Source organism: Anopheles moucheti, chromosome 2, assembly GCF_943734755.1.
Source record: "Anopheles moucheti chromosome 2, idAnoMoucSN_F20_07, whole genome shotgun sequence".
In the NCBI taxonomy this organism is placed as follows: domain Eukaryota; kingdom Metazoa; phylum Arthropoda; class Insecta; order Diptera; family Culicidae; genus Anopheles; species Anopheles moucheti.
In genome coordinates this window covers 42,844,950-42,916,810 of record NC_069140.1, presented here as the reverse complement: position 1 = coordinate 42,916,810, position 71,861 = coordinate 42,844,950, and the positions used below count along the sequence as shown (strand labels likewise).

The window sequence follows — 71,861 nt, the reverse complement described above, 5'->3', positions numbered from 1 at the left end:
CGGCGGCTACTGCTGCTGCTGCTGCTGCTGCTACTTCCTAGCTTCATCCTGCCATCCTCAATGCTGATTGCAAGGTACACAACCCTTCCCATACTTTCTGTCTGCTTTCGTGTCTCACTCACTCATCTGCCAGCAGACAGCAGCAGCACCGGCAGAATGAAGTCACCATAAAAAGGATACAGCGCGACAGGGTTTCGAACCAGATAGTAAAAAAAGAATCAACCACCACTGTTTACGTCACTCTTCATTTTGTTTGACTACCGCATCTACTTTCACTTCCGGTGGGACTTGAATGCGATATCTCCTCCACCTCCAGCCAGCCAGCCAGTAGTACTTTCGAACGATTGCTTTAGTAGTTAACCTGGCGCTTGAAAGGGGACCACACGACACGATGCCGTGCTGTTGGTGGGCATCAGTACCGGAAGCTCAGGTGAAAGCACCTCTTAAACTCACCTTTTAGCACTATTAAATTTCTATCTTTACATTCGCCACCAGGCGATGTGTTGCAGGACTTGTGTGTACGTGTGTGCGTGTGGAAGCTGACAGCCCGCCTGACACCAGCCTGCTTTGTAGACATTTTATGGTGGCTTAGTAGGCTCTTTAATGCCAACCTAACGAGACCTGCAAATGAAGATGCCAATGATGATGATGATGACGACGACGACAATGTTACTTTGCAGTGGGATGAACCGAGCGAATCATCTCCAAACAGTTGGAAGTTTCCCCCAATGATGATGATGATGATATTAAGGGTGATGAGATAATAATACGCACACAACAGGGTGCCGCTTTTGGGCTAACCCGTGCTGAAAGCCGATTGAGGTCGAATTATCGGTGAAATCCAATCCACCCACCGCACGCTAGCAAATGTGTCTTTGTGTGCATTCAATTCAAACCATTCCGCACAACGGTTTGCGCAGCTTCCGCATTTCACGCACAGATACACACGCACGGCAAAAGGGAAGTACTCATATTCCGCATTCACAAATTACAAGTTCCATCAAGCAGATGGAAATGCGAGCAGGAGTCTCTGTGATGTGTGCGTGTGTTAGCGTTCGAGAAAACCCACGTAACGCACGTAACGCAACGGATCGGTACAAACGTGATGCATTCCCACAGGATGACGGTATGTTTAATGTGCATTCTAGCTAAATGAAACCGGGTAGACTGTCAAGATCAAGGCAAATACAGCAATCCTATTTACAGACGATTTCACAAAGATTTCACCATGATACTCCAATGGAGAGCTTAGTACTAGGGTTAAACATTCTAGTGATACTTAACAAAGTAAGCACGCCGCTCAGAAGTAAAGATATGGAATGGAAATAATCTGGGTATGTAGGCTGGAAGCAATTTAAATAAGATTTTACACTATTGAAGTGCAGTTGTCATGTGGTTGCAGTGAAAACAACGTGTTCAGCAAAGCATCAAGTAATATTGATATTGATCTGTAAATCGCAAGTTCAAAATTCGCTATCTGCGAATTCCTGTACTCCTGATTGGAGTATATTGTTGTTGGATAGCTCCGTCATGGATGTAAAGGGAGATTTTGTGATAGTATTCCATTCTTAGACTTGATTTATGTCGCTAAATTTTATTTTAGCTACTTTTTAATAGTCAATATCGGCAATTAATTCTTACTTCATTTCGTATAACGCTTGTGTAATCCATATTAATCCATATTTATCTTTATAACAGCTCCTTAAATTATCGAGTTCTTCATTATATTTAACAGTTTTGTTACAAGTCTTATAAGCATTTCTCAAATCATACAAATTATTAAACAATGGTTTAAAGTTTTGTTGATCCTCGTAATGACAATTGCTTATTCAAGAAGAGATTATTCTCACTATTTGATAAACATGAAATAAACATTACATGAAACAGTAGTGAAGACTATCCCTCCCCCGGAATTGCTCACTGCTCAAAAATTAACCTACTAACACGAAACGTAAACCATGCTAGCGTGAAACAATGTACAATCGAAGAAAACCCTATCATCTCGAGCAGCCTGAAGCGCCATCGTTCTTGAGAAAAAAAAACCGGCACACTACCCACCGATGGCTCTGGGCCGGCGAGTAAAACCCACATCCACACCATCGTTATCACATGACGAAGGCACAGGCACCACCGACCGATTCCAGAACGAACGAGCGGGCGGATCAACAATGCTGCCCCGAAGAAATCCGTAGGTATTTTGTTGATATATCATTTTCCTTCCCCCTTTTTGCAGTGGAAAGCTCCTTCTAGCCAGGCACGAACGTTCGTATCAGCGACCACGAACGACTACTCGGAATCGAAATGCTCTGTGTTTGCGAAGAAACCCGGCCAACAAAACGACCACGGCCAGTGAAGTACGGTTGTCGTGGGAAAAACAATTAATAACAGCCGAAAGCTTCTCGGTTGCGACGGTGGAGCAGCGTGTTTCGGGCCGATTCCGTTCCGGAAGCTGTAACCGTAGCGCAGACATATCACATATTAATCAAATAAAGAAATCCAATATAAGCACGCAACGAAGCAAGCAGGCGAAGACATACACTCATTGCGAAGGCGTGAAAGACCGAGGTGAGGAAATAATAATAACACCTTATCCGGTTCGGTGGTGTGCCTTATCTGACGGTGATCGCCCGGGTGCCCGTGGTCCGGTGCTGCCGGATGTCGGCTGAGTAATTTTCCTGTGACAAATAATTTGGCCCGTGATTGAGTGCGTTCATAATTCAGCGACCGGCAGCGTACTATAGTTCGTATCAGCGAAAGGCGTCACCAGTGGCATTCTTCAAACTAATCGTGGGACATTCCATCGTGGGCAATTTCACTAATCATCCCGCGTGCTAGCACGTGATGAAAAAGGACGCAGCCTCGTTCGATACGATGATCGATATGAGCATCCTTGATCGGATTATTTACCACGTGATGCTCTCGGATGCGAATAGCCGTACAGATAAATGTAAGCGGCTGATAAGCGATTTAATTCATGTCTTTTTGCTGTAGCAAAGTTACGCAAAATGAGGCCTCTGTGTACGACGCCAAGTTCGAAAAATAAAAACAAAACAACTGCCACCGTTATTTCGGAACAAATCATCACGAGCTTGTGTTTTATTTTCCCGTCCCAACATATTTTCTCATCTGCCCGCTGTGTTTCAATAGCCTGCAGAGGCCAGCGCCTGATTCCGACAGGTTGATCGACCGGACTGGATGGAAACAGGGCGACGCTTCTCCTTCGGCGGTCTTGAATTTGGTCCGGTATTTCACGATTTGAAGCAATCAAACATAACAAAAACTCCCAAAGGGCACTTTGCTGCTGTTGCTGCTGAATTGCTCGCTCAACGTTACCTACGATACCGGGCCGACCTGCAGGAGAAACCCCACTTGTACCGCTTGTTTTACGTATGCCCACCGCGAGGGCGGAAAGATGTCGTATGGAAACGCTTTTCTTTTGGCGTTTTTTTTTTGTTTTTTGTTGTTTTTCTTGAGAAGGCGAAAAAGCGTAATGATAGAAAATTGGTGTATTGTATTTCATGAATTTGAAAACTTTTCTCTTTTTGCCTGATTGCTTTTGGTTTTCGTTTGAAATTGTTGGTCTTTGACCATTCGTTAGCGGGTAGCTGACAAAAACTTTAAACGTCGTTTCGAACGGATATTTTTCCATCGTTATAACGACCCACTTCCCTCTCGACTGCGCCCTGCCTTCTCAAAGATAGGACTGATTATTCAACTACGGGTAATTAAAGTCACCCATTTTAAGCAAAGTAAGAAGAGATAAAAAAAATACAACCAAAGACAGGCCATGTTCTGGGGTAATGCAATAATGTCGAGATCTACAGTCCCAACGCCAAATAAAAATATTAAAACATAATTAAGCTCTTTGGAATTGTGTAAAAAGTTTACACCAACACAAACGAGAAAACACTATTAATGCAAATAAGTAGATATAATGGGAGCTCTCCTTGAAAGGTCATGTGAAAAATGTTAGAAAAACATATTTTCGAGAGAAAATGAACAATTAAATATAAAAATCGTTATCGTAAATAAATAACTAAATAAATAAAATTAAATTAAGTAACAAATATATAAATATAAAACTAAATTAAAACAAAAATATTAAAACAAAACAAAAATATTAAACATATTTAAAAGTAATCCTCTAAAAAACTTGCCATCCGCTTGGAAGGAAAGAAGTAATTCAAACAACAAAACAAGCACAAATCAATGGGCTCGGGTTTTAAATCTTGTGCCTGATAAATTGATTCCCCGTATGATAATCCCTTCCTGCTCGGGACGGTAATATTCACCCGAATGTAAGGCCGCCATCCTTTCTGGTTCGCTATCGCCTTCTTACCACGTCGCACCAATTAAGCCTCAACCCGTACGCCTCGTGTCCTACTGCCGAGGAAACCTGCTCGTGCACTTAGCTAACAAACGGCACTGTCAGTGCGAGCAAACAATAACATTGTATTTATCATCCCCGTTTCTTAACATACACATACAAACACACACACCATCCCCCAGTAGTACACCCAGTCAGATGTGCACTAAATCGTGCTTCGTTTCGCATCGTCGAAAACCATCGTGCGCGCCATGATGATCTTTGCCTTTGGTTTTGCTTGCAGCAACGATACGCAAAGCTTGGTGCGGCTTGGCGCAAAACCGGCTTCCACTGCTACAAGCTGCTAAATTCACACACCACACTGACACACACACACACGTACGGCCCACTTTCCCCGATGGAATCCGTCGGATGGAACTGCATGGCGCAAAGATTCGCGACTCGCAGTAATCGAGAACCAAATTCCCTACCGCCAACCACGGATCCCTCAACCTTCACCACGGTGTATTCACACAGTGCCGGATGGACAAATTGCTTTCGTGCACAGGATTCGCGAGCAGGTCCCAAAATCATCCACCCGAGCGAGCAAATAATCCCACTTTGGTTGGAAATAAATATATGTCTGATTTTATTGCCGGTTTTATTGATTTTCGGGTGCTTTTTTGTTGTTGTTTTTTCTCCGAGCCATTATTCCCCCCCTCCGGGTGATCCTTGGTGGATGGGATTCAGTGCGCCGTGTCGTGTTGAGGAGTTTGAGTGTTCGACCCCGCGAACGAAACGCGAAAGTGTTTATCATCCCCACGGCCATCCCCAACCCGCGTGGATCGGGAAGCAAGATGGGATGGTTCAAGACAAAATGTCGGATGCCGGCAGGGCAGCTAACAGGGCAAACCAGTGCCTTAATTTATGCCGGCGCAAGCGAAACCCAAAATTTACGTACGCTAACGTGGCACGGGTGCGGCGCCAGGAAAGGGTCAGGGAACAAATTTATGCACTTTCCATCAGCGCTGGCACGTTTAGGGGTGTCGCGAATTTCCGTAGTCATCCCGAACGGTTGGTGCTGGCTCCCAGCTAAAGCTCCCGGGTAAGCCACATAATTGTTTGTACTTTATCGTGTGCACCAGCGGCCGTAGCTCGTCTTACCCGCTCCGGGCAGCAAATGAACCGTTCGGTAATCGATTGTTTATTTTTCGTCACAGAAACCGCCACCGCCGCCTAAAATCTTCACAAATTTACACATTTGATGCTTGCGAGTAGCGTCGTCCCTTCCTCGTTCTCTCTACCCTCGGTTTTAATTTTTTTTTCTGTTGCTACCGAGTGTGTTCGCTTTCAATTTCCTTGCATACCATTATCTCGATGGGGCGCACCTCGGGTGTCGAGGACGCCCGAAAGCCCTGAGCCAGTAAATCAATCGGACGTAATGAGCTTTCCTTCCAGGAATGTGGATAAATTCAGAACGGAACCTTACATCCAAAAAGGATGCTGGTGAGAGGAAGAGGTGAGTTAATTCTACGGCTTACAGGAGCAGAATTAGACTGTACGAAACAGGAGATTTAACCTCGGCGCAAGGATACTCTGGTAAGCGATCAAGATTACTCCCATAGCCAACTGGCTTGAAATTTGAAAAGATAAATCCTCCCACACGAACAGGCATCCCCCATTGGGCAGGATGAACGAACAGACAAACCCATGCAGAAGCGGTACATCAGCCTGATAGAAAATGCTAATTTTAAAGCACACAAATCAAATGTTCCGACCAGCACCGCCGGAGTTTTGACTGCCAATAGCATTTACCCAGCAGTATGTCTTCCGTTTACAAATTATTTGAAGACTTTGACTGTTTTGCCTGAAGCATTGGTAATCTTAATAGCTAATATCCGAAGAAAAAGAAATTAAAATTTCCCAGACGTTTCGTAATCGTAAATCGGACGTTTGACTTGCACGAATCAGTTTGTGTGATTGATCGGGGATTGAGAATTAATTTGTTTCTTTAATTATGATTGCTTACAAGACAGGAGTTACTGTGGCGGAATCGCTTCAATCCTAGCTTAACGGCAGGGGACATTATATCGTAACGATGTATTCTCTTCTGGTTGAGATGTTTAGGAAATACCACGCCACTAGACTTTTAAAGGCCTAAAGAGATAATACCGAGGTCATCTGGTTCTGTTCTCATGACCTGACCTAGCGATAATAAATCGTTACACAAAAGATAAAAAGGAACAATTGTCATATGTTAAAGATGTTTTTAATTTCGATTATTGTCAATAATTTTATTATTTAAAAACCTTTTTAAATTTACCCTTTTTAAATAACCAACAACGCTCGGAATAATTTCTTGTATGCGTTTTGATGTATTGACACTTATCCGATGACAGCTCCCCATACAAATTGCAAGCCAAGTTAGGCATAGAAAAAAAAATAGATAGGTTTCCTAATGAAAGGTTCAGTCAGCTGCTCAACAAATATCAAACCAAAGCATTTTGCTTGCTTGTCTGAACTTGCTTTCCCGCATTCCAAAAATGTAAACAAACATTTTTTAATGAAAACTACAAAAAATAATTATTAACCCAGCTTTTATAATATTATTAAAAAGCTGACTTATAATTTGTTGCAAATTATTTGAAAATAAAGTGGGCTTTCTAAACTTTAATAAATTTTTCTTATATTGAAGTTCCGCGAGAATGACCCTTTATGTTATTCTGTATGTAAAAATGCTATGTCCTTTACGAATCTGCTCAGAATTGAACAATCTGGATTATTTGACAGACTCTGGCTACAGTTATTGTATATTAGTTGTACGATGAACTCACCATCGTGCGACAAATGTGATGATGTGATGATGATGATGTTATAAGAATGACACCGGACAATCTATTCCGTTACATCTTTGCATGTTCAGACAAATTTTCTGAGCGTTTATTATCATAGGTTGGCAGAAATCAGAACAGAAGGCAGAGAGGAACTTCAACGACTTTACTTGTTTATCTTAGCCAACCCGATGACTTTAGTTCTGCAGATCGCATACTTCTATTAAAGTATTACTTAATAGATATATTTGTCACCCAAAAGTCAAATCACGCTTGCAAGCAGAGATAATCTCGTACAAGTAAGCAGAATTCGTTATGGTCAGTTAAAATAATTGCCCAAAACATTTTTCAAAATCACAACGCCTTTGAAATTTATGCAACAGACTCAACTAACGCGTGGAATTAACTGTTGCAGGAATATTTTTCGGCAGATCTCAACAGCTCTCTAATGAGGGCATTAACATCCCCCTTGGACAAATCCCTTTCGCCAAACTCGAACAGTTCCGGTCGAAGAAAAAACACCCCGTCCAGGTCGAAACAAGCCGCCACCATCGGTCAGCCTGTTACCGGCCCATATACACTGTCCGGTCGGCCACAGTATCCGAACGAAACATTCTCAGCTCGATCCCCGTGTGTGCAGTAAAATCACCCGCACAAAATGCAAAACTAGCCCGTACCCGCGGAACAAACAAGCCTTCGCGGAAGGGAAGAAACAAACAAAAAATCCCTAGTCGCACGGGAAAATGCGATCGGCTGTACCGTGGCTCGCGTCGAGTGCGATCGCGTGTCTGTGGGAAAAGTCATCCACCACGAGCCACAAAGCGGGATTCGGGTGCATTCCCCATTCCGCATAAGTCACACCAGCGGGTGCCTTACGCGGGCCTTCGCTTTTCCTACCGGCATGCCACACGCTTTCTTTCTCTCTTTCGCTCTCAGTCGTATGCGAGCTACATTACCACCCGTATCTTTGACGCACGAAACTCCGGTACCGTTCTCGTGTCCCTTTGCGCATTAACGAGGGGCTTAGAGCATCGGGACGAACAAGACGCACGCCTTGCCGAAGGAAATCAACAACAACAAGCACCAAAAAAAAACAACTCACATACACATTACACCACATGACGGACCCCAGATCAGACGGTGTGGACTTTCCGCTTGGAACCGACGGAAATTCCCCTTGCGATTCCGTTTCGTGGTCGCGCACCTTCAAATGCACGCACGCACACGTGACCCTTATGCGAGCGGCTGTTGTTTTGTGACGTGTCCCCGCGATGCATTCGAAATGCTTCATCCGGAACCTTTTTTTCCTCTGTGTGTGTTTGGCATGCTGCTTCTATCCTAGCGCAGCTCCTAGGCGCAAGTGACTCAACGGCACCAGCATCTTGCGCACGCATATTCTGTTGCAACCGGCGTCACCGTAGCTCCGCCCATTCGCATGCAACGGCTCACCCTTTTCGAAGGGACGCCGCGTACGATGCGTGTGAAAAGATGGCCGCGCTCGATCGGACGTCATGCGGCAGGGCGGAGCCTGCCTTGATTGATCTTAATTGAGTATAAAAACCTGATGAAGCGCAATATTTAATTCATTGATAATTTTGCATCCGACCCGACCGATACACGTTGCGTTCGTGTTGCTCATCGTGTGTTTTCTTTCCCGTGTGGTTGTTGTTTCTACCTTAATCGTACCGAACCCCGCGAGCCTCGGGAGGTTTTTAATCAAAGGAATCAATTGATTGGCGTTGTCTAGCAAACGGAATTGTGCCGAAGAAAGCCGAATTGACAAAACTCAGCCCGAGATAGTGGTTTGTGTGGTTTGGTGTAAGTGCACATGGTGCTCGCGCGTAGCATAATTAGTTTCCGCGGATTGATTGGTCCTGGTTCGATACCAGCATCTAGCGATGTGTGAAGCGTGATAATATCGCACCATCCAGCACCTTGCCGCGAGTGTCTTAAGCCGCACTCTCGGTGCATGTTCCAAGCCTGTGATGAGCGGTTTTGTCTCCGTGCATTATTGTGAGTGAAATTGTGCCGTGCGTTTGATTAAATCTGTAGTGTCCCTTCAATCGTTTCATCTTGATCTGGTGCAGAATTCCACCACGCCGTGGTGTGCCGACGGTAGTGGCCCAGCGACAGCCTGACTCATCCAATTCATTGCGGTTTATTTATGGACTTGTTGGCGGTCCACAACGGTACCGCCGGCGAGTGTGATCCAATCTTACCGCTGACGGGCGGTTAATTGAAATCTAGCGTCAATATTTCACGTCTCGGGGGGTTTCGGCAGCCGCACCGTGATGGAACCGTCCACCTTCGACGACCAGATATTCGGTGACTTTACGAGCGACACGCTCGGTACGCTGGCAGGCGCTACCAAACCGATCCATGCCGGTCCATCCACCAGCACGGTCGTAGCGGCGTCCGGCCACGGTAATCTCCAGGTGATGATGGGCATCGGCCATTCACCGACACACGATGGCGGCGGCGGCCGTGGTGGTACCGGCACCCATCAACGGCTGCCCGAGGTGAACAGCATCCTGTCCGTGTCGGGTTCGCCGAGCTACAAAACCATCGACTACACGAACCTCAGCAAGGTGGAATATCACCATCTGGCGAACGGCAAGCTGGACGGTTCGTCCTACTCACCCCCGAACGGGACACCATCGCACCACCCCCAGCAGCAACAGCCCAGCTCGGGGCTCGGTCCACACTCGGTGCCGGGAGGCAACAAGTCGCTCGAATACGTCAACTGTAAGCTGGAATATTACACCGCCCTGCCCATCGGCCACGATAATCTGAATAAAATAGAGTTCGTTAAAACCCTAGATTACAACGGTAACGGCCGGCTGGACTATTCCACCTCCTCCTCGTCCTCCCCGAACGGGCCGAAATCCATCGACTACGGTGGTGCACCGGCTGGCAACGGTGGCAAGCTCGACTACGAGACGACGATCGCCATGTTTCAGCATCCCGGACCACCGCAAGGCCCGTCCGGATCGGGCATGGTCGACGCATCGATGCTAAACAGTGGCCAAACAAATGGCGTACCCGTCGGTGGGCCCGGCATGGTGCCGGGCGTCGGTCCGGGAAAGCCGAGGAAAAGCGACGACATGAACGGTGCATCCGGATCGTCCACACCGACCACCACGACCCCAATGGACGGTGCTGGCAATGGCAAGAAAAATGATAAGAAGAAAACGGACCCGAATGGAATAAAGAAGAAAAAAACTAGGTAAGCACTTGATAAGCAGCTCTGCTTCATCCCGCAATACATCACACACAACCACACACACACACACACTAATGAAAAATGGATTACCATTTCGCACTACTAATTTCCCACACACATCTGCCACCAAGCTGTGAGCCAGTTCCAAAGCGGGGGAAAAAACACAAATTTGATCGACGTCACGCAAACAAACAGCGTGTATTAAAGGATTATTAATTTCTTGCTCCTCTGCTGCGGGTGGGTAACACTTTTCCATCGGTGCTGTCAATGCACACATTTCCCATCCAGTGTGGCCCTGTGTTACTACCTTCATTGCAAGGGAACGTTGCTCCAAATTGTCGGGATGGCATTCTTTGTAGGCGATACAATATCCTCCCTTCCAGTCGGGTCGAATTTTGTTTTGTCGAAGCTCGGCAAATTGGGAAAATGGGAAACCCCCCATCGCAGGGGCGGGAAAAAAAAACGGAACCTGAATGGAACATTTATCGACATTCGTCATCGTCAGATGTCGGGCTTAAAACGATTTTCAATGACTGGGCGAAAATCATTCAAACGCACACGCAACATTGTGTTGTGTGGAATTGTTTTCTTTTTACTCTGCGCGTGTACATAAATTCGGAAAATGAATGGAAAACGGCCTACTATGCTGCGTGTGTGTGTGTGTTTTTTTATCATCGCCCACAATCATTTGGTAGAAGGTTGGAATAGCTGGAGCGAAATGCAGAAAGGAAGAATAATGTTGCAAAAGTTTAAACTCGGGCCGAAACCCTACCCGGAATTGAATGAATGGACAGTTCGTCTGACGTATTGACGTACCATCAGAGCTGGTGTACATCAGGGGGTGGGAGGCTACAATTGAAATATCCCTTTTGGGTTGTCTGGCTCGGAACGTGGGGCAACATATTCATCGGAATGTGATTTATCATTTCTCTACCACGTTAATGTGGAATGATATGCAATCTGTCTGCTACTCCGTGAGACTTTGGCGATTTTTTAACGGGTTTTGTAGTAACATTGTACTAAAGCAAACAGATATTTCGGCTGTAGCAGATAAATAGGCGATAAAATTATATGTAAATTTTCCATCATGAAAGTGCTTAAACGCATAAGTTGTAATGCAGCTCGGAACAACCGATTGCTTTGTGATAAGATCCTGAAGAGATCCGGAGAGCCATCCGTTATGTGAAAAAAATGTTACAAAGATTTAAAAGATAGTTTCTTTTATTGACTTTTTTAAAAAGATTTTTACCAAAAATTTAATATATTTGATTGTAATTTGTCAAACCAACGATGTATAAAGATGCGTTTCGTAATTGTTCCTGCGATTCTTTTAAACCCCGCAAAAACAGTATCACTCCAATGATATGTGATAAATACCAATAATTAAAATAAACGGTATTTTATTAACAGGCTTGGAGAATTTAAACTCCAATATTATCACCGGAGAGTTGTAAATTGTACACCTTGAAATTATTCCATACGCCATGTTATTATTTTCTCCATTTGGAATGAGGTTTCATAACTAAAAAGCGATTAAAAAAATAGGGCGTTTTAAAACACACTCTTTCGGAGCAATTTTTAAGCTGATGAAAAGGTATGCAAAAATCAAAGAAAAATTGTGCTGTTTTAAGTTATAGCGAACTTCAAAGGACATCGTTTTTTGTTTCTCTCTGTCTCTCACTGCAATTTTTACATTTATTATCAAGAAACTAGTGGTCGTGTAAGTTCTGTTATGACGTTTGCGCACCCGAAATGTATTCATTTGCATTTTACGCAACAATACATTGCGCATCCAAAGAACACATCCACAAACGATATCGCTGCGGGCGACTTGTCACTGAGTTACAACTTTTCTTGCAATTTCTGTTACCGGCATCCTGGTGGCTCTGGCCGCACATCGAAGCACCCCGCCATCCCCGACTTTATTTGTTCACTGTTATCAGATTAAATTGACCATCTCCTTAAATATGGGCGTACGTCTGTGTGTGTTTGCGAAGTGAATGGACCTTTTGCCGTATTCGATCCCGCAAAAAGAAAAAAAACACAACAACAACAACAACGCATTGTATCCACTCAGCATCCGTACAACAACCTTGTAATCATCGTCTTACAATGAAGTAATTCGTCCGATATCCCATTTTTCTGCAAACCTAAACCTTTTCACCAGCAGAGTGCTCTTCCGTGCCACACCTTCTCCCACACCTCCCCCCGTTTCAAAACGAAAACTCCAACCGATGGTGTTTGGCACAGGCTCATTCAGATCGAATTCCGCACCTTTAAGGCATGATGCGAAAGGAGAATAAAAGATTCTACCCACACACCCCGCCGGACACGAGTGGGTTGGGTTTTTTGTGCCGAAAAAAAGGCACCCTAACAGGCACCTTTGCTTACCATTTTCCCGAACCTTGATTAAGTGTAAGTTATTTATCCGTTCGGGTCGGCTGCCCGAAAATGCTGGAATGTCAGGACGTGTTCTAGTTTTTTCTCCTCCTCCCTTCCCCCCTCCTCCCCCTTCCCCTTTTGCTTTTCTTTTGTGCGCTTATTGTATCAAAAGCTACCTTTGCCCGAGTCATCTTAACGGTTCTGCGAAAGGCAGAAACGCACGGCCCCAGGATGACGATGGGGTGATGATGATGATGATGATGACGATGACGAGGACGGTCGCGTGCCGGTACCGCCGGTGGTGCAGGGTCAGATTTATTTATTCGGATCAATCTTTTCACCAAAAAACCGGTATCGTCTTCTCGGGCAAAGAGCCCGGCAAACAGAAATTGCACCGACCATTTACCCGAGCAAGCAAACAATTTGCCCAAAATGCATGCGGTTTGAGTGAGCTCGGAAGAGGGTGGAGTTGAAAAACGGGTTGGTACCCCGTCACCATCCGGTGCAACTCTGCTTCAACAGTCGAAGATAAGTCCAGTAAGTTGTGGGAAGGCTTTGGAAGTGCACCACAATAAATACACATTACTCGTAAAACATCGAGACGCTCTGTAAACAAAAACTCTACGGTCTAATCGAATCCAAATAAAGCGTCGAACGGTCTTGCCGGACTCGAGCCAAACGTCCGGTGGCCAATCTGTAATCCCAGCCACTGTAGCCGGCTAATGAAAGGTAATTGTTCGCCCGAAAGAACTTGTGGCGAAGTTTTTTTGGGGGAGGGCAAAGGCAAGAAGAATAAAGGTCCGAGGTTCCGAGAAACCAACGAATGAACCATATTTTGGATTTTAGCCCTTGCACGTACACGGGTGGGGGGTTGCTGTACTGCTTCCAATTAACAATGGACTAAAATCAAGCCACTACAATCGATCCTAATAGTGTTTATGAAGTTTACCCGGCACGATGCTCAAGTCTCTTAAGCCCCAGCCCAGCCGAAAAAGGGGTCGTGCATCACACCGGGGTCAATCTAATTAAAGGTAGCATTAGCTTGCTTCCAGTGCCTAGGCTGGTCAGCATAAAACTCATGGTGAGGTGGGAGAAGGCGGCGACAGGGGGAAAGAGTTCTTGAGACGTACGCCAAGAAGACACGGACACGTTCCGTTCGGGTGAAATCAGAGTGCAGCAGAGAGCAGCAGCACAATAAAAATTTCATACAAAATCCTCCCAGACCCCCCCCCCCCAAAAACCGACCACCCCCCTACCCCCCTCGGGGGAAAGGGTGGTGAAAATGGCACACGAGAAAATCTGTGTACCTTGCAGTGGTCATAAAGAAACCGCTGTGCGTATACGGGCAGTGTATGGGACAGCACCACTATTAACGGTACGGTTCTCGACTAATTCTCGAGACTCTCCATTCGGAATGAAAACATTTGTATTCATTAGCCGTACAATACACGAATAGCTCCGTCGGAAATCTTTCCGATCGTTCCGGAACATCACGCGGTCCGTGGGGAATGGTGGCGTATGGCCGGAGAACACATGAATGCGGGATTCGCCTGCTAACCGATATTGTTGCAACAAAATGCATTAGAGCAAAGTTTATGTTGTCGAAGAAGGCAAAGATGTTTTGCTGCTCGGACTGTTGTCCTTTCGCAATGACCCACCAAACAAAGGGGTGGGGGAAAAAGACATATTCTTTCACCGAAAATCCATATTCTTCGTGCGCTTTTGTTCGACCGTACGAGCAGCGTGTGTTGGCTGGCATATCGTTGGCCTGTGCATGCCCGAAATGCAATTAGGAAGGAGAGCAAAATATCATTCCTGATGCAGTCATGCGTGCATTGTCAGTTTCGGAAACAATAGGACGATCCCTACCGGGACATTATTGGGGACGAGACGTGCTGAACGGTCAATCCTGGCGAAAGCCTTAGCGACGAATGTCGATTGGTCTTTACCTTCACCACAGTGCTCCCGGGCAGCAGTTTTAAGCTCCTTTCGAAGTACGAAATACAACGAAGTGTACGAACGTTCGATTGCGCACCGCCATTGTAGCCCCCAACAAATGTTTGATGTAGCAGAGAAACTCTATTATGAATCGACTGTGCGGCCACACAATAGGCAAGCTCGGCCAGTGGCGAAAAGTTTTACAAAAGACCTGCGCCCCACAGTGATGTATATTGCGTATAGGATTATGCTGCGTTTAGGCTTGGGCTTTCGAAGATATCGCTGTCCAACCAATCATAGACCGACCACCTTCATTAGTTTGACCTCGAACTCGAGTGGATATGATGCGCCATTACTATATCCCCGTTCCATTGCAGGACGACCTTCACCGCGTATCAGCTTGAGGAGCTGGAGCATGCCTTCGAACGGGCGCCCTATCCGGATGTGTTCGCACGTGAGGAGCTGGCCTTGAAGCTGAACCTTAGCGAGTCCCGCGTGCAGGTCTGGTTTCAGGTAACGGGTCGACCACTTCACGAAAATGCTTTGTTTGGCCAAATGGGGATTCACTTTTTTCTAACTCCGTGGCTTACCGACGTAAACTAGCGCTACAGCAACTCTATCTCTCTAACGCCTTCCATCACTCTTGCAGAACCGGCGGGCGAAATGGCGCAAGCGGGAACCACCGCGGAAGTCGGCCTACCTCGGCAACAACAGTCCGTCGGCCCCGATGAACGGTCCGATCGGGTCGTCGTTCAGCCAGTTCCCGCAAACCGCAACCGTAACGCCACCGGGCAGTGTCGACAGCTGGTCCACCTATCAGGCACCGTACGAGCTGGGGCCGCACATCAATCTGCTGTCACCGGCCGTCAGCCCGTACGGGTCGTTCAGCACCCAATACGGTACTTACATGCCCGAGAGCCACATGTTCCCGGTGCGGCAGCATTACGACTACGGCAGCCCGTCGCGGCCGGGCGAACCGGGCGGCGATGAGACCGGGCACCAGCATCAGCACCACAGCCACCATCATCACCATCATGCGCATCACAACCATCACAAGCCGGACCATTACGCACCGACGATGGAGGACAAGTTCGAGACGCACTGTACGGCCGGGTTGCCCGATGGGTAAGTACCGACCGCTATGCTGCCCCTATTTCCTCACCATCCGGGGTTGCCGGGTGCCGATAGCGGGCCTCGGGATTGAGCGCACGGGAAATGAAACAATTCGTGCGATTATTTACGGAGATTTAGAGACAATCCCCCCCCCCCCCCCGCCCATTGGGACGGGGAGGACTAGCCGTTGTACTGTTACGAATCCGGTGCGAGACTCTTCAATTGAGTGACTCGGGCGGTTGGCGTGCAGTCTTCCTTCCTACATCTTGCTTCCGGAGGCAAAATTGATGCTCGGAAAATTGGGTCACAATGAATCGAACGGTACAAACGCACACGCGTGGGAAAATCATTATTACTCCGTTTGTTACTCTTGTACCCAAGTATCGGCAGCTTGGTGGAGAACGAATTGGAGATTGGTTTTCGAATAGTTGAATCGCTTCACCACTGTAGGCGGGGAAGCTTCGCAATGTGCAGTCTAAACTAATTCCTTAAGATATTTGCCGGAATCCACTTCCACTGGGACGAAATTCCATGGATTTTCCACTCTTCAATTTATCTGAGCAGTGACACTAATACCGTCTCCCTAGCAACGAATGTAGCATTTGCAATCTAGAATTTCAAGAAATGATTTCAAATTAATCCAAAATACGACTCATTTTGCACTACTTCCCGTACTATCCCGGCACGGTGTTACATCCATTTGTCAGTGGAAAAGTGCTCAGCTGCACTGTCCGCACCCTAAAATCCGGATACCGTTGGTGGTTTTTGCTAAACAATGTGTAAATTAAAATTTTCTTCGTAATGATTTGCAGCAGTTGTACATGTTTTGAAATGCAGCAGCTTTTTAGTTACTAATCAATGTTAACTAGATTCGCCCGAATTCATTATTTCCGTTGCGAAGTTGTAAACATTTCTGTACCTTGTCCTGTCGGTTTTGCTTTTAGCTCATCCCATTGAATTAATTCCAAAGGCTTTCCCATCATTTTGAACAACAAAATAGTAAACTTGTAATTAATTAAATTACAATTTGATGTTTACCTTTCCGAGCATTTCAAGTGTTTGGTTTTGCTGTGGAACTTCAAATGCTGTAGCAATTTTTGTTGCACAAACACCATAGCCGATACGAGCCGATTCGTGCAAACTTTGCCGAACACAAATGGGCAACATCATCAAAGCCAAAAATTTAATGCAAACATTTTAAATTACTATCTGCAGTATATACGGTGTGCAGCTCGTCAACTGCACACAAAAACTGCACATTCGCTGCCAGAGACGAATCGTATTGGAAAAGTTGAAGCACGATAGTACTTTGAACCGTACCAGCATGCCAGAAACACTCACACACACACATCAGGGACTCTTTTGCACTTGACCACAGTACACTGGCCTGCAGAAACGCACTCCATCGCAGCACGAACTCCGGCTCCGGGCATTCCCAATCCGTTCCATAGCCTGCTGCTGCTGCTGTTGCTGCTGATTGCAATTGATGTTGCTGCACCGGAGCAGTTTGAGCTGGCCAGCATCGAAGTTTATGATGCATGCTTTACTGCTCAAAGTGACCAACGAGGCGAAGAAATTGTTTACACCAGAACCAAAAAAAAAAGAGGCAAAAGCAACAGAAAGGAAGCGAAAATGCAAACGAAAATGTAAACTTAATCGAAATTTGATCGAAATAGCGGGGAGCAGGGATATTGGACGACCGTGCAGTAGTGGCCGACGTTCGTTCCATGCAAACACTGAAGTTTTACGATCGAGAATTCCCCGAAAGAATAAAAGGGGAAAAGTGATAAAAACGCACCTAACTCAGTGCATCCATTTATCTCTTGTCGAACTCATAAGTATTTGTACCGAGCGTCACGGATCGGTGCAGCAAAGGCGTGTGCAGCAAGGAACTTTTTCCACCCAAACGACACCAACCACCGATGGGATGGTGGAAGACAGTAGTACAGGAGAGGGTGTAAAACTTTCCAACCATAATCGATACCGGTACTGTGCTAGTTTATTTTCTCGTCTTACACCCATTGCTGCCTTTCCAGTCGATGGGTCGATATCGATAAATTGTTGAAGACACTACCTCCAACACTGCCCCAGCCGGCCACGTGCGTCCCTTTTAAGTTATGCTCATCCATCTTGCTTCGCGTTTTAACGTACCCGTACCACCTACTTCAAAAACTATAGTCAACCAAGCGTACACGTACACGCGGGCCCACATCACCATCACCGGGTGCTTCGGTAGTTTGAAAAGGGCGGCAGCGAAAAACAACAACCAGTGGAGTCGAAAAACTAAGCGGACATGATGGGTGGGCAACATTTTTTTTTCCTCCCACTCCCCCCACACAACTTTCCACGCTTTCTCGGGAAGAACAAGAGGGAAGTGGGTGGGTAACTTCTTTGAAACTCGAAAAACTTTGTTTGCATTTCAAACACCTTCCAGTTGCGAGCAAAACCAAACTAATGCCGGCATTCGGATCGAGCAAGATCGGGCATCCAGCATCCATCAGCCACGTTTTCGTTCCTCACGTGATCTTCCCCGATCCCGCTACCCGGCGAACGCCAAAATGGCCCGGGAACTGGTCCGTGCAACAACTGAAGAAAGTAGCAGTTGTTTCTTCCACCGGCCTTCCAACCCTTTGTGCAAATGGAAGCGCACAAAAGTTTGAAGCATTGTGTGCCCCAACGGACGGGGGGCACGGTGAAGCCGGAAAGCCGGGAGTTTTTCGGGAAGTTGTGCAAGTGCAACATTTGTTGCACGCCCGCTGATGAAGTTACACCGAAAAACTTGCTGGCAAACGAGCTGCAAACGCGTCGCCATTTCGTTTCGTTTTCACTTCCAGCTGAGAACCGTAATAATGATGGCACGAGAGGCATTCAGCCCAATTCATTCGCACCTTCACAAAGGAGTGGTGCTTGTTTTTGGGCGTGAGTAAATGAATCCCGTTTAACCTTTGCGCCCTCGGTACGGTTTGTGATTCGTGAGCCGCGCGAGACAACGCGACTAACTGCCAAATACCCGGGAGGGGAGGGTCAGCCGTGATCGTGAAGTGGTGCACCGGCAAACCGGTGACCGGATTGTCATCGTACGGGAAGATAATTAAAATTTTTCAACCACTTGCTGTGTACACCTTGCAGGTACCTGGCGAACGGATCCGTTGGCGAGGTTTGGTGCGTTTCCCGTGAACAGGACAGAACTTTTTGACAGATGCCGTTGTTCGTTTTCCATTGCGCGAGATAGTGCTTGATTTATCTGCCGACATTATTTGTACGGGCAAAGTTCCATGCGAATTTGAAGAACAGTAATTTAACCGGTTTACTCTAAAGTTCAAACAACGGTTGAGTGTTTTTGTTTAATATCGATAAACAGTCTCATATAACGCAATTTAGAAGGAATTTACTGATACAAATTCACTTTCAATTTCGTGAACTGTTGAACTGAAGTAAAATAATCAGCATACTTCAGGATACAGCATTTTACCTACAAGTTTTTGTTGTAATGTATACAATGTGTTGCGCTATTGGGAAAATAATAATTAACAATCTTCATTATTTGTAAAATATTACAGCAAAATTTAATTAAAGCCTTCAATAATCAAGAAATGCTTTCCAAAGTCAAACCATGCTTCTGTGTAACAACAACTGATTTACAGTAAGACTTTAGTTGTGATCGGTACTTAATCGCGAATAGACAAAACTACAAATTAAAAAAATTAAAGTAATAACTTGGAAATTCCTGTACTGAAGGTTTTAAAATTGTAATAACAGATATGTCGAAAAGTCGTTTCCAAATTCCATTCTCGCATTCTCACTGTGCATAATGTGATCAGAGATGTATTTTCCACTGTAATTAGAATTATTCGGCAATGTGTATTTCATTAAAGTTAAGCGTAAAGACTAATTTGTTTGAAGTACTCAATTTCATTTATAATCATTGACACAATGTTTATATTACATATTATATGCAACAATAATTATTGCAATGTAAAATAATCCTCATTTGTTTCATCCTTCATTCTTCGAACAACCACGTTCTCATATATCAAAGCATAACTATTTACATAAAACGAGATTAATCGAACAGGAGAAATGGTGCAACTATAATGGTGCAATTTACTAGGAATAGCGAAATGATTCCTCTCTAGTTGCGTTTCTCAAAAATGTGGATATTAAATAATCGTACTTGCAAGTGTTTATTTTTTAATGAAATTCTTGCTCGGTTACCCAATGGTGCTGCTAACTGGAAGCCATAAAAGCCACACACACATACAAATTGTGTAGCACAAGTACCATCCGTGAATGATTTAATTTATTTTTCGCGACAGTAATATATCCAACCATGGTGGCTCCACCTTTACCGTGTTCGTTGCACTTCAAAAGCGAACGCTGGTTTTACTTTCCCGTTTGATGTTACCACACCGTTACTAACCGTAATAAATCACCTTTCTCCTCCCGTTTCGTTCCCATGTGCGCTTCTACCGGCATCACCACCACCACAATTAGTCTCACGAATGGAAAATACGTCGACGACACGAAGTACATCCACGGTGTCGACGTGCATCACTATCCGGACGCGGACCCCAAGTACGGTGGGTGCCACCAGCTGGACGATCCGTCCCTGAAAGCACACTACGGTCCACCGCAACCGTCACAGCAAGCCCAACCACCGCCGTCTTCGCAGCAGCAGCAGCAGCAGCAACAATCCCAGCCAGGTCAGTGTCAACCCGTCGGTGTGGACGATCCCGATGCGCTCGGTATGGTAAAGGCCGAGGAGAATGTCACCCACAGCTACGTACTTCCATCTTTTTTGCCCTGATCGAGAGCATCAGAAAGGGTTCGCAATCGTCGCCGTCACCTTCAACGTCGTCACAGCCACATCCGGCGAGGCACCCGCTGTTCCGCACCCGTTTCGAACCGTTTCGGGGGCCTCATTTCGGATAGTTCGTCTTACAGTTTGGTTGTGATTTAGTTTTTCTATCTCCCCCTCCCCCGATTCGTCCATCCTTATTCCCATCCCATCCAACAGGCAGGTCACAGTCAATCGTCGTGATTACTACTTCATCATCGGGAGCATTTGAATTGGGGGATTGATTCTTGCCGATTTACTGTTGTCCCCGAGCTCCCGTACGGGCAAGCTTAAGGATGAGCTGTTGGTCCTTTACCTCTACAGTGATGTCCAACACACCGTAACCGCCAGCGACTGCTTCATTATTCAGCATTTTGTGCTAAGTGCTGCTGAATGCTGCTGAGTGGATGATGGCGTATGATGGGTTACGGTGCAAAATCTTCCCTTTTCCACCTGCTTGGGAAGTGAAGTAAATCCTTAAAAAAACGACAAAAAAACACACACACACACTTAAAATACTTTCCAAAGTCCTATCCGTGCTGCCGATAAACCCTTCGGTCGACAGAAGTTGAAACGTTAAACAATTCCAAGTGCAACACAAACTTTTCCCATTTACCGAGCTACTTCCAACCAGCCGGTCGACTTTGTATTCAAATGTGTTTACCTTGCGTTACCAAAAGTAAGCGTTCGGGTTTTTTTTTTTCTGTTTAACGAAACAGAAATAACTTTCTCGGCGTAAGTACACACACGCTCATTGCTCAGAACCGTGCGGCTGTTGACATCATGGGTACTGACTTCCATTAGGCAGTGTAAGCAACCACAGTCACCGCAGTCTACCGCATTGGGCAGCTTCGCATCCCGAAGAGAAAGTGTAACGAAACACCGTTGCGTTCGGACTTGAATGTCCGAAGGGTAAAGGGCGAAAGAACCTCCGGCCAGCTCGGAAGTTGTTGAAACTGTTGAGGATAAAAATAAAATTAAAGCTAAACCCCAATCGACCGCCATAGAACATTGTGGGTCGAGTTTTCGAAGCAAATCAAAGCGCCAAAACGATTCGCACCCAACTCAAGCTTTCACTTTCACCCATTGCGCAACACCGGCACACTTTAAAGTGGCCAAGCGTTTTGAGTTGGCAAACAAACGGCCTCGTTTCTCGACAAACCTGTGGCACTTCCGAGCCCAACCGTGTCGTCCGTCGGTGGACGGTGGGAATAAACCTCCGCTTTTTATACACATATAACGCCCAACAAGTGTTTGCTGGCGGGGTCAATTCTATCAAGAGGGTGCGAGAAGCCACGCTCTAAAGTGTTTGCTACTCGATCTACGGAGGGGCGTTTTTTTTTGTTTCATTTCGTACCGTATTTTGTTTCTCGTTCTCGGTTTCGCTCCACCGAACTAATAAATAAACCACCCTGTGCACCCAGAAAAAAAAAAACGCTCTACAGTAGGCTGGTCTCGTACGGCGTCGTTGTACCCGTTCTGATTTATCGACACCAGCCGGTGCGTGGTTCTGACTTTTCCGACCAAACTTTGGCCAACGGATCCTCCGGCTAGGCCGTTCCCCATTTGGATCTTTCCCTTTCTCACACACACATACGGCTCAATTTGATCGAATGCGGAGGATCGATAATTTCGGTAACGGTCCATGACCACATAAAACCGACCACATCGTTCCCGGGGAACAAAATGGTTCGCCCCGCGCACGGTTGCTGTGCACTTGATAAGGGTGATGAGCAGGCTATCCTATGGGAAGAAGGAGGAGAAAGAAATCATCCCTTCAGTAGCAGCAAAAAAAAAAGCTGAAGCAACAAATAAAAATAGAAACAAATTAAATTCGGTTAAAAAGTGCGAACTCTTAAAAGCGCCCTTCGTAGAGGGCGCACCACCCTCCCACCCAAAAAAGCAAACACAAAAAACACACGGCCGAACCGAACTTTTCCGTTGGCAAAATCTGCCGGGAGTGAATAAATCGAACCAATCGGCACAATTCGTGCGGATCAAGCTGTGCCCGACGGGTTACCGTAGATGGGTCAGATTGGGTAAGACTATTGCGGAATGAACCAAAAAAAAACACGAGATTTTAGGGCAAAGTTTACCTCCGACACGATGGTTCGCTGTCTCGGTCCCTGACACAAAACGACCGCCTCTTCGTGGTACGTGTTTTGGGTTGCGCTGCCTCCACCGTACTTCCCAAGGTTTTTTTTTTTTTTTGGTCCTGAGTTTTCATTTGCCCTTTGCCGATTGTTTGGTTGCGTTCGAGCGATTCACGTTCATGCATTCAATCTTGCCCAAATCAATCAACCATTCGAAACAGTACCGGGTTTCCAGGGGGGTTTTCCGGGAGTTTTCCACCTGTGCGTGGCGTCTATGTGTGTGTATGGGGGGGGGGGGCGGCGGGATGTCTTTTTCCCCCTATCGAGATTCTGGACCTTCTATTCATTGCCCGGGATCATCCCGGACGTGTCCGTGTCGTGCCATTGAAGCGCATTTTACCGTAACACCGTGCGCACCGCGTGGCAGGCTTTTCCTTTTATCCTTTCGTTTGGCTCCGGTGTGCACAGTCCGGCTAGGAGCTTACCGCAGACCTAGTTTTACCCTTTTCTTTCGTTTTGTTTGCCGTTACCGTTGCCCAGCATCTAAAGCCAGTCGGGATCGCAGCACAAACACACCAGCATATTTGCTTACTCTGGAGGGTTTTTCGCACGAACGAAGGAGGTATCCCCATTTTCGGGGCCAGAAAACACTGCTCCCAACCATCCAGAACTGAACAGGAATTCATCGATCGGTATCTTTATTTTAAAAACATCAAAAACGAATGCCATCTGTCTAACGGCAGAACATTTTATCATTATTTGTGGAAGGTCAATATCAGTTCCGCTAAATATTGCTACCTAGTACTGTCCATTAAGGGAATGTAAGATTCATATGTTCTGTGGGATTTTGCTGCTCCACGCATCCATAGTTGATGGAGGGAGCACACTGGAATGGTAAAGTAAAGTACTTTTGCGCATACAATTAATGCACGATCGACGTTGTTGGAAGCTTATTCCATTAGCGTAAAACAGGGAGCTTGCTTCCGGGAACAAAACACCACCAACTTCCCATTCTATCGCAGTGCGCAGGTCACCTTTGGACGTTAATTTACATTTCACTTGACCATCACCGTCTTGCCGGCCAGTGGATGGGGAAGAATCTAAACAAAAATTGCCCTGTGTAGTGTTTGAGGCCGCTGTGGAAAGTTCCTCCCTTTGCATTTCGCCAATACTGCAGGGTTTTCGAGTTCAAATGATGAATTTCAAGTCAGATATGGATACTTTTCAAGTTGAGTTAGAATTTTTCAGAATAAATCTGGAATCTGGCCAGCCCTTTTGTGGAATATTTTGCAAACTAAAAACGATTCTACGTCAAAAACTTTTTAAACTTATATACTTTCCGTGAAAGCTTTCCGACATGATGGATGTGTCTGACGAGAGAGCTTTTAAAAGTATCCATTTGAATTTGCAAAACGTTTGAGAATGATTGAAGGTCACCTAGGTCACCTGGAACACATTTCACTTTAACTAGAAACATATTCCAGAATTTGTTGTCGCCAGTTGAATTTTCGAAACCCCTGTAACCCTCCCGTAAGGCAGACATTGTAACATAACCTAGTAAGCGACCACTTATTCCCATTTTACATACCCATTCCTGACGCTGGACGTTTCCGTTGCACCGCAAAATGATAAACATTTTCGTCGATGTCGAATCTTAAGTAAACAGTTTTTAAGTGAAGTTTCCCCTGTCCAAGGAAATGACCAACAATCACTGACAAACAAAAACAAAAAAGCTTGTAAAACAACGCCACAAAAGCAACAGTTGTAACTTGAGTTGTTCTGATGGACAGGAGGGAGTTTTACAGAAAGCTTTCTCATTTGCCCTGGTTCGTTTCCCTCGAGGCAACTTCTATTTGCCCGAGGGAGGGGTTCCACTGTGTGGGTTCTAAATTTTCTTTTTCCTCCCCCCCCCAACCGAACACAATAAACTCCATTTGGAAAGTTTGGAACCATACCGTGACCAATCCGGCCAGGCACGTTCGGTCAGTTCCGGTGCAAATAGGCAAAAATGGCAAATAAAGCAACATCAAAGCGTTTGTACCTCCTCGTTGTTTGCCACCCAAAAAGCTGTCCCTCACTCTGAACTGGCCTTCTCACTTTTCGTCCAAGTCCCTCCCAAGCCCCATCCCTTTCTTCACTTCCCCCCTTTCCTCCCACTAGAAAGGTTGCGAACCCTTATTGTTTGCTCTCAGTATCATTAAAACACAGAACAGAATGCACACGGCGTAGCACTAAAGCACGATAGCAAACACAGTGGACGGGAAAAATCGAACTCCAATCGTGCTGTGCTGCGTGTAATATAAGCCATATTTATTTGCTATCCGAATCAACCGATATGTATGTGTGTACAGGGATGAGGATATTTATTGATCCGCTAGGAAATGGAACGTGCCACGATCTCTCGCGTGCTGCAAGATGGTGTGTTGCAGAGATGAAATTCTTCGTGGAGAAATGAGCGTTGTGAGTAACGTATTTTGTAGAGGCGCCCAAAAAAATCCAATCCAAATTCAGCGCTAGAAATCGATTACTGTTGTAGCACTCGATATTCGGTGTACCGTTTCCACCAGCTCTGGCGACGCTCACGAACGATCGTGAACGATGATGTACAAAGGAAGATGATGCAAGGATTCCAAGTGCCATATTATGTAGAGGTATGCAAACAACATTTCGTAGAGATAGTGTGCGAAGAAAAGCGGGGAAGAGAAAAGTGCAACGAAACAAGTGTGTATCCTTAATCCTTAAGTTCCTATTAAGCTGCTATTCGCCTGGCGTCACCGTCAACCGGTGGCGTTAGTTTGAAGTTGATTATTGATTACTATTAAGCAACAAACATCACCACGCTCTTCCAGTGGAACGGGGGCCCCGTAAAAGCTGCGGCAGAGGCTGTGAGCTCGTAGTAAAATTGCAACCAAACCCCGATTACGGCAAAAGGGCAAACATCTTGCCATAACAACCACAAAAACACAGACACTCAGAGACAGGCTACCGTGTTGACAGTGGCGCAGTTAAAGAAAATCGTCAAAGGCTCGTCGGTGGTGATGGTGAATGGAGTTGGTTGAATGTTTGCTTTAGTACATTACACGCAAGTTGTACCGTAGCGCTCGTTATGGGGATCAGTTCGTTAATCTTTACATGCCATTTGATGCGGTTGATCGGTATAGTTTGATTGAAAAGTTTTCCCTACCCTAACCGGAAGCAAATCCAACGTGTCCCACAGTGCGTGAAGTAATTTAATTCTAAGTGTTTTCCTTCTTTGTTTTTGGCGTTGACTTTGGGGAATGGTGCAGCAACACTGTGGACACAAAAGTGGCCATTATCAAAAACACACTCCAAAAAGCAAAGTGCCTTGTGTGGAATGTAAATTGAATTTTTGCACACAACACATTTGCTAGTTTCGCTTCCGTGGTAAGGAAATATCACGTTTAGTGCAACAGCAGTGAGTAGCGGTGCCGGCATGAAAGCTTCCAAAAACTTCACAACCCCCACCACCAAAACACACACACGCACACTCATTGATGCAGCGTTTCATGCGAGCTAATCATTTGCATTCGGTACCCATGAAAATGAAATGCTCCATTTGCCAGTGAGATGTGTTGTTTTTAGCTTCACCCGCTTACATTGCCAACCACCAGCAAATCGTTATACTATTTCCAGTACTGCTGTTAAACTACTCGTAGCTAAGGTTCCTTCGTACGTTCACCGCTCCCATTACGAGCACCCTCACCAACCAAGAGACCAGAGTGAAATGTTATTTAAATCTAGTTTGTATGTAAATAAATGCCACAACACGTGTCGCTGTTTAGTCCCGGCTCCCAAGAACTACTTTCCAGTTCTTCGTAAAACCCACATCCTAGACAACCGGGTCGGTTGGTAGAATGATGAACAAAACAGATTTCATGCTCGACATGCCAGCTAACATCCCATTTCACCACAATTATCGCTTCCGACGATCGTTATCATCGGTTTAGTGAGGCAAAACATGCGCTTTGCCTCGTTATGAATCTTTTAAGCTTAGTTTTTTTTATCTTATGTTCTATGTTTAAATATCGCTTTGAGCAAAAAATCAAAAAGTGCGATTGCCATAACTATGTTCGGTAATTAATGATTGTGAGAGATCGATGGTTACGTTGGAGCGATTGTAAATAGTTAGCTAGTGTACGCAACATTGCCATATGATTATTGCAAATTACATTATGTGCTGATATAAATAGTGAATATCCTAAACAGGGTAGCAAATTATGTGAAATATTATCAATACATGTGTACGCTGTTAAGCATAAGTATAAGTACGAAAAGAAATAAACTTTTTAAACAACTTTAGTAAATACATACGTTTTTTTTCTTCATTCATTCAGGATTTTAACTGTCACACAGAATATTATTATATAAAAGTAAAGGAAAAAACTACCTCAATAATATTGCTTTCGTTGTTACCCCTCGGAAAGCCTCCGACGTTTTTGATTATGTGAATGTATAAACTTAAAATGAATTTTCGAAATTCGCAATTTTTGTAATCCTTTTTCTCGAAAATTCTGATCTCGAAAATCTTCTTTAACGGTACAACAACCACAAGTGGTCTAGCCTTGCAATCCCTGGCTTTTATGTGCATTATGTACCCGTAGCTACGTAGACACCACATTACCGGTCGAAAATTCCACCCGGACCCCGAAAGCAGCGGCTAATTCAAATCCATGAAAGCCAGATCTTGCGAGCCATGGGTTGATCCGGATGGGATTTTGGACCGGTCCTATCGTGGGAAACCGGTACTGCTACCCTAATACATCACCGGGCCGGTTGAAAGTTCTCAAGAATATGTTATGAAAATTACAATTCAATATACCGATCAAGACACCGAAAAAGCACAGCAAAAAAATGAACTCGTTCCTTTTTTTCAAAAATAGTACGCAATCAACGTTCAAAAGCGCTTTTGCTCATTACATCAATAAGATATATTCAAAAACCTTGCGAACAAATCGATTTTAATTATTTATCATATATTATTTTTGCACAGTTCACTAACTTTTATGCTCTATTTGATACGATTTGGCGTTATGAGGAAAATATTGATACAGTTTTGCTGAAGCATCAAACGGAAACGTCGGCCATTTTGTCATAAATTGACCATATTTCAGCTCGGCTCACCAAGTACTGATTAATCTGATGTATATTCTTCCTAAATGTTATATTAAATTTCGATGGTTTATGACGCATGTGGATCTTTTCGTTAAAAATATTTTATGTACTCTTGAATCTAATCCCATACATATGAAGAAGTTTTCCAATAAAAAAACAATGCCTCGCATATTACCTTTGTCTTGATTGTCCCATGGCACATCTCCTTGGAAAAGCTTTGACGCTACTAGAAGCAAAGACAAAGCAATATACTTTACTATTTTCAATACAAATTACCATGACAGATTCCAGTCAACGTACTCAATGCCTCATGACTTCACGTGTGGCGTGGTTCCTCTCTTCCACGTAACCACTCATCACTGCTGTGCGAGAAATCATCTCGATCGCTATGGTGGCAATCGGCGCTCGGGAAACTGTTCAGCAATTTATCAAAATATCATCCAGTTACGATGTACACCCAGCGTGTACCGCACTGCCAAACCGTCCGCGTTTTCGTCCTCCCGAACCGACTCGAAAACAAATGGAGCATAAAATCAAATATAAAATAAAGTGTACGGGAGCCATTCAACCTACAAGCAGGGCGCAACCGTATCCCACCGAAGCTGGGAAGATGCTTGCCAATTTCCTCTCGACCACCAGCGCGAAAAGGGTTGCGAACGGAGCGAAAGGATCCCCGAATGCCTTAGCTCCATCCAACGGCGACGACCAGTTCGAGCCGAACCACTGACAAGCACAGACTTAAACCCATCATCGCTGGGGGGAGGGGGCACCTGGCCACCGGCAGCAGGTGGGGCATGACAATCATCCGTTGGCTGGTTTGGCGTAACAAGCCGGATCCACAGCGACCTGCCCCCTGCACCATACACCAACCTGTCCCGGCGCGCTACACCCCGAGAGATGACAAACAATCTAACCGTTGTGGGGACGACCGACCGGTGGACCGACGGTTCACTACCATAAAGCTGTCATACAACACGATAGTTACGCTACAACAAACGGTTCGGCACTCATTTGTCAAATCGGGTTTGTAGTATCTTTCTGCTGGCTGTACGAGCCACTGGGCGACTAGTGCTTAATTTAACCAAGTGGATGTTACACCAGAAAGCACTTGCACCGTTGTTTGTTTGCGACAGCCCGAGAAGCTGCCATAACCATGGGCAACCGATAGCAGGCAAATCTGTTACAGTTGTAAACATCGTTCGGATTACTACCATCACTCAAAAGCATGCCCTTAAACGGTTGGAAACACTGTCGAACAGGCTATTAAGAGAGAAAGACAGAGAGATAGAGTGAGAGAGTGAGTGAGGTTCAGCAAGGTCATCATGCTTGTTCGTACGCTTGTTTGAAAGCTGCACCGGGGAGTTATTATTTCTTAATTGCCACCGTTTTGATGATGGTTTCAATAGGTTTTAGAATAATAGCACGATTACGTTTTAATTACTTTGCTGTCTGATTTGCTGGCCGATACGATTGCTCACTGCAAATGATCAATCATCGTTATGAAAAATTGGCTGCAAATAAATGGACAGTTTTTAGGCAAATAATTCCAAAAACCACCTTACCGTTTGAGGGGTGATTAAAAATTTGTTAAACATAAATGTATGATGGTAAGTTATCGAGTATGATATATTCAATTAACTAATTGGCTACATCATGGATGAAAAACGTAGAGATACATTTAAACTAGATGCTACAAAGTGAAACGAATACAAGTAATTTGGATTTAATAAACTCTGTAATAAAATCGTCAAAGCGTCAAATAAAACATCCGTCAATTTTACATGTTACAGCCGTACTTTTACATTTACATCGCGTGTATGAAATAGCTCAATTTTGGCTGTTATTGATTACAAACACAAATAAAAAATCGGTGTAGGTTGTGTTTAAAATTATATTAAATTTATTCAACAATGAGAAGAATGAGGACACGCATTTCGGCAAGACAGAGCCGACTGATGCGTTCGATTTTGCATGAGGAGCTGGATAACGAGCCGGCTTGTAAAACAATGTAATGATTTGACAGCCTCAGTAGGCGCTAAATTGTCTCGAAATGAGATGTGTTTTGCAAGATAGAGCTACTTTGCAAAATTTCGCTCTAAGAAAAATCGCAGCATGTCTATTTGCACGGTTAGATAAATTAAAAGCAGAGAAGAACATCGACTCTGTGACTTGAAAGAATAAACAAAATTGCACCAGAATTTCCAAATGTAAAGTACCAGGAGAGCATCTACGGAAGAGGTAGCAGCACGAAAAGAATGCAATGTTTAAACACTAACTTTCCCGAAGATCGAGAAAAAATTGTTCGAAAACTACCAGTTTCCGAATGTATAGTACCAGGAGAGCATCCACGGAAGAGGTAGCTCCTGGTACTGCGCCGTAAGGTATGCAATGTTTATACACTAACTTTGCAACCAGCTTGCAATGCAAGTTTGGTGCATGCAAGAAACTTGCATGTACCAGCCGAGCAAACACAAACCAAGATGTTGCATGTAAGATGTTGCATGCCAGATGTTGCGCAACATATGTTGCGCGACATATGTTGCATGCCAGATTTTATGCAACATATGTTGCGCAACATATGTTGCGCAACATGTGTTGTGCAACATATGTTGTGCAACATGTGTTGTACAACATCCTGGTACCAGGTGTTACCTCTTGTAAAACATGCTCTCCTGGTATCGGAAATCTAAAAACAGCTGGTTTGTATGAAAAGTTAGAGTTTAAATATTGCATACCTTTAGGCGGGCAAAATTACCAGGAGCTACCTCTTCCGTGGATGCTCTCCTGGTACTATACATTCGGAAATTGGTAGTTTTCAAATAATTTTTTCTCGATCTTCGGGAAAGTTAGTGTTTGAACATTGCATACCTTTCGGCGGTTTTCGACCAAAATTGCTGTACAAGGTGCTACCTCTTCCGTGGATGCTCTTCTGGTACTATACATTCGGAAATCCTGGTGCAATTTTGTTTGTTCTTTCAAGGTACAGAGTCGAAATTCCTCTCTGCATTTAATTTATCTAACCATGCAAATAGACATGCAGCGATTTTTCTTAGAGCGAAATTTCGCAGCTCTTACCCAAATGCGTGTCCTCATTCTTCTCATTGTTGAATAAATTTGTTTCTATCCTACAACTTACAAAAGAATATAATTTTAAACACAACCTACACCGATTTTTTATTTGTGTTTGTAATCAATGACAGCCAAAATTGAGCTATTTCATACGCGCGATGAAAACGACAAGCCGTTTTTTACATATGAACTTATCATCGCATTTCATCGAATAGCATTGCGAAATGTCTCACTGAGAAAAATCGCTACATGTCTATTTGCACGGTAACAAAATGTGTTCAAAGAGTTCAACAGTAAACAGGGTACAGTTGCAACCACTTCAAAATTATTTTAAAGTTAAATGTTGTGGTCAATCTGGAAATCATTTTTTGTTGAGCTTTTGGAAGGTAAACTCAGTACTGTACAAAGCTTTTTTACAAGATTATTGTGTGAATTGAGAAAGCTTTTATTCTTCTTAGCTTTAACGATAACTCAATAAAATAATTTCTGTTTTAGGATGAATGTTGCCGAATCGACTGTCTGATTGCTGCTAATTCTCATTCATCACACTAACTCTAACATTCTAATTCTTATCTAGGCATAGGACCTAATTTAACTGATGCAAATAAAAAGTGCAATCATGAAAGCCAACATAGAATTGTTTGTATTTGGTATATGATGAAGAAAATAAGTATGAAGAATTCAAACATTCGCTTAATTTATTCGACATCTTTGTATATGTTTTCTGGAATGTTACTACGGAGTGATATTACAGAGACGATGATGGAGACGCATGATGTTTCACACATGCAAGTGGTAAGTTCTTTGTAAACATTCTGTAATTTGGTTAAACTATAAAAATAATGCCCAAAGCTTTTTGTACACGGTATCTCTTAAAGTAACAGGGTTTTCAACTTAATCTTGTACCGTTGCAACCATACCTGGATACAATTTGAACTGGAATGTGTAGTGGTAGAGGTGGAATAGTTCACAGTTCAAAATGAAATCGATTGCGTACAGATCTATCTCATGTGTCGCATCCGTCACCTCGTACGAGTTAAACAAAGCATCACTCGGAAAGCAATGACAAACAGGACGCATTATTTTTACCAAAAGCGCATCAACGCAGGCGAGTTTCCACATTTACCTCTTTGTACAACAATTCATTCAGAACTACATACACGTAACGGGGGACATCGGAGAATCCGCACGTGGTAGGGCAACATGATCGGGAACTCGCCGACGCAGCAGGATCGCAGACCGATCGTGGGATGAAACAACACTCTAGCGCGGACGACTCAACATGGGAACCGACGACGGACACAGGGAGGGCCAGGTAGAGTCACCCGATCCGGACAGCCGAATCGCGTGCATACCAAGACCGGACAAAGCGCGTACGGAGTCGTTAGTGACGTCAGTTGATTCTTGGGCTCTAGAGAAGGCGGTCATTAATAATGTTTTTTTTTAAACTTGATTGAGACAAAAGATAATAACTTACAAAATAAATTAACCAAATTAGAAAATTTTAATTATTTTTCTAAAATTGGGATTATTTCAGTAATACCATGGAGTAATGGAGGCGCCTGGTAGTTCACAAGCAAAGGCAAAGCTTTTGCTAACAAAGAGTTTGTAAAGTGTCTAAACTATAAAAACATTATTCTTAAACTTTCTAGCAAAAGATTTTCAATCCTGAAAACGATGTACTTAAGTTAATGTGTACTAAATATTAATGTTTACACCTTTTACCTTTTGTCCAGTGTCGAAATGTATACTGGTAAGTTTTTGTTAATTTCTGATCCAGCAATGAACTTATAACGAATATAATAAAAATTGATTACATATAGCAACGTATTTGAAACAGATTACAATTCAAACAATTGTACAATATTTAATTTCGAAGGCACTTCACAGAATTTTTAATCTTTTATTAATTGGGAAAAAAAAGATTAATTAATTTCGTATAAAGCTTTCATTGCACAGCAGAACCAACAACAAAAGTAGTCAAACTACCCCCCCACGGTATTTGTATCAAAGTTCAGGGCAAACATTTTCCGACAAGCGATCCGGCATCCGAGATAATGGACAATTATCATTATTCGATTACTCAAATGCCGCCAGCACCAATCGTACCCGATTAGTCATCGGTGACATTTTTCCTATCACTGCCAATAAAACGAATCGCCCGTGGTGAACGGTGCACCACGCCCCATGCCCATGCCCGGCATCGGCAACTAATGCCCCGAAAGGGCCCTATATATGTATACCGTGCCAGCGAGACCGGGCCCAACCTGCTGTTGCCCGGTGAACGATTTTCATTAATTTCCACCGGTGTGGAAACAAAACCGTCACGCTCAAAAGCCCGGCCACGGTCCGGAGTCTATGTGTTGCCTTAATTTATTGGCCGGAAATTAAATTTTCTCCCGAAACGATAGAAAATTGGTAGCGTTCAATTAAATCGCGCATTGGTGGCAATTGTCGTCAATCGGCTTAGCTACTTGCACACAGTTGCACAAAATGGATTTTGCAAAGGAAGAAAGGCACACACACACAAAAACACAAAAAACGGCAACGGCAAACGCAAAAACAAACACCTTTCACGCTCGCCTCGGTCTAGACGGCAAAACGGTGGACGAGATGCTTAATTCCCGTGCTAAGCCATCCGGCAAAACCGCAGCACTTCGCAACGGTCAAACAATTTGCTGCCGGAACAGTCGCCATTCGATCACTCACGTGTCGCGTGCGGTACGGTGTACGAAGGGCCATTGCTTCGTGGCATAAAGGCCAGAGCTATGTGTACCGATTTTGGCAGTTGTGCCACTCGGTGGAAAAGTGCCCTCATTAGCGAAAAGCGTAAACCGGTTGCCAAATGAGTAAAACCACCAAATTCGAATTTAGTCCGTGTGCGAGTGGGTCTGTGGCTGCTCGCAGTGCAGCCAGTATTGTGTCCGTTGGCAACTTCACCATGCTTTTGGGAAGCATCGCTAATTGAAACGCATGCTACCGGTGCACTCACCGTTCGATCGATGAGTTGCAATCATCGCATCGCATCGAGCGCATCGACTGTGTATCAAATATCGGTTTTAAGATTTAATTTATTTTAGTACAAAACTACCACATACGGTACCATCGGAACAATGTCCACACTGTTTCGGGGGTGAGGACCCGGGGGAAAAACATAAAACCCGGGGGAGAGACCAGAGATGGGGAGGGAAAATAATGGGTTGACAAAATTGTATTATAACCAGGACAGTGTCCCGCACGGCTCAGTTCCATCCGAAAGCCATCAGCACTGAGCGAACTCACCCCGGGTTCACTTATCCCGGTTATCCCGCGGGATATTGATGATCGGTCACAAAATCGACTGGCTACACGCTACACGCTGCTGACATGCATGTCAGCTGATAATTGTGTACATCGTCGCGTAAGTACCGCGCACAACCATTTGTGTCATGTCGGACGAGAACCGTCCGTACGCTCGAAAACGTTCGAACCGGGCCCGAGAATGGATCACTTCCGTGGCGCGCTTGGAAGGGCAACAGTGGCATTGTTCTTCGTCCACCCGGTCCAGCCCGGATGGCATTTCTCGCGCACACCGACCCACACATATGACGCTGACGTTAGACATTTCAGGTTCGAGGTGTTATCGAGACCGGAAGCAGATTTTCCTTTTTCGCCCGGTGGCACCTGGTTCCGGGTGGCTACTACTCGCTCGGGACGCAAAAGACCCTTCCGTCCAATCAACGTCATCATTCAACATGCATACCCCGATCATTAGTGTGCTCGTGTGCAGGCGAACGGTGAGTGCCCCAAATGGACGGGAAATAGTTTAAACTTGTCCACCGTAGGGGAAGCGTCCCGGCTCTACCGGTTGCCAGCACCATTAAATCAATCGGTCCTTTTCGGCACGAGCCGTCGGGTGTGTGTGTGTGTCGGCATGCACGGTGGGTTGCTACACTTAAAACAAATTTCACTCCATTTTGGTCATTCCGGTCGCAGGCAGAGAAAAGATGCCTTCGAGCGGGATTGTTTAGCGTTGTGCAGATGCCGCTCACGTCACGGTTCAACATCGGCCGTCAGGTACGGTTCTAGACCATCCGTTTGCAGCGGTGCAACAGACCGTTTGCGTACGGATCGGTTTTCGGTAGCCACGGTTTAAAACCCGGCAATGTTCGGCAACCGGTTGAGGCCTTGTAAATGCGAACGTACTCGGCTATGGCTTTTTGCCTAATCTGGCAATATTTTCAATGTCCTAAAACTACCCCATCGGCAGGGACCGTGTTCCACCTTCCCAGCCATCATGGCCTTCCGCGCTTCGGACGGACCAACATGCGATCGTTTAATATCGCACCCGGCGTCCCCGGAGCACAAATTGGACTTATTCGGTGTATGGGCGCGTGGACGATAGGTGTTTCCCAGAAGCTTTTACGAATTGGACGACAGATACGTAAACCACCATGCCATGGTTTGCAATATTGTTACCGGGCTCTTCTGCACGACAGCTCGGCCACCACCGATGCGACCCACACACACACACGGTGTTGGTTTTACTTATCGTCCAAACGCCAATATTCGGCCACGGCCATGTCACTTGCCGTTCGATATGAATTGCGCATGGTATTACTGGTTGCCTACTACCCATCGATGGCTCCTGTTGGGCTGCAAAAAAAATGTCCTCGTTTTTTTTTGGTAACGACGAACGCTGGAGCGTCTAACAACGGCGCGACCAGCAGGATTTTTTCCAATTTTTCCTCCCCAGTGAGAATTTGTACCATTGCCAGCAAGCAAGTGAAAATGTATGAAAGAAAAGCTGAAAACACATTGAATAACAAGGAAATGTACCAACAACAACAACAACAGCAACAAAAAGTTAAAATACACACACACACACACAAAACCGAACATCAAACCTCGTCCACAACCTCGCGGGGGGGTTGTAGATGCCGGAACCGGGCGAAAGGAAGCTCTGATGAAATTTTACATTTGCATACAAATCAATTATTTTTTTCCTTTTCTTCGCATCGCGTTAGACTGTGTGTGTGTGTGTGTTGTGGCACGTTCTTCCGAGAGGATGCTATTTGCACCGTGAAAGCTCTCGAACAGCCCGATGCGCCACACCATGTGGGGTGGGGATGTTACCGCGCAGAAAAAAAAACTCCCCTTCTCCCCAAACTCGAAAGCATAACGAATACAATTTCCATTTTCATCCATTTCCGGTCACTATTTGCCACATTTGGTTTTGCAAAACGGAATTTGTACACGCGTGCGGCGAGTGTGGCAAACGAGTATTTTGAATATCGCATGCATGGCATAAGCACACAGGGGGGGATGCCAATTGAGACATTCGCCCCACGATAGGCTTATTGGCTATTGCTTCGAGCGCTGACTTTTGGTTCGATGCCGTGTGATGCCCGCTTACTCGGTATGGCAAATCCAACCACCAAAATACCACCATCGTAACCCACCAAACACGATTGGCAAATGGCATGAAAAGGAAAACCCCTCAACCCCCGAAACAACTTTTACACGATCAGCCGTTCAGCTTGATAGTTTATTCATAAACCCTCCAATACAGACACGAATGGAGCAGTTTGACGTACGTGTACATATTTGCTTGCCACATGCTTCACACGGAGAGTACGAGCTTATGTTGATTTTATAGCACGTGCGTTGCTCCGGGAAGGCGGAAACATTGTGTGGCTTTCGTTTCGTGCTTATGCTTGGTCAAACGCTTTGTTCGGTGGGGAACCGATCGGGCAACCATCATCCGGGCGATCGTGTTAAATGAGTACCGCACGAGGACTGTGTTGGGGTGAAACTATCTTCTTGGTACACTATATAAAGAACGTTCAATCGTTCGACAACGAGTAACTAATTGAATGTCCTAAGTTTTTTTCCTTAGTTTAGACCACAAAAATATTCCTTGCATTGTAGCAATGAGGGAAGTTAAAAAATTTGTCAATATTGCATACTGACTGCGTAGGTAGGGTTTAGTTGGGATAGGAGCTTACAGAAAGGAACGTCCAGGTTTAGGGTAGAAAGGAGGCTGGGTCAGCCGCTAATATTGGTAGAAAAAGCTAATATTGGTCTTACAAACAAGGCTAAAATATATATAATATGAAAAAAATAAAATAATAAATATTTAATAAAATAAATAAATAAAATAAAAGACCTCAAATTTGAGGGGTCTACGAAGTCAGATTCTGAGCGGCGTAGGAGATAGAAACTACTATAAGTTAACGCATTGAGGTCAATCAGTTTCCAAGTTTCCGAGATATTCTGGATGTTTGCTGGGAAAATAAGTTGAAACACTGGACATATTTCGCAGATATCGCATAGTTAGCTCTTCTCTATTTGTTTGTTTAATATGTTTTATTTATCTGAAACCAAAATAATCATGTATATTGAAAAAAATTGAATTTCGCGAATTAAAGACTTAAATTTTATATTTTCTACTAGCAAGTATGGGTGTACCGTTTTCATCATGTCACATACAGAATGTTTAAAAGTTAAATTCATTACCTAATTGTTGGTGAGAAATGATTAAACTTTAATAAAAACGACTTCTACCATTAAACTTCTACACATTTATCCAGGCAAGTCATACTTACTAAAACCAAAAATAGGGTAAACAATTTTAAGTAAACAACCGTCGTATATGACTACTTTCTATTTTCAAATAAAATACCCTAATCGAAGTGCATGACATATTCACATTCCTTTATCCGTTCTATTGGTCGCATCCTGGGCACGAAATATAAGCGAAAATCAATCACCACCCAGTTTTCCGTTTCAAAAACGTGCCATTGCCGTTTCGCTTGATTGGGGTTAAATAACATGTTTTTTCTTTGATTAAACGAAAACCCCTAAAGTGTTGCATTTATTGCCAAATTGGCTGCTCCATTGCTCACACTGCAACCGGGTTGAAATAACACGCACGAAAAGCTCAGCGTCACGCGCGTATTGCGATATTTTATTCTCACTTAACCTTTGCAATGGCGTGAAAAACGCACAAACACACACACACATTTACGCAGTGCATGCTGCGTGGAAATGAAACACAATGGCACTTGCTCTCATTTAAATTGTCACCTGTAAAGCCACGTGGCGCACGTTCACGCCTTTGCCGTCAAAGTGTTTCTTTTATCTTTCGCCCCACCGCTGCCGATGAGTTTGGTTTTGTTTTATCACAAACATACCTCCTGGTTGCTGTTTTTTTTTTTGCAACGGCATTTGGGGAAATTGTGGAAGGTAGCACAGTGAGGCGCAGTTGGGAAACGGAAAAATACATCCCGTAATGGAACACCGTATTCACACTCGCCGCACATGAATAGGTGGGAACGTGTGAACCGCTGGTTAGCAGTGAGACGCGACTCTTGTTATCCTGATTCGACGAATGTTGACGCATTGCGAATATCCGCATCGTAGCCGTACAGACTGGTCGAGTGCATGTATAAAGGATGAACAACAAATCCCCGATAGGAAATTAATAAAATCAAAGTGCTCTGACACTGCCTATTTGTGTAAAAGGATGCATGGTTGCATGCCTAAGCGATTGTGCAGTGTGGTGTGTTGCAGCGGCATGTATGCAAATCACAATGAGTGTTCTCAGAAAGCGTGCAATAAAACCTGCCTGATCCGCGGCCATACTGAGTTGTTGTTTGATTAATCGCATTGTTTTACTGAACTGAGCGGGTCTCGAGGCTAGCAGTGGATTACCGGAGATAGCTGCATAAAGTACCGTGTGGCACCTTCAAATCGGATTACTATCTCCTGCCGTCAGTATATTATGTTCCAACGGTTGTCCAAATGAATCAGTTGTTTACATGTGTACTTTGACCGGTGTATTAACAATGCTACCGGTGGCATTAAACAGGAATAATAGCATTAAAATGGGAATAATTATTGTTCAAACCTAGTTTGCACGAATGTATGCATTGTACAGACAATTTAGCGATATTATTCACATATTCCAAAAGCATTAATTTAATCAAACTAAATAAACTATTTCTTTCAAGTTAATCATACACTATAAGTAAATTTCGCCTTCGTGAGTTTTACAACGCAATATATAGGCTAGATGAAAATCTTTTTATAAATATCACAACAAAAATCTTCCTTCTTGCTTTTGCTAAACTGCTTTACACTATCTTTCTTTCTAAATGCACATTTCAGATGGTATGGCTTTGTTTTAAATTTTCTTCGAAGATGTACACAATGTACATATTTTTTTTAAAAAAGATAGTCTGCAATATTTTTTACACTTACACTTTACGATCGATTACTTTGGGACATAGTAGCAGTAGCACTATTTCCCACGCCATCACGTTGAACTGCTTGGAGCATTTGGAGGTTTTTTACCAAACTTGTATTCGGTACTCAAACTGCTCGGCAATTCAACGTTAATCGTCGAACTAGCATCGCTCTGCTGCATCTGCTCCGGCCACACTCCGTCGCCCGTGAAGTGGAACTCAAGCTCTACCAAGTACAACGCCAGCGCTAATATCTGCGTTCTGTTTGCTCTGTACAGTTCCACACCCAGCTCTTCCTGGAGCTTTGGATCTGCGTTTTGCAGTAAGGTGAGTTTTTCTTCTATTCGATTTCTGTAACAATAGATTGTGGAAATTAATGCTGGATCTGGACACGTTGACGTGCGCGACTACATACAGTGGATAAAGCAGAATGTGAATGTTATTGCAAATATCATTCAGCGTGAACTTCTTGTTCAGCAACTGGTCAACCGTTTCCTGCATTTGTAGCACCGGCACGTGAAACCAGTTGGGATGACGCTTGATCATTTGTACCGCCGCTTCACCACGTTCCTTGAATATGTGTTTCAGCACATAGCCAGTATCTTTGCCCTTCGTTCGGTCGCAACCATCACGGACGTACCTTGAAAGAGAAATGGAATTAGATGAAACAGCTGCTTTTATAACAACCGTTCGTTTACTATACCTTTCGAAGCTTTGTGAATTACTCGACAGAACGTCTAACGAGGCGCAGCGTACCTTCAGTTGCTGCAAATACTCCAACCGTATCGCGGCCTTCGTATGGTACTGTATCAATCTCAACACGCGTGGGTGTTTCATCAGCACCTCAAACTCTTTCACGTGCGTTAACCGTTCGAGCCGATACTCTATTGTACGCGGAGAGAGTGTGAATATGGCCAAACATTTCAACACTTCCCCGTCTGGTATGTCCAACTGTTTCAGTATATCACACACCCGTTTTACCGAACCATGATTTACCATCGTGATCTTCGGATACTTCGCAATTACTTCCTTCAGCTCCATGCCACCGATCGATGGTACCTCCGTCGGAAAACGCAACAAATTTTCTGGATCGGCATGCAGCAAGTACATGTTGGCGACCAATTTATCGCGGCTAAAGTGATAATCGTACTGCAGTATGTCAATCACACGCTGAGTATGGCCAAAGCTCTTGTGCTTAATTTTCGAGTATGATTTCCACAGTTTGTCGATCTCCGGCGCACCAAAGTCAAGCCGTTTTTTGAAAAATTCGTTGTAGAATGCAATACGCATATCTTGTAGTAGCGTGCGATCGTCCCAACGAAGGGTCGGTTCCACCGTGCACTCGAACTGTCGCTTTAGCTGTTCGTACATGTCCAAATCTTTTGGAATCAAGTGGTTACGCTTTAGCACCCCCATGCTCCTGCGTATCAGCTTCAGATAGTTCGCAATAGCGTTCAGTGTAAGACCCTCCACTACTCCACACTCTCTCAAGATCGTGGTACGGTTTTCCAGCGTAATCAGATGGTTCAGGAGGACGTTAGGTTGCTCAAGGATTTCATCAGGTGTAACATGAACATATTTGAGGTAGGACAGTTTCTTTACTGTTTCTTTCCGGTCCAACTCTAGCAGTGCAGGATTGTTTAACAACCATTTCTGGACCTCTCGGTATTGGGCACCTACCAAAGACAAATAGCGTGTTTTATACACATTTGCTGATGTGTGATGCAATTTCAACCATCTTACCTATGTAGGGCGCATATAACCGAGCAGTATCCAGGCTGGAAGCATTTTCTTTCACCACTTTTGTGCACATAGTGCGGTAAAATATTCGTGAGCGAAGCATCGTTTCGTTTCGCAACGCTTCACGGTAAACAATTTGTTTTCCTTGCCGGCAATATTGACGTCAAAAACAGCTGACGCTGCTGTCAAAACACAACACTGTCAAAAAGGCACCAGAGTTGCATTTCGCTATTCGAAAGCGAACTTCGAATCCAATTCGTCTTCAACTTCACCGTTAACACAATTGAAGGGCACATCACGCAGACTGAGTTTTCGTTCATAGAATATATTGTAGCTACTGATGTTTTAAGATAACCTTTACCACGCCGAGCTATGTTTGATGCATTACAGCACAACATATCACAGTTAAACTCATCCGATAGAGAGCGAAATAATTCGTATTATTCTAAATATCATCTACCAGGGATAGTAGTTATCTTAACGAGGTGGGTAAACACAAAGGGGTACATATTTAAATTAAGCATCTGGGAGTTCTTCATCCACACTAAATAGTGCTTCTTCTGCCAGGTGGATGGAAAACGGGGTTTTTCTACCTAACACATAAAACAAAACTAATCGACACAAGTTCGCTGTCTCAGAACGAACGATCTCTAAAATGAACGAAACTACAAATCTTCTAAGTCGCAAACGTAACACGTTCGAGGAAGGACACACAAAGCCTTTTCCTTGCTAGCGTTGTCTTTCAAACTCCAGGAACGTGGGCACCCAGCAAAAGGGAGTTGGCTTGGTGGAAAGAGGGACATCACGTACACTTTTCTCGTACTTCAACGTTCTATGCATATGTTCGGTTGGCTTCTGCTTCTCGTTTCGCTTAGAAGGAATGAGGGGGAGGGGTGATGGGGGTCAGCAGCAAATGCGGGGTGTTACATTTGAATTTGTTAATTATTTGAAATGTTTCTTTTGTTTTAATTAATATCTTCCGTACGATTATCGCACACATTTAAAGTTCGTCACCATATGTCCTCTGTACAAATCGCACCACAGTTCCACGCACGGGACGGTATGCACGCGATTAAATCCATAGTTTTTTTTTTCGGTTTTGCGGTCCAATGTGAGTTCGGTTTTTCCATCGTACTTCTGGATCACTTAAAAACAATGTTTCCACACTATCGTGGAAACCCTAATACGAAGCGACCGCAGCACTATCGTTTATGGAGTCAACTTATGTACAGGGTGATTCTCACGTCGTCACTAATAACAAAACTGTAGATCAGTTTCATACACAACTGGAGCTAAATACGACGACGTGGACGATTTCTTCGCTCCATTCGCACGGTGGTAGGGCCTGCTGTGTTGTCTATCGATATAATCGCGCAAAGTCTTGCAGTGTTTGCGTCGTGGCCCTTGGTGTTTGGGATCTGTAAGAAGCACCGACAGTTTTCTGTTAATAAACGTAAGCTCTTCGCAAACACATTCGCTCCCCCTTTGACTAGCAGGGGCCACTTACTTGACAATGTTCGATACAAACTGTACCATCTGTTCGTGCGTAACCGTGACGGAACCGCCACTGTTCTTCTTTGGCAGCGAATCGACCGCCTTCTTAACGTACTCCTCTAGTTGTAATGGACTGTGTTGCTTTATTTCGACAAATACTTCCGCCACGTCGGACAGCATGTTCGAGTGCAGACAGAAGACGGACGCGTACAGCAGGTTCATGATGAGTGCTTCGCCGTGCGACGCCAGTATCGACTGCACCATCGGTTCGAGATCGTTTACCCGATCGTGGCGCAACAGGCTGCAGAAGAACCGCATCACAGATATGTTGGCCTCGCGGTGATCTAGCGTACACGCCAACAGTCCGCACTGTATGATTGGCGTTACGAGCGGTGACTGGAGGAATTGCAACGGCGCACGCTGTATGAACCGCGTGGCGAGCCGGAAGAAATCATCCACCATGTCCGGATGGTTTTTCAGCCCGTTCTCCATCTGCAGCACACCGAACGTTGGCTCGATAAATGCCTGCAGCATGTTCAGCAACCCCTGGGTGCAACCTTCCTCGTACGCAAACTCATCCACCAGTATGCTGCCGAGGTACAGCAGGCAGGTGTGATTGTGCCCGGAGTAGATGGTGATGATTTGCTTCACCAGCGGTTCTAGTATCGGCATCGCCTGCTTCCCGATACACCGTATGGCGTACCGGATGCAGCGCACGATGCGTTCCATTATCTTCGAATCATTCTTATACCGTTCCAGTGCCCGCGACAGCACATTCCAGTTGTTGATGATGACGAACGAGCACGGGTTCACCTCATTATTGCCAACGGTCGGGTTAACGTGCCGGTAGATGGAAGCTAACCGATCCAACCAAAAGGCCGGATCGGACCGGCACTTCTTCCCATCCAGCCCCTCCATATCACCGTTTGTCAGCCGGCTGAGTGCCTCCACCTGGAAGCTGCACAGTTCTTGCATTGCCGGTGTAAGCTGTCCGGCCGGGAGCCGTCCAATAATGATCGATATACCCTTCAGCAGCCCGATCGCCGATTCCGTCTGTATGTCGAAGCTGTCCAAACATCGCGCTATCTCCATCAGCCCGCTAATGTGACCGAGCATATGCTTTTTGCACGTGGAGCAGATCGATTGCAGTGAGTTGGCGGCCGCCGTCGCTAGCCCGTTCTTTTGCTGCAGCGCAAACAGTAGAAAGTTAAGCACCGGCTGGAGCGTTTCCGGGTTCGAATCGATCCAATCGCACAGTTCGCCCAAAATGCTGATCGATGTGTAGCGGATTGCGATGTGACAATTTTCCGGCAGGTTCAGTATCGCCTCGACCACCTTCGGCACCACCTCACTCTCTTCACTGCAACGGTTTCGGGTTATCGGGGAAGAGAGGGAAACAAAAAAGAAGAGAGAGAGAAAAGAAAAGCCATTTGTAACCCTTAAACCATGTCGCGTGCATTTCATTTTAATCACCAAAGCTGGTTGAACCTCGACGTTGGTATCTCACGCTCTCCCAATTCCATAATCTCTCTAGAAGATCCAAATAACACAATAATCGCAAAAGTACATTAAAATTGTGTCCGATTCCATCGCCCCCAGCAGCAGCAGCGTGTGTTCATGGTGGTGGTGGTGGTGGTGGTTGTTGAGATGAGATCGGTTTTTTTGTTTTTTGAGGGAAAAAAGGAGTAAAGGAAAGTAGTTGTGCTGCTTCAGATCAGTTGTGCTACTACAAGAGGACAAAACAGTCAACATGCTACACGGCTATCATCATTCCTGCTCTTTTCTGCTCTCTTTCGATTATTATCGTTACTCTACACTCGTATTATAGCGTGCCACTGGTGGCCCCACAAATGATACTTCCTATTTCGGCCACCTTGCGACCAGAACGGAACTACCGTGTGCGGTGCTGTGCCACAGGGCCAAAGCGAAATTATAAGCACTAGAAGTAGCAGAACCAAAATCCGGTAACCTAGCTAAAACACTAAGCGTGAGTAAGGAATGGGGATCACGCTACTTACGGCAGGATATTGCGCGCCACGTTCTGCATGATGAATAGTGCCGCTTCGCTCGATTCCCACGACACGTTCGAGCTTTGCAGTACGACGAACATTTGCTTAAAACAGCTGATCGAGCTGACGATAAATATGACGTCCTTGATTATCTCTGAAACCTTGAATCGGAAATCCTAAAACAACGTACAAAGAACAATACAAAGATACGTTAATGGCTCACGTCATCTCAGGCGGTTGCTCCGTAACATACCTTAAATGATCCACCCTCCTCGACCAACCCATCATGATCGGGGTCAAGCTGCGAATGCTTGTACAGTGCCGCTATGAGACGCTCCACGTACGGCTGAAAGTGTGCCGTCAGGTGATAATTGTTACGATGGTACAAGTCCTCACTCAGCCGGTACCACATGTTGAACGTAATTTCGGCCACCTCGTAATCGTAGTGTCCGACACAGTTTAGCACCAGATCGAGCGATTTCACCGAACAGTGCGGCGTCTCGTCGTCCGATAAGGCCACCATCCTCGTTAAATTGCTCTCGACCAGCACCGTGAACAGCCGGCAAAGATTCATCGACTTGTCCAGATCTTCCTGTGCGACCGACATGTTGTACGCCTCCTCCAGACACATGATGCCACCGAACAGCTTATCGTCTAGGCCACCCCGCGAATTGTTCAGCTCCATGCAGGTTAGCAGCGAGCAGAGACAATCCGTGGCCGACTCGTGTAAATCCGGGCTGGTCGCGCCACTACTTAGCAGCTGGAAGCAGTACACAATGATCATGTTATCGCTTATCTCCGGCAACTTAAATGCATTGATCTGCACCCAGGAGGTGAAACACTTTAGTATCTTCGCTCGGAGCAGCTCGTTTTCGTTGCCGTTCATGAGACAGAGCGTCAAATATTCGCCGACCAGTGTGGAGTCTGCCTCTAGGTCTAGCAGAATCTCTTTCCGCCGATTCGCACCGAGCCTTAGGTGGCGCGAGTTCACTTCCTCCGGGATGAGCGTCAACAGCTCGATTAGTGCGTACATCATGTTCGGGTTGCTCGAGAAGCGCTGCAGCAGTGTGGCGACCGGCTTCTGCCAGGAAGACATTAGCAGTGCTAGGTCGGCCAACGCTAGCGACAGCTGCGTCACAATCACCGACTTGGTTTCTATCGTAATGTGGCTAAGGTGTTCCAGCAGCGACTGCCGCAGGGATTCGTGTGCGCTTTCCGGCAGCTCGTGAAAGCTGTTTTGTATCTTGTTCCGCATCGTCTGGGCCGCGAATGTGCAGGAATTAAGATCATGTTTATGCCGCAGTAGCTCATCGGCTATCTTCCAGGAATGAATCTAAAACAAAATGCAAACAGAACATCGTAACTCAATCCCATTCATTGTCGAAAGTGCAGCGTCGCATACTGGGCATTGGCTTAGAACTGGGGACCACCCGGAAGGGCGGAAAATCATAACATTTCTGTGACCTTCGGCAGATGCGCAGGGGGAAAAGCGTACCGTGTTTTTCCTTTTTTTTTTTGATATACAAATACACGCATATGTTTCTCAGCCACAGTACACGGTACAGCTTGCAAATGGCCCGATAGAACGGGGGTTTTGACAAAATCAAACCGCGTAATACCAGAGCGACGTGCCGTGCGGGAACGACGTTGCGAGCCATCAAAAATGTTCCAGAACAAACCGTTCTTTTGAGGTTATGATGCTGATTGTGCGCGAGAGAGTTCCTTCACACACAGACCTTGACGGTTGGCGTGTGCCCCGGCCGAAGCTCGAGCTCGACGGTGAACAGGGGTACGAGCGAGCGGCACTTACCGATTTCTGAAATTCTTCCAACCACTTTGAGGCTTTCTCCTTTTCCGCATTATTCGGATCGTTGTACAGAGTGAAAACGCCTTGCAGTACCGCTTCTGCGGTCGGTGGCTCCATCGCAGCGTTGCACTGAGTACGAACGAATGAGCTTATTCACAAGCCGCTTTCTTCTGCTGCTGCCGACGACACTTTCTTTACGCCTACGGTCACTTTTTATCATAGAAATTTGACTAATAAGACGGAGCACCCGTGTTTGGACCGCCAGCAGATTTTTTCGCCATATTTTATTTTCTCTCGACGCGATAGTTCGGCTACCGGCCGCAGGAGACGCTTGCGCACAGTGGGATAGCATTTTGCGGTTGACGAATGTCAAACAAAGCATTTTAGAAATTTATTAAGGTTTTTGATTTATTTTGTATCAAAAACGTGCATTTGTGAACTTTCATTTGAAGGGGAAAAAATGTTGTATTGCCAAATACACAAAATCAATCCCATTTAAAGAAACATCCTACATAAAAACACAATGCTCAACAATAACGACAATACTTCGTGTTTTTGTTCATTATTAACATGTATTTGTTTTAAAAAAACACAAAAGATGCTTACTAATATTGTTTCTTTATTAATATATATTTATATTTGAGTGAACTAATTTACAAACAATCAAAAGTTTTAAACGATGTACCGACGCCATGCGAGTGGAAGAAAATCCCAGGCAACAATTTTATGATTTTGATTTGACAGATCAGGGTTGCGTGCACGGTGCAAGAACAAAATCAGTTAAAATTGTTTATCTCTCATTTTATTGCTTATCTATTTTTGAAACCCAATATTTTAACGGCTTCCTTCAAAAAGCGAGAATTTACCAAATGCGAGAAATTATGATGAAATACCAAAATAGTATCAAAAGCTTTAAAACAACCGAAACAATCGAAACAACCCTGATGCATTTTCAAACATTCAAATTCTTGCCAACTGTTGCACAATTCAAAGCCCATTGTTTAAAGAATCTTCGAATATTGACTGAATATCTCAAAAAATAGTGATAAAATTTAATTTGCATCAAATGAACCTAGGTCAATAATAATAAACATCAGAGTTTGAAAAAATAAATAAATAATACAAAACCAACTAATTCAATTTGAGATACATTACCAAGAACGAGGTACAATATTCTGTCATCATAGAAATATACAAAATCATTCATACAATTTACATCTTTAATGTAAGCCTACAGCTTTCTGTCCTTAAACCTAGAAGCTTCATTTTCCAAACTGCTCCAAATTTCTGCTTTCCTATATCTTACAAGAGTTAAACTGTCTTCGTTATAGCTATTTAACGATTTGTTAGTTTTCTCCATGATGCTTAAATGCTCGGCAAACATTCTCTAACCGAGCTGATCTATAGGAACGTAATGCAAATCGATAAAATCTCACCGAAATGGCGACAAGGTGCTAGACTTGAATGTATATTCAACGTAGCATTGCTATGTACTCAAGATTCCGCTTATTTGCTACTAATGAGGGAGTGTTTAGTCTCCGGAATGGCTGTATTCGTGTCACAGATGTTAGTTACGCTATGCTAAGGAGAAAGTTACACTACTAGAAGATCCTTACTCGCTATCGAATTCTCCGGAACGTACTTCTAATACATATGTACAACGGCGAGTAGTTAAGGACTTAACCACTGCGCTCAACGGTTAGGGCCCACATTTCGATAGCTCGATCCGTTCGCTTTGTCGTTAACGGCTGGCAGAACCGGTGGCTGTCATATGCTGAGCGAAGGACGTTTCTTCCGTTCGCCCTTGCTATTCTTGCCAAAGATATTGCCGAGCGCCTTCGACACACTGTTAACGCCTAACTTTCTTCGCATGGGCAGTGCCCGGAATAGCTGGGTGGAACGTGCCTCGCGTATCAGCGAGTGGAATGCGAGTGAGACGCCGGCAAAATTTTCCGCCGCAGACACCTCGTAGAACTGGCAGGAATATCTGAACGATAGCTCCTGTCCGTCGTTAACCGAAATTTCCCTGCAGGAAAACGGAAAGATAAAAGGTGTTTATGGTGAACTTTTGTTTTGATACGCAGACCGCATGTCGTCGTACTTACCGCGCATGATCGAGATCACTTTTGTTGCCCAGCAGGAGCAGCGTATAGTACGAGGGCAGCTTCAGCTTGGTCAACTGCTGCAGGTAGTCGGCTGCCTCCTCGAAGCTCGCCTTATCACAGATAGAGTAGACGACCACGAAAGCATCACCCCAGCGTAGATGCTCGTACAAGCAACCGCGTTTCTGCAATGGGAATCCAGCCAAAAAGATTACAAACGATTTTCGCTGCGATCAGCCAACATTCTTACATCACACCGGGACGTGTCCATAATTTCCACCTCGGTCGTAATGTTGTCATAGGTGACGCTGTGCCGATAGAGGAAGTCTGCAAAAGGAACAAATAAGAAAGAAAGCGATCAGCCACTTCCCGTATTCGTGCACGCGCAAATCTGTTCTGGATGGAATGCTTTGCGGCACCTACCTCTCGCCGAGCTGTACTCCCCGATGTAACGCTTCGTGAGATAACGCACCGTGACGGCTGTGGAATGTAAAACATACCATTAGTGCCAATGATTCCACCCATGATTTTACCCGCCAAAGTACGTAAGATTTCCCTGGGCAGAGCGTTTCCCCGTCACGATCAATACTGCCGATGGCCTTCATGGAGTGAAGCCAGCGCTTGCGGATTGATGGAAGCGTACTGGCAGGGAACGAGTTTGGTGTGCCTGCCAGTTAAGGACAGTGCGCGCACCGAGCCAGAATTGTGAAATTGTGTTCTCGAAAAGGAGGAGAGACCCACGAGAACGCGCTGAAGCAATGCCTCCCGTCGGGTTCTTGTGCAAGCATTGGATGTACAACGAGCGCGACTTTTATGGTGTCCCTGCGTAAGTCTGTTGAGTAGCTGTTTTGCGGTGACGTCGTTCGTCAACGCTGAAATGGAAAGCTCAACCTGTTCGGGTTTACCCCATTCGCTAGTGGAATCGGGCGAGAATTGTTGGGATAGCGACATGACATTTCCTTTTACGAAGAAACTCTGCTGATTAACTTAAAATTTGCCCGCTTTGGTGCCGCAATAGGAGTGATGGCAGAATGTTTTAAAATTGTTTTCCGAGATTAATTTAATCTATCGCAAGCAAAGCCTGTATTTGTTGGGTTTCTTACAAAAAAAAGTGGTTTAAATCGCTGTCCCAATTTTCTATCTGATTTTACCTTAATAGCTCAACGGCACGCATTTCTGATTCATTCTTTGCGGAAATATTTTTAACATCAGTTAAATAATGGATTCTTTTGTGCCGTTGTACATACAGGACACGCATCTGAAAGTGGCCAGACGCACAATGTTATCGTCAGCAAAAGGTTCGGTTAGAAACGATGCATTGTTTGTCGCCGGATTGTATAATATAGCAGCCCTTTGCGAGACAGTTTGGGCCTTCGTGCACCGTTAACCATGCGCACGCTACGGTCCTGCCTGTGAGTGATGCATCACAAAAGATAATTTCAATTCATTTAATTTCACCTACACAGCACCATCCTTCTGCCAGGCTTGGCCGCTTGGCTACATAATTTGTAACAGTTTGACTTTCGTGAACTGGCCGCACTCGCAGCACAATCGGACGTCATTTATCTCACCATTGTTGCAGTAATATAGCCAGTTCCCGGTGGAACGGTGCATGGTCGGGTACGTTCGCACGGGCTGCACCCCTGAAAAACAAGCCACTGAGGATCTTCTCAGGACATCTCATTTTTCTACTGCGATGGGGGGGTAGTTTATACTTGATGAAAGAAATAAAATCACCCCAAAAGATCTCTTTATTATCGACGAAAAGACCTCGCGGTGACGGTAGAAATAAAACGTTGATGAAATGAAAAATTAAGTCGCACGAATTTAAACTCGAGGGGTCTTGAATTAAAAAAGAACATATCTTGCACATGTCGTGATGCTTTTCCTTTTCAGTGTTTTAGTGCGGAGCTACAGCGCTGGTTTGGGCGACCCCAGCCGAACCGAACTGATCGCTTACCGGCGTATGTAGGTCGAAGTTGAACGAAACACGCTGAATAGTATCTTGCGCAGAGCCATTCCCCTGACTCACAGCATCCCTTTAGTCACTTCCTCCTGTTTTGCGCTTACAGACACACTGCACACTCGCTGTGTGAAGGGCTTCGAATTATTAATTACGATTTATCACGCTTCAATAATCGATATCGTTTCGGTTGTCGGCCGTCGTCGCCGGAATCGTGGGACCGTTTGCTTTCGTCGAGTTTTCACCATCGATTGACCGATAAAGATAGTGCGTGTTCGATAGCGTCAACGTGGCCCCGCGGATGGGCAGGTTGGTTGGTTGCCCACGTGCACGTGATCGAAACACCCGATGGCACGGGCACGTAGACGAACGAATTCGGGCATCACACGCTGACCAATGGGCATACGAAAACGTGTTACAGGAAGCACGGGAAGCGGGACGACAGATTGGGGGGTGATGGTGAAATCATTTTCACTGTTCACGTCTAATGAACTTTGGTGCGCTTGCAGGCAAATGCTAATGTTTGATACACCGTATTGGAAGGAGGCTATCGTCATTTGACACCGTTTTGGTGTCAAGGTTCCATGGGAAAAAAAACTCCCAAAGAATGTGTATATCTTTGATCTGTTGGCCTCTGTTCAAGATCAATTTGTGAAATTGTTCCAGACGTCGCAGTTCTTCGTAACATTGAACTCAACAATAACTGTGATAGTTCTGAAGGGACCCCTGGGATTCCCAAATGACCCACTATTTTCTATTTCTTGGTGAAATTTTCTCGACCTACTAGATCGAAGCTTTTCTGTGCTCATTGGGCCGCATTGGTTGAAACTACCATAGTTGGGGGCCACTTACACATTAACTTGCTTGCCATTTACACAGTGGCTGGAGGCTCTCGAGGGTCGCAGTTTGGAGACCCCTGTTCTAGAGCATGTCGTTCATATTATAATATACAAGATTTTTTTTTTAACACTTAGCTGACTATTCAGCCATTGCTGTGAAGGGTTCGTTCCAGATGAGATTCCGTACACGACCATGGTGTCAACAGGTGAAGCACGAGACCACGGAACTGCCATTGCCTATCTGCTCACCATTTGTGCTTTTTGTGAATAACAACACTACAACTATCAGCTCTGTAAGTTTGGCAAGTCCAATACCATCCCGAAATCAACAAATTTTTAGGGTTATACTATTCTACATAAGTTAATGTACAACTTTTACAGATCGATTCTATAGTCTTGTTGTTTTTTCAGTTTGCCAGGTCATGCCTTTAATTATTGGCTTACTAGACTCATTTTGGGATGGGATTGAATTTCATCTTGGTCTGTCAGGTGTAACCGGTGTCGTTACCACACCACCGGTCCGATTAATTCTGTAGTACGCTCCACAAAAATTGTAAAAAATAAAATCCAACCCTCCGTAATGTTATTTAAAAAAATCACGTGTAAAAACTTCAAAGTAATGTAACACTAATACTACGTTTAGTGTGTTTCCAAATTAATTCCAAAGTCTCAACGTACACTAATACTACGTTTAGTGTGTCTTCCAAAATAATTCCAAAGTCTCAACCTACAAATCTATTCTGAGCTAATTTTAAGCTACGTAAGCAAAATGAGAAACTTTCCTTTTCATAATAAATCTTGTCCTAACGACATCAAACGTCCTCAAAGAGGAAAAGTTCAATGTTATTGCCATCGACTACTAAACGATTTAAATAAAAAATAATTATACTTCACTGTCCACCCTATTCTGGCAGTGTTTTCCTCCTGCTCAACGGAAGCACCTGTTTCAGTTGTAATTAGGTTATAACAATTTCAAGTGCATTCAACTAAATAAGAGGTAGGGAAAAGAGTTTCCTAATGCGATTTACGTTCCACTGCACTGGTTGCATTGGAATGCATTACCCGCAAATGGGTTGACATTGTGCCATTTCCATTTCCAGCTCTGGTACCAACAAGATCAAAGCAAAAATAGGCTAATCGATTTCTCTAAACATGCAGCTGGCACATTTGAATTCACATCTGATCTGGATAGGATGAACGAAATGGCAGCAACAAAAAGACATAAAAACAACCTGACGCCGTACGCCGGGAGAGCCCCATCGCCAATGTGCCGTCTGCAAATTCCACTTGTTGCAAACGGCAATGCATCCCGAAACCGTAATAACCATAACAATAAGCATTAAAAATTACTCCCGATGTTTGGGTGGTGTTTGGAGCATAGCGGGGTGGCACACCACCCAACTTCCCCACATCCCCACTTCCCCACTGCCAACCCACGCTTACCTGATTTGCCAACTTTGGCACTGCCAATGACGACCACCTTGAGCTTGTTTAAATTCGTCATGCCTCCGGCTCAGTTTTCGGGGACCACCGGGAGGGGCCACCGCTTTGCTGGGTGTACTGTCACTCCAACTGCAACTGGCGCTCTTGAGTGGATGTGTGGGGTTTTAGGCCTTGTCCGGTTGCCTGATTGTACGTGAAGGGGTGGTTTTGAATTTTCAATTACTGCCCACCGAAGGCTGGGCTGGCTCGTACGATCGGCCGGCCGGTAAGTCAGCTCTGGACTCCTTTCTGCGGGGACGGGACTGAAGTATTACGCCTTCCTGGGACCAAAACGGATGGACACAGGCAGTAGGCAGACGGGGTACGGTGAAGTGGCCGGATCGAAACTTGGCATTGCCATTTTGTCGCTCGGGTGTTGTAACTCGCAACAGTACGGTAGCTAGTCGTGCGTCAAGTGATCGATCAGAATCGAACCAGACGTGCACTGGGGACGTCCACTTCCAACGGAGCTCGATTTTGTTTCGTTTTACCCTCTTAATGAGACACTTCGCGCGTGGTGGCAGTTGGGCAATCGTCGGCAGGGAAGCAGGTTCCGGTGAGGTTGAAGTACTCTTCAGCACACCCTAGATCGGACAACGATAGGTCGCGGATAGAACTTTAAAGAAACTGGATAAAGAAGGGAAGGGAGAAAACAAAGAAAAACATGAAAAATGCTGCTTCAAACAACGTCACACTGGTGCAAATATGTGCATAAGCAAAGGGGAAATAAATACAGACATCGAGCAACGGCAAAGCACCACCACAGTTCCACACGAGATGGGCAACATTTGTGGCACTTCCTTTTTTTTCACCCATCGAGACACGAAGACGATCGATAACGATACGATCGGGTGCCAATGGCATAAGTAATGCCCCGGTACGCAAAGTGTAACATATTTTAATTAGGCTGTATGGTAATTTCCATTTCCACTGCGTACGCGATGCGCTCCATTTCGTTAGGCATTTCGCCGTTTGTTTGTTTTTTTTTCGTCTCGCCTAGGCAAACGAAACGACCCAGCGCCGGGAGTTTAAAAATAGTTGCAATTCCCTGGAATTAAGATGACACCGGCACGGAGCGTCTAGTCGACGCCAAGGTCCGTGTGTCGCTTTGCACCAAGATCCTTTCGCCCGTGGTACGGAACGGTGCCATCCCATTTTGTCTGTCTGTCGCGCAACGGCCCGATCGGGCCCGGTGCATTGCATCGGGGCCGGGGCCGGTGTAGTGGCCTGATTTTGCCACACGGCAAACGAGGTTAGGTGCGAGGCGTACATAAACAGGGAGGGCAGCGTTGGGTTGTGAAATTTTTGCATAATTTTAATAGATGCGATTGTAAATCTAAATAGCAACAAGCGCACAAAAATGCGGTTGAAGGTGCAGCCGAGATTTACTGCGGTCGAAAATGGACGTTGGTGGGACGCTGGGTACGGGAGAGAGGGAAAGTGCGAGGGAACGATGAATCCTCGTTTTTTTTTTTTTTGAGTGGATTGGATCTATGGGGAGAATCCGGTACTAGAAGAGATAAATGTGAACACGGACACGCTGTTGTTACGCGGCGTTTGCTTCGTTCATCTTCGCAGTTCGCAATGGAATTTGTAACGAAACATGCTCTTTATGGTCGCGTCGTGGTCCGATTCGCCATTGCCGGGGAAGTATGTTTTCATTAACTGCGATACTGCTACAGTGCAGAAAATAAGGCTCGCAAAATGACTAATGCACACAATTCGCGTAACATCTTCAACTTTAAATAAACGAGATTTTTTTTTATATTAGTATAATAAGTTTAATCTCTTTTTTCATTAATTACCGATCCATCTGTTCTAAGGATTAAGACTTTAGCCTATTTATGCTAGGTTCTCATTCTTATTGTTATTTTTTTACACTTTTATTATGTTTTTTATAGACAATATTTGCTCACTTAAATACTCACTTTTCACGAGCTGTGTTAACTTTAAAAGTAAGTCATTTTATCAAAAATTTAAAATCTGGTGGATCAAGTAATTCTAATTTTATGACTAATGCTTTGTGACGAACTTTGGCCAATTTTGGAAACACCAATGGATTTCGCCAAGCATTTCTTTAAACTAAGAAAGTCCTTAAAGTATTTATTTTTTTATGTTTTCCATTGTATTACTACCGTGCCAAGTTATCAAAATATTGTCCATCGACTAATCGAGTCTGTATTTCCTTTTTGAGAACTTCTGAGCATTCTACATCTTCTGTCATTCAAATTTTATCACTATGTAATTAAAATAAGTGATTTAATTGAAGAGATTGAAAAAACAAATTCTCGTCTGCTTCAAAATTGCTTGAAATATTTATATGTGTCTCAGTTCTACTTGATGTATGGTATTAATAATATAAATACTTTTGATTAATAACTGAGAATTAAAATCAATAAATGTGATATTTATTATGATTTAATATAATTGTGTCGGCTGTTTGCATACTATCAACTGAATATGCCGGACCAAAAAGTCTATAATTTACTCAAGACATTTCATCTGAACATTTCTTATTTACGTTGATTTGAAATTAAATTCAAATAATCCTCCAAACAATCCAAACATATAAGTTTCATAAGTTTCCTGATGCAATAAATTTTAGCTCCTGTAGAATTTACTGGACCACATTTTCATGTTTCAACCCATGACAACTCTTTACATTATCGTTACAAAGATATCGAGTATTTATTGGATAAATTTACAAAAATTACCTTATCTTCAGCCGTGCACCAATGCAACCATGTGCCGTTTATGCTCACAACATGCCGTCAATGGCAATGGTTTACCAATATTCATAATTGTTATTATCATCATTACGAAAGCTACCGTGCCGTGAGTGCTGCGCCAAAGAAAAAAATTGGCGGCATGACATAACAGACCAAATTGGCAAACAAAACGAGCGCTCAGTGAATAATCGACCATAATATTATTGTTATTATGTGGGAAACGCAATAACCCGGCCGAGACAAAATAAAGGAAAATGAGAAATTGAACATCTTGATGTGGTGTTCTTTTTTTTCTTGGGTTAACTTCGTTTTTTTTTTTTGCTAAACCAAATTGTACAAAGTGTGTGCTTGGGCCAGCGATAGTGGTGGCGATCGATTCAATAGTACACGGTTACATTTCTCGCCTCTTCGAAATAATAACAAAACCAAACCCAAGACGTAAGGCACACCCTCGACAGGTTTCCGGGATTTTCAACTTACCGAAAACCCAGATTGTTGTCCTGGCTATCATCACTCAGTGGCGCAGCGATAAACGAAGGTCCCGCCACAGTCCTTGATGGAGCGATCGAACCGACATTCGATTACAAACGATTCCCATTAGCGAACCTGTGCCGGGCATTGTCTGTGCACACCGCACAAGAAATTGCACTTTCGTGTTTCAAGTTTCGATCGCCCGATGCGGCTCGATGCGGAAAGGCACGCCAAATGATAAACAAGCCGCGAAAAGGTAATCTAAAGCCGTCGGAATGGAAACGAGGACCGGCCGAAATGAGTTTATTATTGAATTATGTTTATGCCTTCATCATCCACACCTTGGGCGATTCGGTGCGTTCGGCCGCCGGTCAACCTGATCCGGACCGGGGCGCTGTATTCGTTGCCCCGCGTTTCGATGACGTACCGCCGTGGGAGGAGGACAAAGAAAGTTTGAAGCCTTGCCGAGAACCGGACGGATCCGGTCGGAATGTCGGAAAAATGCATCAGTAAATTTTACACGGCCATAAACATAAAAATATGGTGCCTCGGCAATAAGTACCGCATCTGTACCATCCGCTGACTATAAAATGCCTTTTGCATGGTGTGACATTTTCGCGTGCAGTAACAGTAAATCAGTAAAATTTCGTTCAATAATAAACATTAATTGAAATATACCGTCAAATGGCGCATAGCACAATGCATAATGCCTGCAGCTGTGAATAAAATTTATGATAATGGCTATCAGTGGTGAAGCTTTCGGCACACTACTTGGAATGTAGTCGATAACAAAAGCGAGATAACAGTGTAACAATGTTGCTCTGATAATAACAATTCTTTTCAAATTTACAATTAAGCGAGCTTAATAAGCTGATATCTAGAAATGAGCTTTTGTCGACGCTTTGTTACTGGGAGAGAACGTTTTTTGCAGTTCTTTTGTGCCAGAAGTGAAACATTACACGTGCATGTTCGAAAATACGATGCTACAGGTAACAACGAGATACAATTAACAGTTGACACCTCGTTGAAGCACCTTTTTTATACACCACTGCATCGTTAACCGTGCATCATTCCTGGAGCTTTGATCAATTTATGTTCTGCTTTGGGCGACAAAACGGTATCATATCGATGCTTGCATCAGATTGCTGTACCGGTCCAGATGGCAATAAGGCATGCAGTAACTTACACCTTACCTTCAAACATAAACCCCGCCGAAAAAGCATGTCCTACAAGCGTCGGGTTGCATTTGGTGACGGCATGATCGGGCAGTATGTGAAACATCCTTTGCCGCTGTTCAGGCCGGCAAATAAATAACCATTTGGTCGTATATTTATGTTCTTTCTTACAAGTCACATACCGTACCCAGCGTATCATCTTCGATCATCCCCAAACCCACTGCTAGTGTGGACCGATTTCGGTGCGCACGCTGTTCGAACTTTTAAGGGTAACATAATTTATGCGCTCAAATGATACCAAGTGCAGAGGGAGCGAGTTCGTGTGCGGCATGGTGGGTGAGGAATTTTTGGGTGCTGGTGTGCTATTGCTAAAATTTCAAATTTCTCCAATCACGATCTCGACAGCGAAGGGAGCAATAATTTTCCATCCTTCGTTGCTCGCTTACTTCGTCCGACTTTCCGAACGATCGTACTTTCTATTGATCTCGAATGGTTTATGGGTTCATCGTTGAAAGTTCAACCGCCGTCAGCATGGAAGATTGGTGTTTCCTTCCTGCTACGAAGGCTAACCGGATTGATTGACTGCATAAGGTATATCCGTAAAAAGCACGGCCATAGCGATACCGCTCGATATGCCATCCTTAGCACGGTTCACAGGGTTTTACGAGTTCCGGCGATAAAGTATGGAACTTTTTCTGGTTGGAGCTGTTGGTAGTAATTTTGCTTCAGCTTTTGAAATCGATTCTGTGCAAAACTTGCTCAATTGACACCCCTGCAATGCTTGCTGACAGAATAGATGTGTCAGTCGAGTTTCCAAATCGAAATGGCAAAGTTGCAAACATTTGAGTTCTTTTCTCTAGTTGAAATAGAATATGTAAAGGCTAATATAAAATCTATTTCTTATACTGAAATTGGCAAGCTGACAACGAGTCAAATCTTTAGCAAATTACAAATTTGTAATGCTTTCAGTGTTTCAGCGGAGAAGCTTTTAATAGCAATCGATATTGCTGATCTAGATTGACATATTCTAGTACGACTGGCAAATGAATTCAGAAATGGTTACAATTTCAACACAAAATGCCAGCTTTTGTTCGAGCATGTGCAAAGCCTACTCAACTCACAAATTCGCATAGGTTGTCTAAGCAACAGATGCATCAGTTGATACAAGGTTTCCGGTTTTACATGGCAAAGTTTGTACCATTTGGAAAATATTTCCAAGTTAAACTAGAACATGTGCAAATAGATTTCTGATGTAAAACATCCCGAAGTTTGAAGCTTGCCCCTAGCTGAAATGAATTATGTTCAAAGCATTGCCAATTGATGCATTTGCTAAACATCAAGTGTTTTATTTAGAAAGCTTTTAATAGAAACGATATCAACTTGCCAATGTTCCATAAAATGGACAAGATTGCCCACAGTTCACTAGACCAGCAAATATAAATTTGATCCAGTTTAGTGGAACGCGAAAAATCATAAAATGGCTACAATTTAACCGTTGCTCTTGTAGTAAACCCTGTGAATGATTTTTATAGAATATCATTCAAATTCCCGATATCTTTATCATTTCAAATATCCCCCAATGATATCAATCATTTGATATCATTATTATTTCAAATATCCTCCAAATTCAAATCACCTCAGGCCGCCCCAAGCATGCTACAGTTATTTGCATAAAATATCTAGCGATGGTTCCTACTTTACCACCAGAACTCGAAAAACCCTGTAACTTAGTCGAAGTGGACCAAAATGCATTGGTGAGCGGATGAACCAGTAGAACGTAAAATAATGGACCGTTTATAACGGTAAGTTGTAGTTCCGCCACCAAATAACGCCTGCATGCAGCTGCATGGAGACTTAATTATTTTATTTATTTATTTTTAACTTGCTAAATGCTTGAATGACAAGATAAAGATATTCAAATAAATTTGCCTTAATATGCTACACTTTTAAGTAAGTTATTGAATTTAGGAACTTTAAATGAGTGAGCAGTAATATTTCCTCACTCACCGCTAGCATTCCAAAATATAAATATTTTCATAGCCGCCAGCCTCACACAGGTAACCAAAGAGCGATGCAGTGCTTTTAGCCTAGATTTATGTGCATCATATTAAATCGGTACGAATATAGGTGCAGGTATGTGCCGCCATCGCTCCGCTTTTTTCCGCGCCCCGGTGCATCTCACACACATTTAACCACGCTGCTCCAAATGCGGTCAAATGCGAGCAAAACGCACATTCTATATACCGTGCCGACCGTAGGCCGACCGACTGTCACCACCGTTGTTGCCTGTTTTTTTTTTTACTTTGCTAGAAATTCGTTGTACACCGGCGCCACTGTTACGCTCACCCGTGTGCTATAAATAGTCAAACCCAAACGACCAAAGTGCATCGATGCCGGGCGACGGCATATGAAAAATTAGAAAGAGCAACACAAAGGGAGAGGGGAGAGAAGAGTGGGGCAAAGTAGTGAAGGAATAGCGCCATACATTTATCGCACCGATAAATATGCTAAATCAAAAGCAACCGGGCAGGCAGGCAGGACATAATCGGTACCGGGTAATGCTAAACCGCCCGGTTGCGGGTTGATCTACCGAAACCGAAACGAATCGAACTTCTGTGGCTGTGATCGGTGCGACCGTTCGTCGCTTTCCCGGGCGCGCAAGTCCTCCGTTTCGCTCTCGGCGTTTCCCGTCGCGCGCACCGTGCGGCGATTGAGTTGTAGGAGTACATAATTTGCAAATTGAGCGTAATATTTTGCGATAAATCATAGCATTTTTCCTGCCCGGGTTTCGAACCCCCTTCGGACGTTCGTTAAGCTTGCTGCTCGCTTCCCGCACTGCCTGCCCTGCGTGCCGAATTCGAACCGGCCGATTTCGATGGATGATGTCTGCACCTCGTTGCTTGCGTTGATTTTATGGCTGAAAGTATGGCCGGGAGCATCGGGGATTGGCCCAGTGGGTGGGTGGCCGTGGAAGCATTAGAGCCTTGTTGTGTGTTTCGGCACGGCAGTGAAAATCGCTGCGGGTGGATCGTATCGCCCCGGCAGCGCCAAAACCGAATCACCCGCCCGATCGCCGGCCCGCTGGGACAGCCGTGCGGAAACGTAGCGCTGCGATAGCTGCAGCGTACAATGATGGTGGGCAATTTATTATTCGCTCCCGATTCGATTTCGATTTCCTGCATTGTGCCCGGTACTGTTGTCCCGGGCGCGAGCCGGCGATCGTAAGTTGGCCATCGAAAGATCGACTGCAGTTCGGTGCATTTGGGAACGGGTGACTCACCCGGCCTGACGCGAGTGGCCGGTAGGATTTTGAGCCAATTTCCTGCTAGCCAACTATCTTTCACGTTCCTTTTTTCCCCCCGTCACACTGTGGCAGCAGTTCGGAATCGTTAATTTCAGTTTTGCTGCTACAATTTATGCAATAACAATGCAACGAAAGTGTACCGAGCGTTGGCGTGCTTAGCAAAATCGGTTCCGAGGTTAAAAGCAAACAAAGTGCTCATTTTTCTACTCGGGAGATTTTATTAATATCGTTATTAGCGTTCGCTTTCCAAACTTTGGGTGGGCTTTTGGTGCGGCAATCCGAATCACCAAATGGTGCTGACGATCCCGGGGACGAGGAAATGCAGAAAAACGGGTCACTGCGAGTGCGCTACCCCGGCAGGAAGATAATCTTTAATGAGCTTTTCATTTCCATTTGGCTGTTGGCCAGCTGGAACCAGGCACACCGTTCCAAGTCGGTGGATGTTGGGTTTTCCTCTCGGCCAATCAAGTCCCTTCGGGGAGTCTTTTCCATTCCACTTTTTTTCTATTTTGTCGAAAAAGCAAGCTGGTGAGATATAAATTTGCGTCTCCGGTGTAATAATAATAAATTAACTCCAGCAAAGTATAGTCCAAACAGGCATGGAAGCCTGGGATTGCATCTTGAGTCAACAAAGGAACCCGGCGCGGGTTGGGAATCTGGAAAAAGTGGCCAGATGCAAGCGCACACTGAAGAAACCTTCTTCTGCCGGATACGTTCGCTTCATTCGTCAATTAGGATTAAAAGGGGTTGATGTGCTTCTTAATTCCAGGTGGTAAACTGTACGAGATTACCCTCCCAGCAAGGTTTGCAGATCGGTTCGAACCGATAAGCGATAAGGTCGCGCTTGATGGCATCTGCATCTGTTGATGCGCCGCCAGGTACAACTGGTACCGGTACCGGTGGGTGGTGTTTCCTACCTGAAAGGTCTATAAATGGCATTTTCCCATCCACAGCGACGGATTGCTGACGATCAGCCTGTCACGACCGATGGATCGCGTCAAGCATCAAGATAGCCGTGGCGTGGGTAAGTTAAAGGGAGACCAAGAGCCCATTTCGTATCACACAGTGGAGATTGATTGTTTATTTAGTGTTAGCCGGACTATCGGGAATGAAGTGTCACGGGAATGATGTAGGACTAGATTGCTAACGGCCGTGTCTGTCAAACGGCAACCCGTTTTCCATACGTCTGTTCACAGAATGCTTCTTTTACCGGAATAGATTGGGTGCATAAAGGTGCCATCTCACATTTTAAAGTGCAAATAGCAATAAATCTAATTTGTTATCACAATTTCTAAGCTAGTTTTTAGGTTGTAAAAGTTGTAAAAATGTTTGAAAAACATTACAAAAGTTTAAATTTATAAATTCTTGGCATCATGTTTAGGAAAGCTAAATAATCAGTGTTTCAGGAAAACAAAGCATTTACAAATAATTGCTTTTTGCTTTTGCTCTACGTTCTACGTATCTAGTTTCTATAATCTTAGATTAAGGAATATCTGGTGAATATTTCAAATAAATAATTCGATAAACATCGAAGTTGTACCCCAAATAGTAAGCTTCTAAATGCTAAGTATTATTTGAACTAAAATTGTAAAATCAGCTTTTTTTATGAATCAAGGGAATTTATTAAAAACCTGTGAATCAATTGACTTGAAAACTCCGTGATTCGTAGCGAGAGCTTTTTTATTCGTTAATTGTATTTTTTTGTAGTTTTAATAATAAAAAAGCATTACATTTTCAGACAAAACAGAATGAAATTTATCATATAACTTATAACTGACAATATGATTGAAAATTCTAATAGATATAAGGCTCTTTTACCACTAGATACTATTGAGATGACTGATATAACTGCTATAACAAAAATGCTGGCAATATAGTTGATTGGCATCCTTGGATTCTATTTACGCTAGAATTCTTTAGAATATCTGGATAGATATTTTAGATAACGTTTAAAGACATTATTACTTATTTAAAAGTAATTACTTTAACGTAAGACTTTATTAAAAGACTTTATTTATGGTAAAATATTCCGTTAGGTTTAGATATTCTGATATGTGCAGTTTGACAGATTTATAATTACATATCGCTTTTAGTTAAAATAAAGCCGGTCACTAGCGAGAAGCCAATAGCGATGGAATAGAGCATAGAGCTAGTTCCAGCATTAAGCGTTCAAAAGTTATCTTCAATATGTGATTAAATTTCATACTCACAGAACTACAGATGCAATCGACTTATTTTTAACGAACTTTGCTAAATTATGTTATAAAACTGTTTCACTCCGAATTGGAAAAGGTATATCAACCACTAAAAATCTTCGGTTTCATCAAACTGGTTAGAAATAAAACCTTCTCCATCACAAACAAACAAAAACAACGAACGATCAATATAGGAAACCCCGTTTTCTCACGAGCCACCGACCAAGCTGAGCTCTTTCACCAGCCCGACACATCACCACACTGTCCGCAATCCATCGTGGCGAGTTTTCGGTTACATTGCTTTGAACTGTTGCTTCAGCGCTTTTTTTCCCCCTGACTTGGCAAAAGCTGGCCCAACCGACGCCCTCCCCCATCGTGCCACGGGGCACCTGGAAACATTGTTTGCTTTCCTGTTTGGGCGCACTTTGCCGATTTAAGCCGCCGCCACCACGGTGCAATGCTGCCTGATGCAACAACATTCATCGTTCTCATTTGCCGCACAACCCCGCGCTGCGTTGTTTGGGGGGAGAACAAGGAAAGCACTTATACGACTCCTCTGCTGGGACTCTAAATGTTCCAGCACTCGAACGTATGTATGTTTGCATTTCTGTGCCCTTTCGTCCCCTCCCCGTTGCTGCCTTGCTTCTGCCGTTCACCCGCATGAAACGCATCGCTGGTGGAGGTCTCGGTGAGTCTTGCCCCGTTTTTCTGCACCCGTGTCATTTCGGTCGTTTGACAAATCCGATTAATTGCCCAGCTTAGTGAAGGCACCTCCCGCAATGCCAGAGAAAGATGGTGGAGAAACATGGCGAACGTGTAATGTACGGCCTGCGGAGTCCATTTGTACGGAGCCTGATCGCTCGGTAAGGTCGGACGCTATCGGACCGATTTCCTATCGCATCGAGGGCCGGCGTGAAACCACTTCGCGTTATGATGGAGCGTTATCGCGTGTTACCGCCCCGAATCCAACCGAAGAACTATAATTAAATCGGTTTTATTTTTTTAAACGCAGATTGGTGAGGAAAAGAAGTAATAATAACAAACAAACAAAAAACCTTACACAACCATTTGTTGGTGGTCAATGGCATTCGGGAGTACGATTTATCGTTCCACTCAGCGAGTTCCGCCCCATTTCGGCGCGAAGCATTTAGGAGGCCTGCAGGTACTGCAGAGGTTAGTAGCGACCCTCTAGCTTGACACGTGCGTACCTTTGAGAGTAAAAATCGAACGGAAGTGCAGTATGTTGCTGATGTGTAAAAATTACAGCAAAATGCATCAAAACAATTATTAAAAGAATAAACATCTTTAAAATGGAGTTTGGAGTTAAAACTCCAACAAATAATGAACGATATTACTGTTTCGATGGTATTAGTCACGGACTTGGCAAAACATTGCCATACGCTTCGGCAAACCCATTCCTTTTAGACGGTTACTCCAACTGCCATTCGACGGGGTGCGAAAGTGATTTCAATTCATCTGCTTTGCCTTTTTGCCAACCGACCGAGCCAAAGTTCACCGTCTCGATGGCACAGCAAAACCCGAGGCACGGTGGAATTCCGGACCGGTGGTTGCAAGCGAATGTCGTGCAAACGGCAATATAGAAAGGAGCCAACCCATCATAAACCATCGGCTAATCCTGCCGACAAATGGCAACCGAAAGTGCGATTGCGGCTATTGGAGCAGCGGTTTTTTTTTTCTTCTGCCGTGGCCGGGTGGTTATGCCTAAGGGTGGCCCAATAGATTGAAATGGGGCCCTTGCGTGATAGAGTTTTTATTTCTCGCACGTCCCTGCGTTGAGGAACGCACGGGCGTGGGGGAAAAAGCAAAGATGGTGGTGGTTTGGAGGAAATTGCGCATTGAGCAGGATGACGAAGCGACCGATGCGATGGCCCGCGTGCCAAACAAACGATCTGCATGATCGGGCACGGTGACAGCTAGCGAGTGGAACGAGCTTAGCGACGGATTAAGGGATCGCCCGAAACCTCGATACGCGGACTCGTCTGCGAGGTGCGGATTATGATTGTCGCAACAGACAAGCGCCCCGGACAAACGGTTCGGTTGCGGACCGGACTCCAATGCCTGCCCCTTCGGGAGTCCCGCCGGAGATTGAGACATGCATGGCGTTCGTTGGCCCCCGGTACCCCCGGAGTCGGCCACATGATGTAAGCAGACAGCTGCCACTCGCACCGCGCGGGGGAAAACTTTCACCGAATGAAAGGAAAAGTTGGTGAACTTTGCGCGGGCTGGCGCTAGTGTGCTTGCGGGCGCCCGTTTCGAGTTCACCCTGCCGAACTGGTTACGGCATATCCACTGCTCTCCTTTGCGCGCGCGAGCGCTTCCAATCCTTGCAATCCCGGGGTCGCCACCAGGGTCCCGATCAGCAGGATGGCTGGGCTTCGCTTGTTTATGTGTTTATTTAATTTTTATTGCACCCGACTAATGCATCAACCCGCTGGCACAAATCGCTATAATGCAACGGCGATGCCACCAGTACCCATCTCCGGCGCGCACACACACACGCGTTTGCGACGGTTAGGAATATTGCGACGCCTTTTTTTTACCATCGCTGCTTCCTTTCCTTTTATTTCTTCTAACTTGGACGACGGTACGGCTACGGGCTGTTGCTCGGTTGATTGCTTTTGCAAAGTTCGCAGCAATTTGACACACCATAAATCAGAGTTCACTTGTTTGCTTCGGGCGCGATCAGCGAGCCCGTGTGGGGGGGTGGGGCGATACGTAATTTTAAATTTGCTGACTTATTGCAGGGCGCACACGTTTTCGGATGATGCTCTATCGGCTGACTCATCATCTATGCACCCATCGTGGTAAAAGGGCAGGTGTTGTGCATGTGCATTATTTATTATTATTTTCTTTTTCCATGCGAAACCTTATACATTCTAGGCGTTTAACGGGCACCGTGTAGACAAAGGGTTGACATTCGTGGATGGAACTGGAAGCAAAGGAAGTCGAGTTTGAGGAACGTTCCAGTTAAGCGTGATGGTGATGTCATAACAGTGAAAATGATAAATTGTGCTAGGATCTTACTTTTTATATGCAAGATCTAAATTAGAAAAATAAGGTGGCAGAATTTATTCTACTCTGTTGAGAGTTCAGTTTTAGTTTATTGTGAAATTTTATACAATTATCGAATAATAAAAAAATAATATAACATCTTATCCTACCACAAGGTTAATCTGACGTGAGTGCTCTATAAAGTCGCTCAAAACAGCTCGTCAAGCATCTACCAAACGGATGTGTAGATGAGCCGAAGATTTAATATCAATTTCTCATGTCATTGTACTCGAATTCCGATACCGTTATGGCCATCGGCGGCGACGCCGACCAAACCGAACGGATCAGGAAGTCGCCACCAAGTTACAAGTGCGGCGATGTCCGCTATTAAAACAAGCACTAACTCTGCTCGGTCGAACACTGCCCGACAAAGGCCCGGCCTGTCACAACACCAGAACATCGGACCAGAACAAACGACCCATAACTGTGCTGGAACTTCGAATCGAACAAATCGGCCCACACGCTTGGACCCGGTTCGATTCCAGCCCGAATGGAACGGCAATTCGCCCACGAACTCGGCCGAAAACCAGAACCTTGCACCAGCTCACGATCACGAGATCGCCGTTCATCGCGGCGCAAACCGTTTTCGTCGGTGTATAAATAATCGTCCCCAGCAAACCCCCCCACGCGCGCGCATTTGGTCTCGTCAGATTTCCGCACGTGGAAGAGATGAAGGGAATTTGTAATGTCAAGCTTGGAAGCGCATCGGTTGTAAACACGCTTCACACTGCGGCCCACAGCCCACGTTCGCGAGCAATCGCAACGACGATGACGACGACCACCGGTGCTGGAATTAAAAAAAAAAACAACACACAGACGCACCCGAACGCATTCAGAAGCAACAGACGGGGCATACTACTGGGAGCAATCGACCAAGAAGCGTCACTTCTGGAACTACGTGCCCGCGAAGCCTCTGCGGCATCTGCGGCTTTGGTTTGCTGTGTGTGCCGGGCTTTACCTCATCATTTGCGTGTGATCCCGGCGGGATACATCTCAATTTCACAGCGCATCCCTTTTGGATTTGGCTGCGTGATTGCTTCTACCATGCGAGTCGCCGGCAGACACCGGCAAAGGGTCATTTGGTAATTGGATCGAGACCACATCAATTCTGCCCCGGTCGGTCGGGGTAGGGATTGGAAAAATTCTCAATTATCCACCCAGCAGGAAACCATCGCAAAAGGAATCGTGTATCACCCTCTGTATGCTGCCCTCGCACGGTGAAAGTCTTACCCACCCCATTGGCACTGGGGCAGAATGCGATCCTACCGTGTTCCTTCATCTTTCCCGCTTGTAATGGATCACGCGGCTCGATCGGGCAAAAAGATCAGCATACAGTATTGCTAAATTACGCTTAAAAGGACGTCTTTCTTGTACAAAAAGAAAGAAAACGCGGCATAATAATCGAGATCTACACCCGCATCTTGGCCGTGCGGCCGTGGCTCGAAGCTTGGAAGTGCCCGCGCATGTCGGGTAAGGGGAAACACTATCTTGTCCTTGTCCGCACGCCGACAAATCGCACCGATTAGCAAAACTGCAAGCGTATAGATAAGGGCGAACAAAAAAAAACCAGATGCAAACCAGCTCCCTACTTCCCGCCTGGGCGACTGGAGATCATCATCCGGCAGTAAGGAAATCGTCTTAAGCTGCACTTCTTTCGCTTCGCTTTGCACATGACATACGACGCTGGTGCGATCGTGCGATTAAATGAGCACTCGCCAATCCTTCCCAGGCTCACTCACACCCGGCACTCCGGTGTGGAATTTCGATTGGATACTTCCTCGTGGTACTGCTTTTTTTTCACCACTGACCGAATGACCACCGAACCGGTGGAGTGGTGCCGGTGGGGACAACATGGGATCGACCCCATGGCGCCAGCTTTTGTCTCGATTTCATCCGTTTGTGTGACTGAGCGGAGCTTTCCGTGGCTGCCGTGGCTGGTTGGCCGTCCGGCCGTCTGGTCTAGGCAGCTGGCCGGATAGGAGTAAACAACCGTAGCGTGTGTAAAAGACGCATCCCCGACGGGCACAATGCTGTCGTTTAATTTTTTTACGATCGTTAAGCCTTCCTTTTTCGACCACGGCGAGGGTAAAGCCAAGAATTAATGAGTATTGTTCTAGGGAGGAAACGATCGTTGTGGGTGAGGTTCATGTTACAACCGCTGCGGTCCAGGCGAGAACGGGCCGAGCAGCTCCAATTACGGGCATGACAAGTGGTTGGCTCATTATTTTGTAGCATGAGTTAACGGAAAACTGTTGGAAATTGGACATTTTTGTGTAAATTGTTTTACCCGTACCATTTTTAATCAATAATGAGGAATTTATTATGATATATGGTGAGTTAATATGTTGCTGTTGTTGAGTTGCATCCAAACATTCCACCCGTACATTCATTTGATGGTCACTTCAGGTAACCTTCACGCAGGGGTTACAAACAGGCGCAGAGTAAAGTTATCTTATGACCTACAGGATAACAACAAACAACCGAAACTTTGTCACGTTAACGTACAACACCGGCTTGCAGTCAACTTGCAGGAAACTTCTTTTTTGTTTGCTTCTTTGCAACAAAAAACGTAATCCAACACAACCAGCAAAGCGACCACGCGAGCCACTGGAACGCACTGAGGAAGTGACATTGCCAAGTGGTACAAACCACACAAACGGGCTAGACTTGAACTAACAAAGTAAAACAGTGCCAGACATGTTTCACTGGAAAACACTCCACAGCAAAAAAAGGAAGATAAATGTAGAAATAAAATAAAGCGTCCACAAAAACAGCACTGCATTGTGAGGAAGTTTGGATTGAAGGGTTTCCCCAAACGAAAGAAAAAAAAAACACCTCCAAAAACATTACGACTCAATTTGGGCGCATTTTATCACGCAGAAAATAAGTATAAATTTTACTTTTATAAACGACTCACCTTTCAAACTTTCTATTTTCAATGTTTTAGCTACTGGTTTCTGGGCAGTATCGTAATAGGCGGGAGGGAATGCGTTACAGTATTCGTCGTTCAAAATATTCTTGCCTACGCTTCGCTTTCTTTGACACCTCTTTGTTTGATCAACTTTAATCCTTTTTTGTACAAGTTTCTGTCACATTGATGAGAACTTGTAGCAAAAAACAAAACTTCCCCCCACACACGCACACACACACACACACTTGGTAGGGAACTAGCACCACCCACTATGTATCTTGAGCGGCATGCTACCGGGTTAACGTCCAACCCGTGGAATTCACTCTCACTTCACTCACGCACAATTTCAACGCATTTGCATATGCAGTTGACAAAAACGCAGCAAAATTTCAACACCCACTGCACTTTCGCTGGGGTCACCTTTGGCCACTCTTTTCGCGCCCTTTCAAACCAACGCTCTAAACCTTTCGCACGATTGCCGTTGGATTCTGGATGCTGCAACGAAACACACGGCAACTTCCGACCGGTCAGACGCGATCAATTGTGCGAAGCAGCGAGGCGATCTTTCAACAGGGGCAGTGATCGAGAAAACCCAACCACCATGGTTCGCGAACTGCACAAAACTGAACGGATTCGTGGACGCATGCGTTGTGTTTTGCGCGATCGGTTTCGTGATCTCTTCGCTCGCTCGGTGCTCGAGGGTGCTGCGTTGCTGTGCGAGAGCCAACAGAGAGAAAGAGCGGATTCGTGTGGAATTTGCTCTGTTGTTATTTTATCTCTTTCTCGCTGAACAGCTGGCGTTCGCTATGTTGGATGTAGCATAAAGCATTAATGTTATCGAGAGTTGTAAAGCTAGAAGAAACATTTGAAGGTAACATGTTAAATGTTTTAACTGTGAAACATTTTTAAATAATTTCAACAATTTTATATCCACCGCTGATTTCGAGCGTATCATTGATAGCAATGCGTCTTAGGATGTAAGATACTTAAGTTATGCCACTGGGGGGATATAAACATAAAGTTATGCTGAGTATGCGTCTGTTCTGCTCTTGCTCTCTTCCGTTTTTACAACTTTGCTTGAGAGTGACGGCTCACATCACGATCACTGTAAAACGGATTACAGGGTTTTCAGTGGTAATAATAACATCAACTGCTAGTGATGACTTCTTTCAAGCACAACTAGTAGTATGGAGATAATTAAAGCGGAGCAAAGTGTTTGAGGCTACATCCCCTATGTTTAAACCCCTACTGGTCGAGTTCAATTCCGGAAATGTCAAATGGCGTCGACGATTCTTTATTGGATTTCGGACATTTAAGTGGCATTTTTTGAATACGAACATGACAAAAATAATTTTCACATAACACATGCCACATACATAGACTATTTACGTTAAATCTCTTAAGTCTACCGGCTTGAATAATTTTTCTTCTTTTTCTTTATCGGCACAATAATCTCAAAAGGGTCTAGGCCAACCATTGCTGGCTTTCTGTGACTTTATTTATCCATTGCTGGATAGTCAATCCTGCGTATGGAGGTTCGGATTTTTGTGCGGTTTGTTTGTGTGAAGACCGGTGCCGCTACCATCATGCTACTAAGCTTCGAATAAGTTTTCTAATTATCCTATTATAACATATTAACATTTTTCCTTTGAACCATCCTTTAAAAAACAATGATTATGTGTTTTTGATTGTTATGTAGCACGAAATGTAGCATTTGATTTTCTAATCGATTTCTGGCATTTAGAAAAAAACATTTTGTACAAATTCTACTTTACCTAGCAAAATCGAGAAAATAACTCTACACAGTACACTTCAATGCGAGAAATAAGGAGATGTAATAAGAATTGCCATTTAAGCTCGAAAGCCCTGTAAATTCACGAATTAAACGAAACATACTTCTCCCCAACCCATGGTACTTTTAAAGATTTCCCTCCACCTCGGTCTCGATCCACGCATCGATCCCTAAGCACCCTAGCACAGTACACCTCGCTTCGCCCCACTGAGATGTTATGAAAGCTCTCAAGGGGCACGCATTCCCTCCAAAGCTCCCTCCGTACCGCACCGTCCCATCCAGATGCGCAGATGACGCAGCCTCCGTACAAGTGAGCGTGATGATCGTGGCGTCATTTTAGCATGGCGTACCCCCTTTCAGTTTAGGCATCGGTGAAAATCGAAAATGATGCACAATTCATCACCCCCGGGGATATAACCCCCCGTGGTCGGCGCTATCGGCGACGACATCATGTCGACCACCGGTGGCGATTCTTCGAGGATCGCACTGCTAATTACCGTCCTGATGCCACCAACGATCGAGGCGTACGTTCGCAGTAATGCCACGGTTGGATAATCATCACCATAGACCGCGCGTATGGGATTCATCGAAAGGAAACGCACGGAATGGAAAGGGCGAAACATACGCACAAACACACACGCGCGCGCACGCCACTCAACATCATCCCGGCAAAAGGTCTCACACGAGAGCGTACCATCAGGTGAAGTGGACAATCTCTTCAGTACGACCACTCGGGGTGGGTATCCGGTGCGCGTTAAAGCAGCATGTTGGTTATGTTTCTGTAATTTGAGGTCTACAACACTGTAGCGAAATTATCCAGCAAAATTCTTCCCATTGCATACACAGGGCACACGCACACCGGAATGGGATTGACGGTGAGGGTTGAATAAGACACCGCGGTGTTGATATGCACTAATGAGACAGTTTTGTTCGTTACGACCGTTTAATGGCCGGCAATGGGCAGTAATTTGGAGTCCGGGTGAATTGTTTCGTTACTTCGCCAAACAAATATTCCCCCTGCAGGCAGGGGAAATATATACGTTGGGTAAACATGCTGCCCAAGCCGTACCACCGTTGTGATGCGATAAAACAATGCGAAGTGAATTATGGTAGCGGGATGTTGCGTTGGGGGTTGAAATTGGATCAACTGCAAAATGGAAAGGGGAAAATCCGCCTAGCAAATGTGCATTCATTATTTTGTCCTCGTGATGGAATATAGATGAGCGAGCGTGTTGTTTACAGGAAAAAAAGGACACATAATTTTTCACCTGCCCGACATGGGTCAACACAACAATAAATATCGTTTTTATGCCACTAATCCTGTAGTTTCCTGCTCTTTTAATCCACCAGCCGTTCAGAGCATTATGGAGATCAACTACACAATACCACCGAAAGGAAAAAAAAAACAAAAAGCATATGTTTACAAACGCTCTTATGAGGTTGTCATCGGCTTGGAAATCCCATTTAAATGCAAATATCCACCGGGACACCGGGATGCGTTATTCCGGCACGATCGGTCGTGGTTCCCGGCACCCGGATAACATTTCTATCGCTGCGGATGGCCGTTTTGCTTCCAACGCCTTCCAATGATTTTGACCGATTTCGATGCAGGAACAACGCGTG

At 44.7% G+C, this 71,861-nt stretch overlaps 4 protein-coding genes across 6 annotated transcripts; 1 reads left to right on the top strand and 3 right to left on the bottom strand.

Annotated features, from left to right (window-relative positions):
* The first annotated feature begins 9,428 nt into the window (after positions 1–9,428).
* On the top strand, positions 9,429–20,600 carry LOC128297210 (homeobox protein Hox-D3). The gene is made up of 4 exons (XM_053032812.1): positions 9,429–10,363; positions 15,058–15,193; positions 15,330–15,805; positions 20,288–20,600. Exons 1-4 carry the CDS (start codon positions 9,429–9,431, stop codon positions 20,598–20,600), a joined length of 1,860 nt encoding a protein of 619 aa, XP_052888772.1.
* An 18,352-nt stretch (positions 20,601–38,952) lies between these two features.
* LOC128310257 (transcription termination factor 5, mitochondrial) lies at positions 38,953–41,165 on the bottom strand. Its single transcript, XM_053046855.1, has 4 exons — positions 40,897–41,165; positions 39,857–40,829; positions 39,569–39,793; positions 38,953–39,504 (listed from the first exon to the last, which is right to left on the bottom strand). The coding sequence occupies exons 1-4, from the start codon at positions 40,994–40,996 to the stop codon at positions 39,225–39,227; spliced, it is 1,578 nt and encodes a 525-aa protein (XP_052902815.1). The 5' UTR covers positions 40,997–41,165; the 3' UTR covers positions 38,953–39,224.
* A 47-nt stretch (positions 41,166–41,212) lies between these two features.
* LOC128310256 (transportin-3) lies at positions 41,213–46,473 on the bottom strand. Of its 3 annotated transcripts, none has more exons than XM_053046852.1 (6): positions 46,207–46,473; positions 44,650–45,729; positions 44,406–44,572; positions 43,861–43,917; positions 42,401–43,747; positions 41,213–42,311 (listed from the first exon to the last, which is right to left on the bottom strand). In XM_053046852.1, the coding sequence occupies exons 1-6, from the start codon at positions 46,318–46,320 to the stop codon at positions 42,251–42,253; spliced, it is 2,826 nt and encodes a 941-aa protein (XP_052902812.1). In that variant the 5' UTR covers positions 46,321–46,473; the 3' UTR covers positions 41,213–42,250. The 3 variants fall into 3 exon arrangements, with proteins under 3 accessions (XP_052902812.1, XP_052902813.1, XP_052902814.1); XM_053046853.1 differs by having other exon boundaries at positions 44,406–44,557; XM_053046854.1 differs by lacking the exon at positions 43,861–43,917.
* Positions 46,474–47,434: 961 nt separating this feature from the next.
* On the bottom strand, positions 47,435–68,754 carry LOC128297863 (ras-related and estrogen-regulated growth inhibitor-like). The gene is made up of 6 exons (XM_053033576.1): positions 68,453–68,754; positions 52,551–53,216; positions 48,729–48,785; positions 48,556–48,632; positions 48,309–48,490; positions 47,435–48,229 (listed from the first exon to the last, which is right to left on the bottom strand). The coding sequence occupies exons 2-6, from the start codon at positions 52,609–52,611 to the stop codon at positions 47,971–47,973; spliced, it is 636 nt and encodes a 211-aa protein (XP_052889536.1). The 5' UTR covers positions 52,612–53,216; positions 68,453–68,754; the 3' UTR covers positions 47,435–47,970.
* Positions 68,755–71,861: the final 3,107 nt, after the last annotated feature.

Coding starts and splice junctions, on each gene's coding strand:
- LOC128310257 (XM_053046855.1), bottom strand. CDS start 40,996: ATGCTTCGCTCACGAATATTTTACCGCACTATGTGCACAAAAGTGGTG. Junction 40,830..40,896: donor GTTATATGCGCCCTACATAG/GTAAGATGGTTG, acceptor TGTCTTTGGTAG/GTGCCCAATACCGAGAGGTC. Junction 39,794..39,856: donor AATTCACAAAGCTTCGAAAG/GTATAGTAAACG, acceptor TTCTCTTTCAAG/GTACGTCCGTGATGGTTGCG.
- LOC128310256 (XM_053046852.1), bottom strand. CDS start 46,320: ATGGAGCCACCGACCGCAGAAGCGGTACTGCAAGGCGTTTTCACTCTG. Junction 44,573..44,649: donor AGGAGGGTGGATCATTTAAG/GTATGTTACGGA, acceptor ACGTTGTTTTAG/GATTTCCGATTCAAGGTTTC. Junction 43,748..43,860: donor TCGAGGTTCAACCAGCTTTG/GTGATTAAAATG, acceptor AAACCGTTGCAG/TGAAGAGAGTGAGGTGGTGC.
- LOC128297863 (XM_053033576.1), bottom strand. CDS start 52,611: ATGACGAATTTAAACAAGCTCAAGGTGGTCGTCATTGGCAGTGCCAAA. Junction 48,786..52,550: donor TGCCAAAGTTGGCAAATCAG/GTAAGCGTGGGT, acceptor TACATTCCACAG/CCGTCACGGTGCGTTATCTC. Junction 48,491..48,555: donor TGGACACGTCCCGGTGTGAT/GTAAGAATGTTG, acceptor TTCCCATTGCAG/AAACGCGGTTGCTTGTACGA.
- LOC128297210 (XM_053032812.1), top strand. CDS start 9,429: ATGGAACCGTCCACCTTCGACGACCAGATATTCGGTGACTTTACGAGC. Junction 10,364..15,057: donor ATAAAGAAGAAAAAAACTAG/GTAAGCACTTGA, acceptor GTTCCATTGCAG/GACGACCTTCACCGCGTATC. Junction 15,194..15,329: donor GCGTGCAGGTCTGGTTTCAG/GTAACGGGTCGA, acceptor TCACTCTTGCAG/AACCGGCGGGCGAAATGGCG.